Genomic DNA, 72089 nt, shown 5'->3' with positions numbered 1-72089 from the left:
TCCTGGAAAACCATGAAGCAGGAAGTGGAAGAGAACTGGCAATGGCACAGCACATTTTGGAAGATACTTTTTCCACAGGTGATGCTTCATAGGCAGGACAGAGGCGGTTGGTACAAGAGAGTCAGATTTCACCTACTCAGTTCTGTATGACAGAGAACAGGTAGGAGAGCCATTCAGCAGGGCTACACAAAATGAATCCTATCAGTTCTGGGAACTGCTGAAGATCTGTGCACCTCAACTGGCCCTCCAGCTACAGACCTAAAGAATAGGACAGTGAGCAAAACCAATGACAATCCATACATCTTCTCCATTAGCACACACCAAGTCTCCAGAGAGCTCTACTTGCTTAAAGGTAAATAAAGTGAGGGGGTGAGGGAACCCTCATGGGATCTACAGAAAAACAATGTTACACACAGGAATGAGAGCATTACCCAGAAGACTAAAATAAAGAACACACCTCTGAAGAAGATTTGCTATAGATACCAGAAGAAAATTGTAGAAAATGGACATCTATAACATAACATGATGTGGCCCTATGAAGCTGAAACTGAAAACTATATGGAAAACAAGCTGAGATAAACTGATACCAGGATAAGCTTCAAAGACTGCCACCTGGGATGACATTTTAATTTCCAACAAAAATGTGATAGGGGAGAGCTTCTTTGTTTATGCTAAGCCTCACTGTGATTCTTTTAAAATAAACAGTGAGATAGACCTTTCAGGACACAGATACAGAAGTTAGTTTAAGAAGTGGAGTTTTTAAAAAATAGTTCATTTGGAAAAAAAACCAAGATGGCAGCATAAAGTATACACCTGTATGTGCTGCCTCTCACAACCACACCAAAACTACAACTAAAAGACAAAAAGTCTATCACCCAGAACCACGGGAAAGCTGGCTGAATAGAAGTTCTACAACTAGAAGGAAAGAGAAAAGAGCATTGAGACGTACACAGTGCAGAAAAGCTGAGGTACAGAGGCACACGAATCAGGCTGGCGGCTGGCAGCCGGGTGTACTGTGTTTTTTTTTCAACCCGAAGGGAGACAAGCTCCCGATTACACTGAACTCCAGTTTCTGGCGAGACTCTGGGGACCAAGACTCCTACGGGCAGAAGTTGGACTGTCTGCAGTTGGGTCAGAAAGTGAGGGTGGCTTTCTTGCAGAAGTGTGCACAGGAATCATTGTTTACTGTGCTGGGGTGTGGGACATGGAAACTCGAAGACACAGAGACGGCTGAATGGCAGCCATCGCTGTTTGCCACTCCCTAGCCTAGTGACTCCCTAAGATCCCACCCCACACAATTTACAAACACACCCAAGCTCTGCATAGTGGCTTTTGCATATAAATGGCCTGCCCTATCACAGCTTAACCTAACAAACTGCAGCTCTGGTCAGACAGCTCCAAAACCTCCAAACCCCAAGCAAAGAAGAGAAATCTGCAGTTCTTGCTGTAGCTCCTGCTGGGTGGCCTCAGACAGTAGCTGACCTGCACCCCATTGGAGATCCAGAAGCCAGTGTACCTAGTGATCAGTGTGAAATGACACCATATTTCAACTCCTTACATCCATAAGTGACACATTCAAGAGGCAGACTCAGTGAGCACCAAAGCCCCACTGAAACAAGTCCTGCCCCATAAGGGTGTCTCCAGCACAGCAGTTCTTCCATTATAGACACAGCGGGTCCTCACAGCCAATTGGCCTGGAGGTCAATTCCTCCCAGTGTACCAACAGCAATCAAGGCTTAACTACAAAAAGACTTTGCACTCAGCCCACAAAGGGGTGCACCAAGAGTGTCCACCTCAGGTGATAGGGGAGGCTGAACCACTGGGCCCTATAGGTCACCTACCACAGAAAACCACCCCATCAACACAGGGAAGCAGCAAAATGCGGAGACAAAGAAACATGTCACCAATGAAAGAAATGGAGGAAAGCAAACTACTGGACATAGAGTTCAAAACCACATTTATAAGGTTACTTAAGAATCTTCTAAAAACCTCTGAGGAACTTAGTGAGACCTTTAAAGAACTTCATGAGAATGCCAAAAAAATGAAAAAGGACCAGTCATAAATTAAGCATACACTATCTGAAATAAAGAATATACAGAAAGTCAACAGTAGATCAAAGGACCCCAAGAATCAAACCAAAGATCTGAAATGTGAGGAAACAGAAAACACCCAACCAGAAAAACAAAAAGAAAAAAGAACCCAAAAATATGAAGATAGTGTAAGGAGCCTCTGGGACAACTTTAAGCATACCAACATCCAAATTATTGGGGTGCCAGAAGAAGAGAGAGAGCAAAATATTGAAAACCTATTAGAAGAAATAATGACAGAAAACTTTCGCTACCTGGTGAAAGAAATAGACTTACAAATCCAGGAAGCGCACAGAACCCCAAACAAGAGGAATCCAAAGAGGACCACACCAAGACACATCATAATTAAAATGCCAAGGGCAAAAGACAAAAAGAGAATCTTGAAAGCAGCAAGAGAAAACCAGTTAGTTACCTACAAGGGAGTACCCATACAACTGTCAGCTGATTTCTCAACAGAAACTATGCAGGCCAGATGAGAGTGGCAAGAAATATTCAAAGTGATGAACAGCAAGAACCTACAACCAAGATTACTCTACCCAGCAAAGCTATCATTTATAATTAAAGGTCAGATAAAGAGCTTCACAGACAAGAAAAAGCTAAAGGAGTTCATCACCACCAAACCAGGATTATATGAAATGCTGAAGGGTATTCTTTAAGAAGAGGAAGAAGAAGAAAAAGGTAAAGATAAAAATTATGAAGAACAAAATGACAACAAATACATACCTACCAACAAGTGAATCTAAAAATCAAGTGAATAAAAAATCTGATGAACAGAATGGACTGATGAATATAATAGAATCAGGGACATAGAAAGGGAGTGGACTGACAATTCTTGGGGGGAGGGGGTGTGAGGGGTGTGGGATGAGATTGGACAAAAATCTTACACCTATGGATGAAGACAGTGCAGAAGGTATGGGCATGGGGTGGGGTGGGGAATCAGGTGGAGGGGAGCTATGGGGGGAAAAAAGAGAAACATCTGTAATAGTCTGAACAATAAAGATTTATTTAAAAAAATAGTTCATTTGACACAACATTAAACAATAGTCAGTTATTATCCATCCAGGTATTAACCCCTTCTTGTGAGAGTTCTTCCTTTATCAAATGTCTGAGCAAAAGAACACTACACACCCAATGGGGGAAATGGTATTTTGAAACATTATTTTTTTGGCAGAAATGATGGGAATGTTAAAATGCAATAATAACTTTATCTCGTTTGAGATAATTTAATTGATCAAGTTAAGTTTCATTGTGCAAGTTAGTCTCTTTTTTTGTAGCAACAGTAAACAACTAAGAAAGCAAAATCCAGGGCAGTTCTCATAGGCATTTTGCAAAAATTTTGTGAGAATGTTTTAGAAAAAATACATAATGATTTCAGAATCTGAATTATTACAGTAATTTCAGCTGCTGTACAAATACAGCCAACATTTGTATATTGGAAGAAATAGAATAAAAGTTGATCTGTCACTTACAAAATAACCCAAGAACAGCTCTTCACCATTGGGCATCCAGGGTAACCATCATGTGGCCTCCCAGGTTGTTGTTGTCATCTCCTGGCCCTCAGCTAGAATGGGGGCAAAAGAGAATGGAGGAGAGTTCATTGAATGCTCTTATGGGGAAGTCTTGTAAGTCACAGACATCACTCAGATTCCCATTCCATTGACTAGAAATCAATTACCGGGTAAATATCAAGGGGCTTCGGGACTATAAAGAACAATTTTGGTTTCCCAGAAAACATGGAAAGGAAGCTGGTTTTGATTTTTTTTTAATTTCCAAGAAGATAAAATTATTAAACAATAATTAAAAGCCATATATAGGAAGCAATAAATGAGTGGAATTGACATGGTAGAAAAATCAAACAAGTAATTATGGGTGAAAAACTTGAGAAACACTTTCAAGATGCCAAGAAAGAGAACAAGAATTGAAACTATCATATTTTCTCTATTGTAAGACACCCATTTTTCCACATGTTAACACTTTGGAAATCAAGATAAGCCTTACAGTCAGTAGTATCTCACAATCACTGTGGACCAGAGAGCTGTCCTGGTGGGTTGTCAAGTCCTGAGCATGGGGAACCTGGGCTCAGGTGTTCATGTTGTAAGTGATTACATGTGAGTTTAATTGCCATTGCAAACATCTTTTAAAAGATTACATTGTGATTTGGCATTGAAAAAGAAGCATTGTGTATGCAGAAAGGCATGGAATTAGAGCAGTGGGTTGCAATTTTATATTATTGATGCAAATATCTGTTATTGGAGAATGACTGATTTTTTTTTAAGAAAAAGCAAGTGCTTTACAGAACCCAAGAAAGGAAAAAAAAGTTATCCTTAAGTAGAAGTTGTGTTATGTTTTGTAACTGATATGTGTGCAAAAAGGATTGCTTGTCACATGCCAAACAGTGCAGTTAATAGCAGGAGAAACTGCCAAATCTCTCAAAATAGACACATTTAAAACAAGAAAGAAGCTGGTGTGATCACCTTACCAGTTTCACAGGACTCTAATCACGGCACTATAGCATAGTTTAATTTTTCTTACTTGGTTACACATAAAATAATAGTGCTCCTTACATATAATCAATGCTGTCTTAGATTCACTAAAATACAGTAATTTAAAAAGATGACAGCTATGAAAGACAAGAACTAGAGATCCAGTGTAAGAATTATGTTTCTGAAGAAGAATCCAGAATGATCTAAAGAGAAGCAATCACTGAAGATAAAATTAAAGAAAACTTTCCAAAAAGAGATGGGAAGAAGGGAAGTTGAGGTGAATGAAATGGGTTCACTAATGAGTTCCAGGTAAAAATAAGAAGGACTCATACCGGAGAAACCAAGATGGTGGCATAGGTAAGCACCTAAACTGCTGCCCCACACAACAATTTCAAAACTACAACTAAAAGACAGAACGGACACCATCCAGAACCACAGGAAAGCTGGCTGAGTGGAAATTCTACAACTAGAAGGAAAAAAGAAAGCTCACAGAGAAGGAGCGGCAAAGAGCTCAGGTACAGAGACACGCGCACACAGAGAGGAAGGGCGGCGAGTGCCTGGCTGGCTTTCTCTGGCAGGAGGGGGAAGGAAGCCCCCGACTGCACTGAACCCCAGTTCCAACTGCACTGAACCTCAGTTCTGGGTGAAACCCTGTGGACCCAGGCTCATACAGGGGGAGTGTGGACCGTCAGGTAGAGAGAAAGGCACACGGAGACTCAGAGACTCAGGGGAGCTGCGGCGGCAGGGGTCTGGAGGCGTGAGTGCGCACAAAGACTGACTGTAGAGGTTACCACAGGCGGAAGGGAGTTGGAAGCTCCTAACTGCACTGAACCGCAGTTCCAGGAGAGCCCCTGGGGACCCAAGCTCTTACGGGGGAAATCTGGACTATAAGGCGGAAACTCGGGAACCACGGGAGGCAGAGGTCTGGAGGCGTGCGCGCAAGGGCAGGGCTGACGGAAAGCCAAGACTGTCTGCTCCGCCCTGAGACTCTGACCCTTCTAAGCTGAGCACAGAGGCCTTTGCAATCTGGCAAGGCTAATCCTATAAGGCTGTCTCCAGCACCGAGCTTCTCCCAGCATAGACATAGCTGATCCTCACAGCCAACTGGCCTGGAGGTCAATTCCTCCCAGTGATACCAACAACAATCAAGACTAAACTACAACAAGGCTGTACACACAGTCCACAAAGGAGTGCACCAAGAGTGTCCACCTCAAATTAACTGGGGAGGCCGACCCACTGGGCCATATAGGAAACCTAGCACACAAAGCTCCCCTACCAACTCAGGGAAGCAGTGAAAAATGGGGAGACGAAGAAACAGATCACAAACGAAAGAAATGGAGGAAAACAAACGACTGGATATAGAATTCAAAACCACGGTTATAAGGCTTTTCAAGAATATCCTAGAAAAGGCCGATAAATATAACGAGACCCTCAAAGATATAAAAAAGGACCAACTAAAAATTAAACATACACTGACTGAAATAAAAAATCTTATACAGACACCCAACAGCAGACTAGAGGAATGCAAGAATCAAGTCAAAGATTTGAAATACAAAGAAGCAAAAAACACTCAACCGGAAAAGCAAAAAAAAGAAAAAAGAATCCAAAAAGTTGAAGATAGTGTAAGAAGCCTCTGGGACAACTTCAAGCGTACCAACATCAGAATTATGGGAGTGCCAGAAGAAGAGAGAGAGCAAGATACTGAAAACCTATTGGAAGAAATAATGACAGAAAACTTCCCCCACCTGGTGAAAGAAATAGACTTACAAGACCAAGAAGCGCACAGAACCCCAAACAAAAGGAATCCAAAGAGGACCACACCAAGACACATCATAATTAAAATGCCAAGAGCAAAAGACAAAGAGAGAATATTAAAAGCAGCAAGAGAAAAACAGTTAATTACCTACAAGGGAGCACCCATATGATTGTCAGCTGATTTCTCAACAGAAACTATGCAGGCCAGATGAGAGTGGCAAGAAATATTCAAAGTGATGAATAGCAAGAACCTACAACCAAGACTACTCTATCCAGCAAAGCTATTATTCAGAATGGAAGGTCAGATAAAGAGCTTCACAGATAAGAAAAAGCTAAAGGAGTTCATCACCACCAAACCAGTATTATATGAAATGCTGAAAGGTATTCTTTAAGAAGAGGAAGAAGAAAAAAGTAAAGAGAAAAATTATGAACAACAAATATCAACAAGTGAACCTAAAAATCAAGTGAATTAAAAATCTGAGGAACAGAATAAACTGGTGAATATAATAGAATCAGGGGCATAGAAAGGGAGTGGACTGATAATTCTCGGGAAAGGGGTATGGGGGGTGCAGGAAGAGACTGGACAAAAATTGTACACCTATGGATGAGGACAGTGTGGGGGGAGGTAAGGGCAAAGGGTGGGGTGGGAACCAGGTGGAGGGGAGCTATGGGGGGAAAAAGGAGAAACAATTGTAATAATCTGAACAATAAAGATTTATTAAATTTTTTTTAAAAAAGGACTCATACCCAGAAATACCTTCACAGGTTTTTAGATTATAAATAAATAAATAATAAATAAATAAATAAATAAATAAATAAATAAATAAATAAATAAATAAATAAATATGTTTTATATATACATCCAGACCAAAAATGTAAAGGAGATGGATTATCTATAAATGGATAAAAAACAGGCTGACCTTCGTCTTTTCCTCCACAACCATAGAGCAATATATGCAGACTTTTGACATGGAAAAGATTTAGACTCAAGTATTTCACTAGCAGGTAAGTTTTCGTTTTTGAGAGGAGACAGCAGAAGGAGCTCAAGCTGGTCAGCATGGCTCAGTGGTTGAGCATCAACCTATGAACCAGGAGGTCATGGTTCAATTCCTCGCCAGGGCATATTGCCGGGTTGCGGGCTCAATCCCCAGTGTGGGGCCTGTGTGGGGCCTGCAGGAGGCAGCCGATCAATGATTCTCATCATTAATGTTTCTATCTCTCTCCCTCTCCCTTCCTCTCTGAAATCAATAAAAATATTTTTTCTTTTTTTTTCAAAAAAAGAGCTCAAAATGTCTGCCACTCTTATATTCTTCATTTAAAAATATATTCAATTGCCCAAGTGATGATTTAAAATTAGATCTCAAAATTGGGAAACTCAAAATATAAAAGGACTAGCAGTGAGCACTGAAACCAATTAGACATAGAGAAAGGTATAAAATAATTGTTTAAATAGTTACAAGACAGGATGTGTAAAAAAAGAACCAGGAGACATACATCAAAAAATAACTTAATAATAACCCAGATCCCAAACCTATACACTAGTCAACTTTCAGATAAGAAGGAAAAACAGAGGGAAATAAAAGTATACAAAAGTCTTCATTCTACACAGTTTTGAACCTAAAAACACCATTTTATTCTTGACTTTACCAATTAGAGAAATATTGACTGGTGTTCACAAACATTTTTTTAGAAACCCATTACAGCCCTGGCCAGTGCAGCTCAGTTGGTTGGGCATCGTCCCATGCACCAAAAGGGTACTGGTTCCATTTCCAGTCTGGACACAGGCCGGGGTTGCGGGCTCAATCCCCTCAGGTGGTTGGTGAGCAGGAGGCAGTGGATCAATGTTCTGCTCTCACATCAATGCTTCTCTCTCTGTTTCTCTCCCTTCCTCTCTCTCTAAAAATCAATAAAAAGTATTTTTTAAGTAAAGAAACCCATTACATATGAGAGTAGGGGGCTGACTTTAAAAAGATAAATAAAACTTCACCCCTGTCTCAAGGTATTTATTTTTTTAATAACTCTTTATTGTTGAAAGTATTACATATGTCTCCTTTTTCCCCCATTGACCTCCTCCAGCTGTCTCAAAGTATTTAGTGTGAAGACCTGTAGCCAACACACAGGATAGCTTTTAATTTGTTACAATAATAAACCAATGTTAAATTCCTGGAAGAAGTCTTCAGATTATGTTTGGACCTTACTGCATAGAAGGTGAGTATTTTCTATTCCTTGGTGTGAAAGATTCCTACAGTCTGGAAGGAAAGGATGCAGAGTTCTTGTTTTCGGACTGGCCTTATTTAACAGAATCCCTGGTGTCACCAAGAAAGAAAGTCGCAAAAATTCAGATCATAGGGACGCTCTCCGCAGTAACTGTCATTACACACACAGCACTTGGACTTGAAGTCAGTGCTTATACCAGGTGTTTTCCATCCACTATTTAATTTAATCTTTACTCCAACCGGTCAAGTAGCTACCATTTTCCCATTTTTACAGATGAGTAAACAGGCTCCAAAGTAGTGTTTTCCACAATTACACAGCCAGTAACCACCCAGGTGGCAGGGAGGATCTCCACACCAGGAACGCCTGGCTCAAAAGTTTATCACGCCATACCATGCCATACCATGTCCCTAATTCAAAGAGAGAACATAGAAGGCAAGCGGATAAATTTTATAATTTATTAAAGTATTAATACAGGTGCTTCCTCTTGTCTATATATATAAAAGCCTAAGCAACCGTTAGGACCGGTGGACCGGTCGCTATGACGACACACTGACCACCAGGGTGCAGAGGCTCAACGCAGGAGCTACCCCCTGGTGGTCATTGCGCTCCCACAGCCAGCCTCCTGCTGCTGGCCAACCTCCCACGGTACCACCCACTGCCCACTGGCTCCCCCCACCCCCACCATCAGCCCCACTGGCACCATCTCAGGCCAGGCCGAGAGACCCCCACCCATGCACTCACTGGGCCTTTAGTCCTATATAATAAAGAGCTAATATGCTAATTAGACCTAACAGCAGAACGACCGTGGGGATGACCTTCCAGAGGAAGCCAGGGCTGTGAGGGCCAAGGCCCTTCCACACATTTCGTGCATCGGGCCTCTAGTATAATAATAACAGTGCTGCAATGCACTGAACAACCCCTCCTAGTCCTCCCTAGAACTGTCACAGCTGGCTGGCTGCTTTTTCCCTAAGGCAGCCCGTTCTGAGACATTCCCCAGGAGGGCCCTGGTCCCTGAGGCTCCATCAGCAAGCACCAATTAATGTGCTTTTGGTGCTCTGTGTTTCTTGAGCTACCCTTTCTCTTGCCAGAAAGGAAGATTAGATTAAGTCATTGATTTACTCTACAGAGTTTACGTCCTAATGCATTGCTCCTTCCCAGGGCCTTGAAGAGGGGACAGTAGTTAAGGCAAAAGAATGCAGGTGGGGGTGGAAGAGGCATAGAGGGGATACATGGTGATGGAAAAAAATTAAATTACATTAAAACAAAATAATACCACCCACTCCCAAAAAAGACAAAAGAACACATCTTCAATAGAATTTTAGACACCACCGAGGGAGTTATTTTTAATCCCCGCACCCTCACCCCCCCCAAAAAAAAAATAAAATAATAAATAAACAAACACACACACACACACACACACACACACACACACACACACACACACACACACACTAATTCTCCACATCGCACCATATTGAGACAATGGTTCCAGTGGGTACCGAAGGCCTCGGCTCAGCTAGGTGTTACCGAGCTCAGTGTCTTGCTCCCCCACAAATCGTGTGCAGAGAATAAACCGGGCGTAGCTCGCCAAGGAGACAGTCCAAGCCCCAGACCAGCCCATCCCTAGAGCCCTGGTGTCTGTCTTGCTCCGCGGCTCCTCCTCTGGGGGTCCCTGCCCTCTACCAGCCTCTGAGCCTGACCCAGCCGCCCTCGACCCCCGCCCGCCCTGGCTCGCGGCTGCTGGCGTGCCGCTGCTGCCACCTCTCGGCCGCCGCTCTCCAGCTGCACTCAGTCGTCTCCCACGCCCACCTCCCGCCCCGCCCCAAGCCCTCCCCAGGCGTCTGGGGATCTGTGGGCACTCGGGAGGTACGAGATCACTGGGCCCGGGGCAGGGGGTGCGGGTGACCCTCCCCAGGCCGGGGCTTCCTTTCGGGCCACTCCCGCTGCGCACCCAGAGTGGATGTGGGCATGAGTGCAGCCGGCAGGTGCCCGCGCCCCTTACCCACTTGGAGATCCGGAAACGCACAGTTCCCCACCACAGCCTGTCCCCCACCCCACCCCTGCTCCCCGCCCCCCGCTATACCCAGGTTAACAACCAGGCCCCCCAAATCTGGGCCATCCTGGCCACCTAAAGGAATGAGAGCTAGAGCAGGGGTTTTTAAACTCAGATTCCTTTGTCAGACCCACTGAATTAGAATCTCCAGGGCGAGACAGGAAGCTATTTTTGCAAAGTTCCCCAGGTCAGTGGTCAGCAAACTGTGGCTCACGAGCCACATGCGGCTCTTTGGCCCCTTGAGTGTGGCTCTTCCACAAAATACCACATGCGGGAGCGCATGTACAGTGCGATTGAAACTTCATGGCCCATGCGCAGAAGTTGGTTTTCGGCTCTCAAAAGAAATTTCAATTGTTGTACTGTTGATATTTGGCTCTGTTGAGTAATGAGTTTGCCAACCACTGCCCCAGGTGATCCTAAGGTCAGGCAGGTGGGACCGCCAGTTAGAAAATCTGCAGGATCGTCAGTGTTACCAGCGCTCACACACACACTCTCCTGAGTCTGTGAAAGGACAAACACCCAGTATGGGCCCAGCACTTGGAACAGAAAGATTTCACCCGGAGCTCATCCCCAGCCCACGGAGGGTTCCCAGCCTGCTCCTCTCAGAGTGCCCTTGGGGGTTCCGGAATCCTTGTCGCAGCCTCCTAGGCCAAAAGAAATACCTAAGGGTTCTGTTCATTAAAGCCCAAATACTGTAATAAGCATTTAGGTCCCAATACTGAGCGGCTACTAGAAAAAAATAATACATATCAAGGGGGGGAGATATTTCTAAGTTATTCTTAAATAACCACAACTACTTGCTAATGGGAAGTGTGTGCTGATTGGACACTGCACAGCATCTCAAACCTGGGAATCAGAGTGGACACCACCACCCTCATTTCCTATTGTATATTGATTTTCCCAAGTACTTGATTTTTATCACAGCGACCACACAAAGCCAGCTTCCCAAAGATATGATGTCATCAAAAGGCACGTAAGGCAATCTAATGGTCAAAATGCAAACTGTCCCGAGCTAGTTAGAGTCTGCTTAGAGTCTGACAGAAGTCAGGAGTGGCTTAAACATTTAATATGGCCTGCGGAGCCCTGTGAATTCACTGCAGAGCCCTGGGACTCCTCAGCACAGAGGTTGAGAACAATGCTTAGCAATAAGTAGCAATCAATAACTGCTGATGGATGAATGAATGCAGCCGCTACCAGAGAACTAAAGGTATGAAGAATGAGCTTTGCATGTTTGTCCCTTTGCTTCTCTCAACAGCTGTTTAAAAATAGATATGATTAACCTCATTTCATGGGGGAGGAAATCAAGATTCAGAGAAGTTAAGCATTCAAGGCTGCTCACCTGAAGACGGCAGGGCTAAGGTTCAAATTCCAGTCTGGCTGACCCCAAGGCTGCTTTTCGGGAAACCACTGTGCCTTCCGTGGACTTTCATTATCTGCTCAGACGGCTGAGGCCAGCAGCAAAGTCAGGAAACAGAGCCTGCGGGCTAATTCCCAGAGTCTTAGAAAAGGAAATGGCCAGGTTGGAATTCACTTTCTGGAGGCCCAGTGGCCCACCTCCAGCAGAACCAGCAGCCGTTTCCTCCCTGGGAAGGCCCTGCCTCCCAGACGCCTCCAGCCAGGCACAGAGGGGCCTCCTGAAGACATGTCTTCTGGCCTGGCCTGGCCTGTGCCTGCTGTAAACTTAATGACACCTCTCACTGCCTGCTGATCACCCTGCCGGGTCGGGTGGCACACACAGGCTGCCCCACCACCTCCTGCTCTCAGCACTGCACTGGGTAGTAAGGGGCCCACATTTCACAGTCCTCCAATGAAGCAAGGGTTCTCACCTGCAGCCCCAGGGAGTTCTAGGTTGCCATGACCCCCAGGAGGAACTCTGAAGGGGTCACACAGGTCAGACTTTGGTGGCTGGGCACTGAGTTTGAGACCCTCATTTGAAGGGGAGGGCCCTTCTCCTTCATTTGAATTTGGGCCGTAAAGTCAAGGGGCCTGTGCTTTGTCATTGTCCCCTCTTCATATGGCCTTTAGACCTTACCTCAACCTGCGGGTCAGGCAGGAAAACCATCCGCCTGTCCTTGCCTCATCTTTGCACTCCCTTTGCCTGGCCCAGCAAACCGCTGCTCATTCTCTAAGACTCAATTCCCTTGGTTCCTCCTCCAGAGAACCCTCCCTAACCCCAGAGTCTGGGCTGGGTACGTCTCCTCTGTGCACATACAACAGGATTCTGCTACTCACCACACACTGCATTATAATTACACTAGAGGCCCGGTCCCTCAGCCCAGCTTGTGCCCTCTCGCAGTCCGAGAGCCCTTGGGGGATGTCCAACTGACTGCTAAGCCAGCAGTCAAACATCCTTAGCACTGCCACAGAGGAGGGAGAGGCTTCTGCCACTGCCACTGAGTTTGCCAGCCGTGAGCCTGGCTTCTGGCTGAGTGGCGCTCCCCCTGTGGAAGCGCACTGACCACCAGGGGCCAGATCCTGCGTTGAGTAGGATCAGGCTGAAACCAGCTCTCTGACATCCCCTGAGGGGTCCTGGATTGCCAGAGGGCACAGGCCAGGCCGAAGGGCCCCACCGGTGCATGATCGGGGCCAGGGAGGAACACAGGAGGTTGGCCAGCCGGGGAGGGACGGCGGGAGGGCTCCAGGGCGTGTCTGGCCTGTCTCACTCAGTTCCAATAGGCCAGACCCCAGCAGCAAGCTAACCTACTGGTTGGAGCATCTGCCCCCTGGTGGTCAGTGCACGTCATAGCAAGCAGTTGAGCAGCCTTAGCATATTAGGATATTACACTTTGATTGGTTGAACAGACAGCCGGATACTTAGCATATTAGGTTTTTATTATATAGGATGTGTGGGTGTCTCCCCAACCAGACTCAGAGCTGTTTTGAGGTGGGAGCCATGACTTATTCACTGTTGTCCCTTCAGCACCACGCCTGACACATAGTAGGAGTTTAAGAAATCTCTGTGAATAATGAGTTCCTGAATTGCCAGGCCACATGTTGGGAAGACGCAGTCACCATAATTCTAGTCTCTGTGCTGTCAGCATCCAGAGGATCTTGGAAAAGGCCTTGGAGGTTATCTAGCCCAATGTGCATCCTGAGGGCCCTGCACTGGTCAGGTGGCCTGCTAAAATCACAACCCGCAAGAGAATGACCCTGGGAAAGACTTGGCCACAGGCTACTGTCGCTTCTTACGGCTCTGAGCCTGCCTTGTGACTGTTAAGAAGAAACTGTTCAGACTCAGCTTCACTATCTCTGCCCTGGGGCCCGGGAATCCCTGAGCTCTGCATCGGTCCTGTGATTGCTCCCTCCTGGCTGTGACAGCACCTCCATATGCAGCAGCAACCCCAGCCGTAAGTCTTCCTCAAAAATGACTAACATGAGGAAACAGCAGCATGTAAGAACAAAGGAGGTGCTCTCCATAGCAAAGTTCCATATTTAATTTTTGAGGAAACTCCGTACTGTTCTCCACAGAGGCTGCACCAGTCTGCATTCCCACCAGCAGTGCACGAGGATTCCCTTTTCTCCACAACCTCGCCAGCACTTGTCATTTGTTGATTTGTTGATGATAGCCATTCTGACAGGTGTGAGGTGATACCTCATTGTCATTTTGATTTGCATCTCTCGGATGATCAGTGACTTTGAGCATTTTTTCATGTCTCCTGGCCATCTGCATGTCCACTTTGAAGAAGTGTCTATTTAGGCTCTTTGCCCATTTTTTGATTGGATTGTTTGTCTTCCTTTTGATAAGATGTATGAATCCCTTACATATTTTGGAGGTTAACCCCTTATTGGATGTATCATTGGCAAATATGTTCTCCCATGTAGTGGGGTCTCTAGTTGTCTTGTTGATTTTTTTTTGTTTGTTTGTTTTTGTTTTTGTTTTTTTGCTGTGCAGAAGCTTTTTAATTTGATGTAGTCCCATTTGTTTATTTTCTCCTTCGTTTCCATTGTCCTAGGAACTAAGAGATGTAACTTTCTTTTCAATGAAGGTTAAAATTTCAGGTCGATCCCCCCAAAGTTTCCTTTCACATGCAGATGTTCTAGCTTCATGAGAGAGTCCGCATGGTCTGGCCCCACTGTTCTCTCTGGCCACCACCAGGCACTTTGTCACATTCAATCCTTCCCTCGTCCCATCCATCTCCCAACCTTCGCACAGCTGTCTTCTGCCTGGCGTACCCTTCTTCGCGTGCCTATTCATCTTCACAACGCAGTCCAAACAGCCTCTGAGGAGTGTTCCCTGTTTAAAACATCCTGCTCTGTGCCCACTCCCAGGCCTGGCCAACTCCCAGGAGGTGCTCAAAATGCTTCTTGACTGGATGGAGAGGGCACCAGGAGTAAGTTCCTTTGAGGGCTACCAAAATCTGTCTTCTCCTTCGAGAGGAACAGCTGTGGCTGGGCACCGGCTGCCAGGAAGGGCCTCCACTCCTCAATGCCCCTTGCTTCCAGGGAACTCCGTTTTCATCACTGGGAAATGAGCAAAAGTGGCCTATGTCATCTAAGGACCCGCATGTTCTTTCTGGGCCCCAGCTTAGTTGGCGGTTTGATGCCCGGGGTGGTGTGGGTCCCTGCATGCCCTTATGGACTAAATGAGCTCAGCTACCCACCACACTGTTGAATGGGAGAAACAAACCTCCTTCCGGGCCTCTCCCGCCATGAGGTTCTTTAAGCCACTGTATTCTTAAGTGTTTTTCTTACAACAGCTTTGCCTTTCACCTTCACTAATAACAGGAGCAGGCAATTTCCTGGCATGAGTCATATCTGGTTTCTGCTCACAACGGTGATATCCTCCAGGGATCAGCTTACTATGACATGGTGGGTAAGAGCGTGCTGAGCAGGCCCAGAGAACAATTAGCTGCCTCCGCACTGCCCCACTACCTATCCTAAGAGACACGCATGACATCTCTCTCTCTTCCAACAGTTATCCAACTCTTTCTCCTTCCCCTTGCTTCACCTTTTTCCTGCCCCTCTGAGGCAAATAGAGGATCAAATGGGAATCACACACTTAGTAGCCACACTAACCAGCTGGGTGCTGAGCGAGCCACCTGCCTCCTCCGGGTTTCCCCTCCCTCCCCATGATGAAGGACTGATTGCTGAGGGCTTCTCAGCCCTGGCTATCTCTAGAATCACCAGGAAGCTTTTAAAAATTGAGATGCTCAGTCCCATGCCAGACCTGAAACCAAACTTCTGTGGGGTAGGAAATCTCTAACTGAGCATTGAATTCAGTCTTCAGATTGACGTCATCCCAACCAAAGCCACCTGGTTCGGGTCACAGTCTAGCCCAGACTTCAGTGGACTCTGTGTCTCATTGATAATAGCCCGACACCTGGGACAGCAGTGGGTGTCACACGTAGCAGGTTCTCACTTTTCCTTCTGAGAAGTTGCTGTCATGTTTCCTGCATTTGATTTCAGAATATACGAATGGAACTTTCTCTAAGGAGAAGGGGAAAAACTAGTTCAGTTGTTTTTTACTGCTATGGGGTCTCCAAAGATTGGTGCAGCAGAAAGAGCATGGCTTCCACTCCCAGCTCTGCCTTCTCTTGCGGTGCGGCTTGGGCAAGGGACTTACTAGCCCCACCTCTGGCCACTGTAACCACAAAGCAAAGAGCGTCTCTTGGAGCAATGCACACATCCCACTTGCAGCAGCCCCGGCTGAGCCTCTGAGCCCAGTGGCCTTCGGTGTAACATGGGAGTGATGATAGTCACAACACAGATTTGATGCAAAATTACGAATACTGTATGTCAAACAGTGTAGCACCTAGTATGTGGGAAGTTCTCAACAATTGCTCATTTTCTTCCACTCTCCCCCCGAAAGTTTTCTATATTCCCAAACCCATGCATGTATGTCCTCTGAGTGGGAGAGCCACTATTCCATGGCCACATGAGGTCCTTGCGAGGACACCTCTAGAGCTGGCAGGCTGAGAGGCAGCTGGGCCCAGTGTGGCCAGCGAGGCAGGGCGAGCAGCTCAGCAAGCTGTGCACTGCCCGCTGCCGAGGGCCCCTCATTCCGCCTCATCACAGGTTGTCCGGTTGCCCTATCAGTTTTCTGGGAAATGCCAGTGAAGTGCCTTGAGGAAATGTATCTTTTTCTAAATTTGATCAAATTTGTTCCATCAACCAGCGGCAGGGTGCCACCCCTACCGCCGATCTCCGCTGGCCTAATGTGACATTGTCCCCCATCAGCAACCAGTCAACCTGCCCACAAGGTGATTCCTAGTGGTGCCACCCCAGGGACACACACACCGTTCTCTGTGCCCCCCACCCCCGCCCTCAACACTGGCCACACAATGAGAATGGGAAAGAGCAGGACAGCTGGAGAGGATGGATCCCACCAAGAGATGTCCTGAAGCTTCCATTCTGTGGGAGCTGCCAGCCCCCTGCAGTGCAGACCAAAGCACCCAGCTCCCACAGGGCTCCACTCACAGCCGCTGCCTATGAGCTTCCAATGGGACAGCCCTATAGTGAGCCACACTCACCTGCCCTTCCAAAGGGAGCTGCTTGCCCTGGGCCTGCGCTACAAAGGCATCCCAGGCCGTTCTGTGTGTATCACACTCCCCTGCCCACATGATTGCATCAGGAAGCAGACCCCCAAACGGTCAATTCACTGGCTGGCCAGAGACTGTTGATGTGGCCTAACATTTTTTTAAAAAGGAGGTGGGGAGTGGTGTTAATTACCTAGGTCTCTGTCTCAGGAACAGAACTGGGAAATGCCACACACAACAAATAAGTCAGTTGGTGGCAGGCGCCAACGCTGATATGTCTTGAGGTGAAGAGAGTCGAGAGATGCCGGAGGGACCACAATGAGCTAAGGATAAAGCAAAATTATGAATCAGCAGAAGCTGTGATGGAGAGAAAAGGCAAGCGGGAATTCCAGGCAAGGGAGCTGGTCAGCAGCAAGCAGAGACTGGAGACCTGCAGAGAGAAGGCAGGTACCTTATTTGGGACAACCAGACAAAGATCTGGGACTCCTGCTCTAGTGTGACCTCTGTGGACTTCTTTCTCCCAGTTGTGCCACTTCCTCCTTAACTTCCCTCCACTGGTCTGAAAAAGTCTGTTTACTGCAACTAAAAGAACTCCACTCAAACAGTTAGCAAGTAGAGATGGACAGAGAAAATCATGAAAGAAACCAATTAATAAGGGAACCACCTAAGAGAACAACTATCCTGGAGTTTCTTGGAATAAGACGAATTAACATGTTTATAACCATTTGCAAATTTTAGCTTGGAAAACTTAAGAGAAACATGGAAATTGAAGCCAAGCTCACTCGCTCACACTCTCGCGCGCTCTCTCTCTCTCTCTCTCTCTCTCTCTCTCTCTCTCTCTCACCAGTCACCACTGCAAAATCAATTCATTTTAATCAGAAAGCCAGATGGGGAGCTTTGCAATTTACAGCTCTCCCACCCACTTCTCAGTGGATCTTCTTTTTTCTTTTTTAATTTATTGGGGTGACCTTCTTGAGCTGTAACGAAGTTCTGGAGCAAAGAGCTAGGGAAGGGAGAAAAACATCTTGAAATACACCCTGGTGGCCACTAGAGGGAGATGCTTCCATGTGAAACATGCCACACGCGTTACCTACCAGGGAGAATTCTCAAGCTGAGGCCAGAAGATGTGAAGGGAACGGTTCCACTTCTTCCGCTTAGAGACGTGAGGAGGCAGCACCCTCTCAGGAACCAAAGGGAGTGTGTCTCCACCCTGGTCAAAATAAGACCGTGTTTACAAAGTGCTCGTGATATCCCCGAGTTCATGCAGAACAAAGCAGCTGACTGGATGGGGAGGCGGAAGGAGGGAGCCAGGAGAAGAGAAGTCTAATGCTGCCCTCAAACAACTGAGAGGAATAGGGAGGGGGCCCATGGGTGAGAGCTACAGGGAGAAACTTAACTGCTCAGTACAAGAAAGGCTCCTTAAAAACAGCTGTCCAGCCATGGAGTGGATTGCTGGACAGGGAACTAACCAAACTGACCTTGACCATCTTCTGGGTGTGTTGGAGATGAGACGCCGTACTGTGTGGGAGGTTGGTCTCGTGGTCTCAGATTGTTCCCAGCTCTGAGTCCACAGAAGGAAACAAGAGGTCGATGTCCCCTGGCCCTCTGGGTGGCTCTTTGCCAGCCATACCCCTACATGCCACCAGAGGGCGTGGTTACTCTGGAAGAAGCCTTATCAATGAGGTTTTCAGAGCCACAGCTTGAGAGTTAAGTGCCACCCGGGATTAAAAGACTGTTAGGTCAGGATAGCACAGTGGGTCTGGTTTTGTTGCACCCCAGCTGCTCCAAACACATTACAAAGGCAGGAAAAATATAAAAAGCGGAAACCAAGAGATATATTATCTCCAATCATCAGCCACCAGCCAACAGCATAAGGACTATTTCCAGATGAGAGGTTCAGGGGGCCAAGAGGAGCAACCCTAGGCAGGTGGAGTTGGACATACGGGAAGAAAAACATCCAAAATCATCCCGTTCAAAATGAACCTGCATATTCAAAATTACAAAACACATGACGAAATCAAGTGCTAAGCATAACAGACAAAAACATTCGCAATCTGAACATGAAGCAATCCAGATGACATTAGTTTTCGGAAGCAGCATAATAGATATACAGAAGTACAGTGAGGATGTTCCAGAGAGAAATGAAAGCATAATGTCTGCTATGCAAACTAGGGCAATGGCCAAGCAGCACATGCAGAGGCCCAGAGATCAGCACCCACTGGGAGCTCACAGAGAGGAACAAGAAGGCATGTGAAGGTCCCCATGACCCTTTTCTCCTAGGGCAGCACACAGAGGTGCAGCAGCCAGACATCAGACATCAAAGGGACAGTGACTCTCAGACCGAGGGGCCTTGAAGCTATTGACTAGGTATACATCAGCTTCTTCCTGGAACAACCAGAGGCTGTGATATGTGTGATGGCAGAATGATGTGGCAGAACCTGGCATCAGTCTCCTTGGTGGGAGGTACACCAGTACTCCTGGATGTGAACAAGGCTGGGGTCCAAGCTGGGTGGTTGCAAGCATATGAGCTAGCAACCTAGCAGCAGGGACCCATAGTTGGGGCAGCACCGACCCTGTCCAGGCCTGATGGGCACAGCTCCTGTGGGTCCCTGCAGGAAGCCCACTCCTTTTCTGGGAAGACCACCCATAGAGGATCAGTCCTAGAGAGGTCAACACTGACCTCTCAATATCCTTTTCAAAAGAAACAAAACAACAGGTAGACATGAGAAAAATGTTTAATCTTGGAAATATAGTCATTAAATTTAAATACGCACAAAAATGTCTACCTTGGTCACAGGCAGAGAAGGAATTAGAAAGAATGTAGCCAGGGCACGAAGAGATCAAACGTATGTGAAAGATTACTTAAAATGGCACATGGAGCCCTGGCCAAGGTGGGGGTTTGATTCCCAGTCAGAGCACATCCTAGGTTGAGATTTTGATCCCTGGTCAGGGCCTCAGGGTATATACCAGAGGCAACTGATCAAGGTTTCTTTCTCACATCAATGTTTCTCTCTCTCTCTCTCTCTCTCTCTCTCTCTCTCTCTCTCTCTCTCTTCCTCTCTCTAAAAAATTTATGGAAACATATCCTCAGGTGAGGATTTAAAAAAGAAAAAAAAAAACATGGCAGATGGATTAAGAGGATCTGATAAACACCCAGTTGGAGTTTCAGAAAAAGAGAATGAAGGGAATGGTGAGGAGATCTTAGTTTATTTCTCTTTCTTTCACATTAAATTCATCAGCAAATTCTTGTGACTCAACCTTTGAAATGTTCTCTGAATCTGACAACTTCCCTCCCTGTGCCTAGATCCAAACCGCCCTAACTTCTCTCCTTCTAGCTGACCTCTAGCCGCCTTACAGTTCAGTCTCCATGCAGCAGGCAGTGGGATCACTGTAGAACATGAATCTCCATGTGTCATTCCCTGCCCCAAGCCCTCCAATGGCTGCAATCACATTTAGAGCAAAGTTCAAAGGCCTTACTTGCTATGTCCTGCAAGTTTCTTAATAATCTGGCCTGTAAAATTAGACCTGAAGAAATTAGGAGTCTGTGTTGCTGCGATGCACGCATGCCAATGACCAGTGCTGCCTCTCATCCCAGCTTCCTGGCCCAGTGCCCTGCACTGACCTCTTGGCTGCTCCTCCGACACTGAGCCACTCCACCTCAGGGCATTTGCACTTCTTTCTCCCTCTGCCTATCAGAAGCATCCCCCAGATGAGCATCCCTCATGACATTCAGCTCTCTGCTCAAATGTCCCTTCATCAGAGAGGGCTTCCTTATCCTTCTATCTAAATACCCTGCCCCACCCTACATCACCAGCCTTACATACCCGGGAAGAGAGAATGGCCTCTTTGGTGAATGGTGTTGATGTAGTTAGTTATCTATATGGGGGGGAAATAACTGAGCCCTTATCTCCCATAATCACAGAATTAATCCCTGGTAAATTCAAGACCTATGAATGTGACAGCAAAGCATCCAAAGTTTAAAAGAAAATATAGGGGATATCTTTTTAAAACCTCACAGAAAGGATGTTTTAAATAAGATATATATGCACAAAACACTGATCATAAAAGAGAAGATTATGAATGTGTCTATGTTAAAATTAAAAATGTGTGTTCAGCAAAACACACCACAAAGAAAGGTAAAAGACAAGCCACATTTTAAGGGGAAATATAACACACAACCAACAAATGTTCAGTATCCAGAATTATAAGTAACTCCTGCAAATCACTAAGAAAAATAGTCAACAACCAAAGAGAGACATGACATGAAGGATAAGAAGAGTCACTTATGGAACACGAAGCCAAAATAGTCACCGATATAAAAGAAATGTGCCTTGAAAAATGGGATGCTGATTCACGCCAGATTTGCAAAAATTACAGCCTGACAATTCCAGGTATCAGCAAGGCTGCAGGGCACTTCAAGTTGCGACAGAGGAGGGACATTTCATCTAAGCCCAGAAAACATTAGAAGGAGCCTGCGATGCGAGAAGCTGAGGGGACAGCTTCCAGCAATGGCAAGTGAGAGGTCTTGAGCCGGGAAAGAATTTGGAGAAACCGAGAGGGGGGTGGTGTGACTGAGGTTCAGCAACGTGAAGAAGAGGGAGAATCCCTGTGTCGTGTGCTTCAGGAAAGTAGAGTAAGAGGTGACAAGGTCAGAGTTTGTGGGGAATGGGTGCAAGCCGGCTGTACTGAGAAGCACACAGGTGAGATTCATGGTGGAGTGTGCATGTCAGCAGGTTTCCTCCCTATCTCCTTACCCTCCATCTGTGTGATTTCCAGCCTTTTCGTGTCATAGCACACATAAGCTAATTACTAAAAGTCTGTGACATGCCAAAAAACATTGTATCTTTTGCTGATCTGATAAAAAACATAAGTATAGTTTCAATTCTTTCACACCAGACAGGTCTTGTTGTGTTGGCTGTTGTCATTTGTTTTATGAGACAATGTAAGGGAAAAGAGGTCAGTGCCCCTGACTAAATAGACAGGTATTGCATGTTTTAAAAATTCTTGCTGCAGAGCAGCTGAAAATCGCTGCTCGGTCTCATAGCTCCAGGCTCATCCAAGTTCCATGGGGCCTGAAGCTTATACAAGGAGGAAGGCTGCCTTTAAGAAAATGTGTAATTGTCTGTCTGTACCACTAGACTATCTATGGCGGCAGGGGCTGTCTTGCTCACCACATGACCAGGAGGCTGTCACAGAGTAGTGCTCACTGAGTTTCATGGAATGAATTAAACATATAGAGTGGGGCAAAAGTAGGTTTACAGCTGTGAGTATATGAAACACAGACTTCATTATTGAATAATTACTTATTATTTATTATTTTCCATACAAACAGCCCAAAGAGTGGAAATGATGTCCTTGAAATTTTCTATGCCCTGTTTCTCATACCTGTGGCCACTCTGGCCCTGGGCTCTGCAGTTAGGAGACCTGTTCAAGAAGGTCAAAGCCTTCCCCAGGCCCACGGCAGCCTTTCTCTCCTCTTCTGTCTCTCACTATAACCCTCAACGCTCAACTCCTCCTTGAACATCCTTGGGTCTTTCCCCCACTGTGCCTTCATGTCTGGAATTCCTTTTCCCAGCATGTCCAAATCCTACACTGCCCTCCAGGTCCAGATCAAATGCCACCTCTTCTCTGCCAAGCTCCTGCTAAAACTAATCTCCCCTTCACCTCAACTCCCACGGTCCGCTAGCTGTCCTTTGCTTATGGTGACCCTCCCTCCCACCTGATTGATGTTCCTCAAACCCTCTCCCAAGGATAAGCTCCTTGAGGACAATTTGGTTTATTTTCATGTTTCCTCCCACCTACCCCCTATTCAGCAAGGCCTACCAACTAATCAGTAAGGGGTTAAATGGAGGAAGTATGGAGAATGACATCCTGAATTCTGGTGCCGCTGATGGAGTGAGCAGTTAGACAGGAATGAGCAGAACAGCAACTATATATAGGCCAGATACAGAATGTCACCCGGGCATAATGTCCCAGGTGCCTAACAATGGGCAGAACTAGAGAAAACAACTGTTATAGGCTAGGACCTTTCCTCTCCTAGCATGTCGTTAGTCATGTGATTTAGACCCTCTTAGAGGACAAACAAGGGGTCAGAGAATAACTTCATAGGACTCCCTAAGAAGCCCTTGCATAACCACTCCCTTAAGCATTAAGCCCTCAGGACCATGAGTTTCTGACCAGCATCAAATAATCTTAGAAACAAAACCTTGGGTCTTTTGACCACAGAGACAGAGTGTTGGTGAAACTAGAGATAACATCTAGGCCTCAGTTGTGCTTCAACTCCAGGTCCAGAAAAGCAGCAAATCTGGATGAAGCAAGGCCATGGCTGACATCAGGACCGGATGCAATGACTAGTGACCCCCTAACCTACTGCTGACCAATCAGTAGTGACCACCCTGGAAAGCTGATGAATATTCTATTGAGATTCTCCCCTGAGACCACACCTAAAATCCTCACCTTTAGAAAACAGATAAAAACCCTTAAGATATAGTACCCATTCCTCCCCCCACTCCCCTCTTTTATCTCTCCCACATGCCTGTGCCTTCTTTCTCAGGCACATACTTTTGCTTTCCTTCTCCTAAGCTCCAAGGGCCCTTCTTTTGCCTCTGTAACTTGTTTCCTGAGCCCATGCAGCCCAGCTGGCTCACTTCTTCTACTCTGTGACTTCCTAAACAAACTTCTTGCATTAGAGCTCTTGGCTCTGAATTATTTTTTTTTTTAAATATGGAACGCTTCACAAATTTGCATGTCATCCTTGCACAGGGGCCATGCTAGTCTTCTCTATCATTCCAATTTTAGTATATGTGCTGCTGAAGTGAGCACTGAATTATTTCTTAACCAAACTCAAGAACCAAGGTCCCGCATTCACCACTAATACTGCCATTTTCCAAAGTAAAATACAGGAAGAGAAACAGGCTTGGGAGGGAAGACAATAAATTCATGTTAGACATGTGGAATTGGAGGTGCCTGTGAGATATCCACATGAAGATGAATAGATGGTTCTGGCACCCAGGAGACAGAGCTGGGCTGAAAATTATGCAAAAGATTTCTGCCTCCATTTAATGAATTAAAAAATAGAATTTGGAGAAGGAACTTGTTCAAATTTATATGGCAGAAAGGAGTAAATTCCAGTAGTGGATTCTGTCTGACTCTATCCTGCCTGGGGATAGGAAAGGAAACAGAAGACTTCCCCTGGGAGCTTGGGGGGAATTTAGGAGAGTTGGGGTGCTACTGGTTGTGCTGCACCAGCACGGCCAAGGGTGAACCTGAGGAGGGGTGGTGAAGGATTGAAGAAAAGACAGAGAAGAGAATACAGCTGGGGCTCGGTGGATCTCCTGTGCCTGGATGAGGACACAAAAGACCCAGCCTGCAAGCCAATGCTTTATTTTATAGTCTGATTAAAACAAGGGTAGATTAACATGTATACAGATGTTCTTGTTTTGGAAACACTTGCTACACCTCCCACAGCCCATTAGCTGCTTAGGAAGGAATTAGGGAGGGCTACAAGGTCACGCTTAGTTATGCTAGGAGAGCTCTGCCCTCCAGGCTGGGACTTGTTTGTGGCCCTGCCACAGGTCAGCCCGAGGCTTGACCCTAGAGCTGCTCCCTACAACTGGTGACTCCAGTGGTCTGAGGCATATCCAGACCTAAAGGAGGCCCTCTTTTTGAGCCTCATGTCCTCAAAGGCAGACTAGTGTAGTTGAAAAGGCACTGGCTCTGGAAATGTGTAACCTGTGAGTAATTTATGTATAAGCTTAGGCAAGTCACTTTCTCTCTCAGTGCCTCAGTTTCCTGAACTATAAAAGGAGGTTAAACAAATAATCCTTAAGGTCTCTTATAATTCTGACACACATGAATTCGTAATTCATTTAATTCTTTTATTTTTAATACAAGCCCAGGAACATTTCTTTTCTAAGTACTTTGTTTCTGAGTAATATTAATATCATTTTTATAGTGTTCACTGTAGAAAATTTGTCAAAAGGGAAAAGCCCAAAGAAGGGGAAAAAATCACTACAATATCACTAGTTGGAAACCAGTTGCTAATATTTTGCTGTAATTTCTACTGGTCTTTCTTTTACTGTGCAAATATACATATGTCTTTTCCTTTTTAAAGAAATTGGGTAATAATATCCTCTATTAACTGAACATCTGTTACACATCAGGCTCAGAACCAAGTGCTCTGAATACATATTACCAATCCCTTCAGGGCAGATAGCAATGTCCCCATTTTACAGAAAAGAAAACAGAAAGGCAAAAAATTCTAGAATTCCTACCAGACTAGCTTTCTGAGCTGCTTTATTTTGTGTGTGATTCCTTTTTCACTTAATTCACCTTTAACATGTTCCCATTTTTCAAATACTTTTCTACCACATTATCTAAGTTGCTTCAAGATACTCAACACACAGTTCCTTACTGCTAGCATTGAAGATATTTTCCATTGTCACTGTCATGGACAATGCTATGATTATCTTCCTCCCATGTAATTCTTTCCACTCCGTCATAATTGTTCCCTTAGGGTAGGTTCACAGAGGTTGAATATCTAGGTCAAAGGATATGTGCATTCTTAAGGCTATTGACAAATAGTATCAGGTTGCCTTCCCCCAGAATTGAACTATTCTTCACCCTTTAACAATTTATAAACGTTCCATTTACTTGTGACCTCATTAACGTTCGGAATTACCTTATTTTTATTCATCTTTGCTGATTTTGTAAGTGAAATTTCTTGTCTATAAAGTTGAACTTCTTTCTAATGTCATGGATCATCACATGATTCATTCTAATAAAAATTTCTTATACAAATCCTTGGGAGATATGAGAGTCATAAAGTATTGGAATGAAAGAAAGAGACATTTAATTTTATTCATTTAACAAAAACCAAGTACCTGACATATACAGAGTATGTTTTAAGCCCTGCAGGCATTAAAATTAGTAAGAGTGAACAAATATTGAGCACCTACTCTATGCTCAACAGCAGGCATCCTAAGTATCATGAGAGACAAAAAGAAAAAAAAAAAAGGGTACAATATTTATCCTCCAACAACTTGCAATCTAGTTGGGAAGAGGAAAAGCAACACCCAGAAGGTGTTTTGAACTTAATTTCTCCCTTCCCTGTTCTTTCATGGAACTGCCTTTCTTATCTCCATTGTGGCTTTGTGAGTCAACCTTAAACATGCCTCTCTTCCAGGTCATCTGAGAGCCCCAAAGCGCAGGATGGTGTCTTATTCAGACTCCTGTCCCATCATGTGAAGGCCAATGACTTCATGATTTCTTCACAGTTACTCAGTGTTGTAAAATAGTGGCAAGTTGCCATGTCCTCTACCCACTCCCACCCCACCCCCCACATTAGTCCACTACATGCCTGAGAGCATCAGAACCACAGGTGGCACTCAAATGCAGGTTTTAGGAGTCTCTATTAAATTAGCATTAACAACATTAACATTGGTTTCCTTAAACCACCACCTCACTCCCTTCAACTGCCCAAGCCCTAGGATTTCATGTCAATTCATTTACATGGCTGAACACGTGGTGGGGGGGGGGGGGCGGCGTGTCAAGGGTTTAGGGGTTATTTGCTTGTTACTCTTTCTCATACCTTACTGACATTCACATGGACTTCCTGCCCTCCGGGACCTGCACACCTCATGATTGTCTGCTGAAGATTGATACCATGATTGATAGCATGAAGGAATGTGGCCTGAGTTTTCCCTTTACGATTCACTGATATATTTTATTATCTGTATAGCCCAAAGCATCTAGGGCCAGCTCAGCTAAATACACATTTGCTTCATTCAAATTCTGATTTTGAATTTGAGTTGAATTAATTCAAATTTCAAAAGCGTTTCAGATTGGTGTGGGCTGGAGGGGTTGGCTGCCAAGGGTAGGACATGAACCAGCCTAAAGTATAAGTAAGATTTAGGGGACAAGATGGGCAGGGGCCTTGTCCCTTCATCCACCCCTTTCTTTCCTTTTCCCCTCTACCCACTTCTTAAGAGCTTTCCATGAGACACAGAAAAGAGGTAAATTGTTAGCAAAATGCTGAAGGGAGTGAGGAGAGGCAACCAGTGCTATCTGTCCAGGGGCTACACAAGGATGAACCTGGCCCTCAGACATGCAGCAGGGCCCTGAGAGACTGGCAGATGGAGAGACTACAAGGCTTGTGAAAGGTGAGAGGAGAGACCAGAGCAACAAGGGGATTCCCAGAAGTGTGACTGAGAGGCATTGTAAGGTAAAGGTGAAGTCATATTTGCCCCACCTTCTGGAACAGCATGTGCATCAGCACATAATAAAATCTCCTCCTGGTGTAGATCCCGAGAAGAAAGATTCATTGATGTGGACCCCGAGAAAGAATTTATCTACTGAGATGATGCCCTATAGTCAACTGAGGGCCCAAATTTTATAAATAATAAAAGCCTAGTGGCCACTTGCTGACAGGGGCTCCTCACATACTCTGTACACCAGGAAGAACCTCAGAGTGAACTTCCTGCTTTCCACACTACGCCCCACTGTTTATGCTGTCTGAGTCAACCACTGCAGGGCAGCCCTGGTTTTGTCTTTCTGCCAATGGACTGAGACCTGCCCTGTGCCATCAGAACTGCACAGTTTGGACACCTCGTTTATATAAAGTGGACCTCATTGAGAACCTGGCGGGAACTTTTGCTATAAAAGGCACCTCCCCTTTGTCTCAGTGGAACTCAATTTAAATTGCTACCTGACTCTGTGTCTGTCTCCAGGCCTGCAGCTCCTTTGTGCTCAAGTAATTTTTATTCTCTAATAAAGTCTAAAATTAATTTTGGTTTACACTGGTAACAGACTGTGCCTGTACCTATACACCCTCCTATATGTCACTGGTATGATCAAGGAGATGCAGTGTGTATAGCAACTAATCATTGACCAGGCAGGCCCTATGTTGGATTCTGTATCTATGTCACCTCATTGGACACCACCAACTACATGCCCAAGACCACCAAGACTCCCAATCAGATGTTCCTAGACTTCAGGGTACTTAAGAATCACCATGGATCTGACTAATGTCACTCAGAAGTGCATTTCCTTAGATCTGGAGTGGGGTCCAGGAACAGGCGTTTTTAATAAGCATCCTGTGAGAGTGATGCACATATCCAAGGACCACCGTAGTCCACCCAAATGGGGTCTCTATGCAGCTCCTGCCTGGCCCTGGGAGCTAGAGGCTTCCCTTCATACCTTTAGAATCAGCCTCGGAGCCCACCATCCACAGTGTCTGTGGACAATGAGATCCCCTCTAGTCATTCTTCCTCCGTACACTTCAGTGCTGCTCCCCCTGTTTCTCTCTCTCTCTCTCACCAACCTTCCTGCTGTGCCACTTGAGGACCCCACTGTGTCATAAATTCCCTTAATATCTTTTTATTGATTTCTTTCTTTCTTTCTTTTTTCAGAGAGGAAGGGAGAGGGAGAGAGTGATAGAAACATCAATGATGAGAGAGAATCATTGATTGGTTGCCTCCTGCACGATTGGATTCTGGGTTGGAAATATGTCCGACCCAGAATCAAACCATGACCTCATGGTTCATAGATCGACACTCAACCACTAAGCCACACCAGCCTGGCTCCCCTAATATCTTTGATCCTTTTCCTGCACCCAGTACCACTTCCCAGGCCACCACTGGCCTCTACAGTGCCTCTGGTAAATTAGAGAAAGGTGGCCCTTCTGGATGGGAGATCACATTGGCTAAAAGTGCCCCCCTGATCCCGACAATCCAGTTCCTAAGGACCCAAGTATGGGGGAAACTCACAGCCCCTCCCCTCCTCAGACAGTGCAGGAACTATACAAATTGCAGCCTGACCACTTCCTTGTAACCTTCCATGGAGATTGCTCAACCTCCCACTGCCCCTGCCAACAGGTCAAAGAAAGGTTGTTGCTATCTTCACTCCCCAGTGCCATTTCCAAACCTTTCCTCTTCTCCTTCCTGTAAAAGCCTCCACTGTTCTGAGCCTCAGCCAAGTGGTTGTATCAGCCTCTAATGTCCCTCACAAAGACCAACTTCCAATTTCGTCCCTGAAGACTGATAGCCTTCCTCTCCCCTACACTCGCCATCTTGCTGTGTGACCTGGATGCCCATAACTTGTCCAGCACTGGAGCCTCACAGCTCACAAACCTCCTCAATCCAATGGTCTTCATCTCCACTCTCTTCCGATTCCCTCACATCCAGGAACCTTGTCAGAACTGCCCCTCATCAGAAATCTCAAACTCCAACAGCCCAGCCCCAACCAGCGATCCACTCCTGTGCATCCCTCTCCTGTGCTCACTCCTGCTATATCTGCTCCTTGGCATCATGGAACCCCATGCCCTGAGCCCTTCATTTTCTGCCTGCCCAGCCTAGACCACACAGTTGACCGCCTGAACCATTCTCTTACAAGCATCTACCTTCAATCTCATTTTCTGGGAAAATCCAACCCTAATGAATTCCATGGCCCACTTTCTCCCACCTCTGCCCAGGCCCTGAGTGCTGCTAAAGAAAAGCATGTAATTCTATGCTGGCACCATGGTCTCCAGACTCCTCTGCGTCTGAGTGCTACACATCAAGGAACCTGTAGGCCACCGCTGCCATCTCCTCAGGAAGCCTTCCAATCTCCACAGCCTTCTTCAGCACACACACCCACCCCACCTTCCACACCACCCCCGCACCCCCCGCAACCCAAAGCCCTTCCATCTCAGCAGACAACTTCTCTTCCTATTTTAATGAGAAAATTGAACCCATAAAATGAAAACTACCTTAGCTTTCTGGCCCCGCCTTCTACACCACCTGGCAATCTTTGGCACCTCCTATTTCCTTCTCCCCAGTCTCCCAAGATGAAGGCCTTCTTCCTACCCCTGGCAAGCCCCTCCATCTATGTTCTCCATCTTTGCAACTTGTCTCCGCCAGTTTTCACTTTTTATCCTATAACCTTACCTCTTAAGCCTATACGTATGCTCAAGTTTTGCAACATTTAAAAACACACAAAAACCTTCCTTCCTGGTCCTCCCAGTCCCACCTTATCTTCCTTCTTTCTTCTCTATTAAAACCTATACCTGCTCTCCCCACTTCCTCTCCTTCTCCTTCCTAATCCAGTCCACTGCATTCTGATTCCCCTATTGCCATCCCTCAGTCAAGAATCATCAATATCTTCCCAATGCCAAATTCAGTGGGTAATTTTCTATCCTTTTTTTCTGTTGCATTTGATCCTATTCCTCACTCTCTCTTTCTTGAAACTGTCTACTCCCCCATGACTGTAATGCCAACCTCTTTAGGTCAGTGTGGTCTCTACCTTCCACGCACCACTTATTCATAGTTGTTCCCTGTCAATCAGTCCTTAAACTACTGCTTTTCACATTCCACACAGGGTTCCTGGACAAGAGCATCTGCCATTGAACTTTTCACTTTCACCTATATTCTGATAACTAACAAGTTTATCCTCTGGCCTAGACTCCTTCCTGAACATCAGAGTTGTGTATAAAACTGCATGCTAGACATCTCCATTAGCACATTACCCAGGCACCTCACACTATACCTGTCTAAAACTGAACTCATCATCTCCACCCTAGCCCCTAACTTGCTCCTCCTGTGATCCCCATGTTAATCATCGGCACCATCATCCACCCACCCAGGCAAGTCAGACACCTGAAGTCATCCTTAACTCCACCCTCTCCTCGGCAATCTATCTCTAGGATCGGCTATTTTTACTGCCCTCATTTTTAAAATCTTTCACTCCCTTCTAGCCCTACACCTGCTGACTATTTTGTGATAATTCATCATCACCCACCTGGACTATTGCAAGAGCTTCCTAATTGGACTCCTAATTTTTCCCTCTCATATCTACTCCCCACATAATCACTAAAGTGAATCATCTAAACCCAGATCTGGCATGTCAATCTTCTGCTTGAAAGCCCTGTTGCGTGTAAGACAGTTTTAAATTCTTGGCAGGCAAGTCTACAAGGCCTTCCTAGTCACTCTCCAGCATCAGCCCATCTTTCCTTGTCTTGAACATTACATTTTAGCTATGCCCTGCTCACATCATGCAGTTTCATACCTTCACACTGCTCTCGTCCAAGAAGATCCCTCTCCTCCCCACATTGGTGTGGGTCACCTCCCCCAGCCTTTAGAACAGCTCATTCACCATTTACTACAAAAAGCATCCCTGCCCTTCCTTTGTACTCCTAAGACACCAGTGTTCACCTTTATCTTAGCATTTACCATTATTTTGAAATGACCTACATTTAACCTCCCAAAACTTAACCAAATTCAAAAGCAGGAATCTCTGTGCTCTGTCCATACGTGCCCTCCCCCATGCTGAGCACAGTGCCTAACACATATTAGGTACTCAAAAAATAATTACTGAATTGATTGTCACAGTTGGGCTACGAGGCAAGTATTTTAAATGAAAAAGCTCACTCAGATAACAGGTTACACTAGTAGATGGGAAAGCAGCTGCATGAAACCAGCACTAAGGCTTGTGCTCTTTCAAGTATAACCTGGGAAACAGGCTAAGCGTGGAGATGGAGATAAGAATGACATGTCAGGGCACCAGCCTAAGGGTGATGGTGTGTGTGAGCAATCTAGGGAAATGGAGGTGGGGACGATGCTGGGGGCAGAAGAGTATGGGCTTGGGGACCGCGCACTGTTGGTTCTAAGCAGAGCCCTGATATGAAAACCTGCTGGCAGTCCCAGGCCTGAGCTAAATCCAGATACTGGGCCTGAAGTGGCCAATGTCCCCAAAACCCTCACACTCTGCTTCTCAACTATTTTCTGAGACCTGCACATATTCCTCCCCTGGAAACAAGCCTCCAGGAAGCCCCTAGTATAGACCAACAAGGAATAGCCCAAGGATATTAGGAGAGAAGTAAACATGGACCTGTGTGAATGAGCTGCCAAGTCCTGGAGGTCCCTACCTTCCTCTGCCCACCCTCCAGCAGCCTTCCCCTACCACCTGAAATACAGAAGGCAGCCAACAGAAGGAGTTAAGAGGCAGGGGCATGAGACCAGCCAAGGAAAGCTCAGGAGCCCACAGAACGAAGAGAACATTCTGAGACAGCAACAAACAGGGGGACTGTACAAGTATCTAAAGGCCCCATAGCTGCGTGCGTCCAAATATGGTTTCCCCTGCACACCTCCCTCTGGGCTCGTAGGCTGGAAGACTGCTCTAAAGGAAGGCACAAGGACATAGGGTTGGAATAATACCAGGGACAGAAATCTAAAAATACCATCCAGTGTTGACAAAGCACAGAAAAGGGCAGCTATGATATGGTTAACAAAGGGTAAAGGTAAGGCGACCTTTTCTGATAAACTCCGTATCAGACAACCATGAAGAGCCAGAACGACCTCATTCGCAGAGAATCTGGCAGGTGTCCAGGGCAAGAACACCCCACCCTCTGTCTTTAGCTGAATCTCTGGGGGCCAAGCCAACCTCTCACCGCCCCTAACTGGTTGTAGGAGCAGGAGAACGTACTTCCTGCCTGGGGAAGGGGCTGGGCAGAGGACACTGGAACTTCCAAATGGGGACTCACACACCTGCTCTGTAGACTGCAATAAAGGCCTTCAGTTTACAAAGATTCACAAGAAAAAGAAATTGGCTCTCCTCTTTTCCCACCTCCCCTTAGCCAACCACTCCCAGCTCCATCCCAACCCAGCTGCAATGGAGGCTCATTACCAGTTGGACAGGCCATCCTGGAGCCGGAGTGATTCACCTTGCATTGCTCAAGGATGGGAGAAGCCTGGACATCTTGCAATTCCCCTCTGGAGGAGGTGTGGGCAGCTCCCAGGCAGCACCTCGGTGGAATCTCTCCAGTGATAACAACAACGAGAAAGACAAGCACTTATTGAGTGCTTTCTCTATGCCAGGCATCATATCTTACCTGTACTATTTCATTAAAAGCTTCCAACAAACTTTTGAGGTGGGTGCTAATATTATCCCCATTGTATGGACGAGGAAATAGAGCAGTTCCATACTGGTCTGAGGTCACCTGGGCAGCGGATAGAGAAGCAGGACAATCACAGATCTTTCTTCCTGATGTCAGAGATCCTGATCTCAAGCACCACAGAAGGGGCCAGCTTCCTTGCCTCTGTGCTTATCTTCTCCTCACTGCACCAGCTATGACTTTTCCCTTTTCACAGCTGCTCAACTTTTACGCTGGAGCATAAGCTTCCTGAGGTTAGAAATCATTTTCAGTGGTGCTTTGGGAGTGACACCAACAACACAAATGCTGACTGGCCAACCGAAGGTTCTAAACACTATGGATGTTTAATAAATGCTATTTATTTGGTTGTTATTAAAACCATTAATGTTCCATATACCAGTTAATTCAATTCCTTTCCTCTAGAGCAGAGTTTGACAACCTCGGCCCCATAGACATTTAGGGCTGGATAATTCTGTGTTGCAGGGGCAGTCCTATGCCTTGGAGGGTGTTTGACCCCTCGTCTCTACTCACTAGATGCCAGTAGAACCCCCACCAGTGTGACAGCCAAAAATGCCTCCAGACATCCCTGGGTAGCCAATCACCCTCATTTGGGATCTATTGCTCTAGAGTAACCAGGTAAAACTAATAGTACTTATTTCCTGAAAGTAAAACAGCAAGAAAGCTTGTTTCTACTTACAATAGAACAGCACTCTTATTACTTACTTGTACTAGAGGCCTGGTGCACAAATTTGTGCACAGGTGGGGTCTAGCTGGCATGCTCCAATGGGGGCCGATTGGGAGTGGGGCCAGTCGGGGACGGGGGGGGGGGGGGGGGGACATGGGCAGTTTGGCTGGCCAGCCCCGCCCCCAATTGGGGGCCAGTCGTGGGGGGAGCAAGCAGGGGGAAGAGGCCGAAGGCGGTTGGCTGGCTGGCCCACCGCCAATGGGGTGGGAGGGGCCCGATTGGGGCCGGGCCTGCCTGGGGGAGAGGCCACAGGAGGTTGGACGGGGCCAATCAGGCCTGATTGGGCCTGTTGGTCGCTGCAGTGAGTGTCATAGCAACCGGTCATTCTGGTCATTCTGCCATTCAGTCGCTGGGCTTTTATATAGATAGATAGTTAATAAATATGAGAGATCCTGAAACTACTTATAAAGTCAAAGCCCCAGGGCACCAATAGCAGGAAATCAAGATAATGTTCCTGTTCTGCCTGAACCAATCACTTCCTGCCTATAGAGTTTTTGTAGGACTGTGCCACAGGCTGGAGGGAGCCCACGGCCAAAAAAGGATAGGACTGGGTTCAAATCCCAGCTCACAGGCCTAAAATCATTGCTGTTAACAGCAGGGAGCAGGTATACATCTCAATTTCTCTACTCATGTCACTGGGCCTCACAATGGGTGGCAGTGCCCAGCTCGGGATTGTTGTGAGAAGTAAATACAGCTAGAAAGCAACTATCTAGCAAGTTTGGGCTCTACTGGGCTCAGAAATAGTCTTCCCTTTTCCTGTCCTCACTTGTCCCAGGCCTTTGAGAGCATCGTAAATGTCTGACTGGGTTTTGTTTTCTCCACCCCTGGCTGCCCCTGAGAAGACCTGCAGAGCCTTCAAAATGCTGATGTCTGGACCCCACTGCACACGGACTGATCAGAATCTCTGACTTGAAAGTACATATTATAATTTTTTTAATACTTTTTCATGACATACTAGTAAGTACTATCTTTCCCATAACTTTATTAATGTCAAAAATAAAACAGTAATATTTGAACCAGTTCTTAAAATACAGTAATTGTATATTTATTACTAATAATTAATAACTTGTAAATAATTTAAATAAATCAGTATATCTCCAAATGGCATCTATTATATTCTTAGGATCCACAAGTCCCATTAGGATTTTTAGATTTTATGTTTTAATTTCAATGACCATTTAAAAATGGGCTTCTCATGTTATTTTTTTTTCAGTCTTTGAAGTGATAATCCTCAAATGAAGGATATGTTCATAGAATGAAGCACAAGTCAGTGCTCCTCAAAGTTTAAGAAACAGTGCTTCAAATAATTCAGAAATTAATGTATCAATAACAAGTTACATGAGTGACAAATTTTGTACACAAGGCTAGGAATAAAGCCTACTTGTTACCAGGAGAGTAGGTGCTGTCATTTGTTTTATTTTTAGGAATGATAAGATGCTGTAGTATACAGTAATGATATTTAAGTGCTACTACATAGTATCAGATCCATACAAAGGGGGAAAAAATCACAGTTTGCAACTAAAGGCTAAAGTGAGTAGCATTTAAGGGAATTAAATGAATTAAAGGATGTTCCTGTGACTTAACTAATGGAATGTTACTGAAAAGGGAAAGGCATGGGCTGGATTCAGTTTGTGTTTGTAGCCTCGCTGTAACATATTAGATCACCCGGAAAAGTGTGCACTTCATTAGCACGTCATAGCCCCATGGGGTCAGGGGTTGGTCTCCTTCTCCCCATGCCCACAGCAGTACCAAACCTGCAGAGACACTCAACAAACATTTCTGAAGTAATGAACCTGCCGCCCTCGTATTACCTTGGTCTTTCTATCCTTATTTTCCCTATATCCTGGAAGCTACCCGAAGACCTATGTGACTAAGGCAGGACATTAGAAAACCAATACACTTTTAAGAATTGGCTGTAAGGGAATTCCCATGAGTGGCAACTTCCTTGACTTTGTCCGTGGAGCAGTGTCTCCATCACATTCTGGTCAGAGCACACACTGCTCACGGCTAATCCTCGGAGTTCCCAGCCATGCCCAGCTAGTTAAGCTGACCATATTTTTTCACTGTTGAATTGTCTGGTTAAACGGTAGGGACAATGCATTTGAATTGCTTGATAAAATGGTATGCCCTCCCAAGAAATGTTAGAGTGTAGCTCACAGGGACTAAGGAGAGCCACTCCTTGCAGAGGTAATTGGCCTGGCTTGCTGCGCTCTCCTCGGGCACCTGCAATGCGCTTCCACTCAGGCAGGGAGTGCTTGCCTCTGCAGGGAGGATCCCAGGCTGGCTGGCCCCATGAAGAGGGTGTCCAAACCTCCCTCCTCCCTCTGCTTGGGCTGCCTTTTCTAGTTCCTCTTCTATTTGGGGATTGGGAAGCACTGAACCCTGACTTCCCTTCCTGTCTCATTTCAATTCCTCACCTACTAATACTCTCTGCTAACCCCCCAAGTGCCTTCAACACTTTTGTTTCTGCCTAAAAATGAATGGAATCAATTTCCAATTTGCGGGGGACCATGGATCCTAACGTTGGAAGGAGAGCTCAGAGATCAACCTCCCACTCACTTATGAAGGGGTCTTGAACGGTCTTCCTGCGTCAGCTCTCCAGCTCTACTTAACCGCTAGCGCGCCCTGCTTCCTGCCACACAACACACGACATTTCTAGGAGTTTGGATGGAAAGTAAACCAGAGGGTGTCAGTGTTTCATTTTCCCAAATGATGACATTAAAAAATTAACAGCTGGGAGGAATCTACTATCTGTAATCTACAATGACCATAATTTCATAAAAGAAAGGATATTTTACAAATAAATTTTCAAAAAGCTGTACTATCAGAACAAAAGGCAGGCCTTTAAATTGGATAAATATTTGCTTTCTTTTTTAGAATCTCTCCATTTGTTCTCATTCAATGAAGACCTGTGAGCAGTTGATCAAGACTCTCACAGGCTGGAGTCTGGTGACAACGGACTATAAAGCAGGGGTTATTTTTCCCTAAAGCTGTGTACCCCTGAGCAGCTTACTCAGTGCCCCACAACCGAGCCCGCTGACCACTGCATACAAACAAGGCCCTGTGGGAGAAGCACTGTGCCATTCTGACTGTGACCCTGACACAATTTAGGATCAAATGCAGTCACAGACATGATCAGCAAAAAGTCCTGAGCAAAGATATAACTATTGCGATAGTAAACTTCTCCCCACGTTCTATAAAATGCATAATGACTCGGCAAGAGTCCCAAATGTACTGTGAAGTATACATATAACCTATTAAAATTAACATGTACCATACCTCAACTTTGATTCACTTGAATCTAAAATACTACGTTGAAAACAAACAAAATAATAATAAATAATAAAATAAAATAAAATAAAATGCTACGTTGAGCTGGTGTGTATTAACTAAATAGTAGAACTGTACAGTGGAGAACATACCCAGCCAGGAGGCAGGAGGCAGGAGGCAGGAGGCAGGAAGCAGGAGGCCGGGCTAAGTGGGTCTACAGCCTTAGGCAAGTTTAATCTTTCTGTGTTCAGTTCCATTAAAATGATCTCTTAGGGCCAATTCAACTTGAAAACTCTTACACGTGTAATAGCATGTCATCTCTCTGAGAATGTACAAGGCCTCAGGGAATGAGAAAGATGGTACACATCTTCTAAAAAGCTGACCACTAGATTCTCCTCTAAAACATAAGGATCCACATTAAGGTTCAGCTCTGAACCACAGAGCTGAAGGGTACAACCTAATCAGTCCCTAAATCCACACATGTTGACTTAAGAATCCACTCTGGGCAAACGAATGAACGTGAACACTCTCAGCCCATCCTCCTAGAGTTGCACCGCTTCCCGCCGTTGGTGGGTAGGAACCACTAACTACTGTCACCTGCGTTATCGCTTAAACCTGTACACAATCCTGCAATTCTGGCATTATTATTTTTTTAAGATGAATACAAAAACTGAGGCTCAGACTAGTTAAGCACAGTCCAAGGTCACAGCATGAGGGGTGGGATTCAGACAGAGGCTTCTGCCTGCTAAAGCCGGTGGACTTGTCCCCATGGTGGCCATGTTGCAACCCTCACACCTTTGACACCTGGATCCCTGGATCCACCAGTGGTCATTGACCTTTGGATTCTGTTAGAACCTGGTACAAACTAAGAAAGCAAGGAAGGAGGAAAGAATAGAGGGGAAAAATTAATTAACAACTGTTACAAACCTACTATATGTCCAACCCACCCATCCCTCAAACCAGCAAACAAATATTTCTCACTTAATATACATAAAACGATGTAAGATTGCTATTAATGCCCCAATTTTCAGAAGTGGAGACTAGAGTTCAGATAGGTTAAAACTCTCCCAAAGCCTGGATTCTAAGCCAGATCTAATACTCAAGTTCTGCTGCATTCTTTATACTATCCCAACTTGCCTACACAGAACATTATATAAGAAACATTTTTAGTGAGATATAATTCACAAACCATAAGATTCAATTCAGTGTTTTCAATATATTCACAAAATTATGAAACTATCACTACTAAATAATTCCAGAACATTTCCATCACACCAAAAAGAAACCCCAAACCAATTAGCAGTCACTTCCCATTCTCCCTTTACCCTGGCAACCACTTCCTGTCTACAAATTTTCCTATTCTGGAGATTTCATATAAGTGAAATCATATAACATGTAGCCTTTTGTGTCTGGCTTCTTTGCTTGGCATGTTTTCAAGGTTCATCCATGTTGTAGCATCTATCAGCACTTCATTCCTTTTTCTAGTTGAATAATTTCCATTGGATGGAAATGCCACGCTTTTTTATCTATGCAGACATTGGACATTTGGGTTGTTTCCACTTCTTGACTATTATGAATAATGCTCCTAAAACATTTATGTACAAATTTTTGTGTGGGCATGTGTTTTTAATTCTCTTGAGTATATACACCTAGGAGTGGAGTTGCTGGGCCATCTAATAGTAACTATATAGTTAATTTTTTTTTTTAAGAAGTGCCAAACTGTTTTCCAAAGTGGCCTAATTATTATACGTTCCCACCAGCAGTACATGAGGATTCCAATTTCACCATGTCCTTGCCAACACCTCCTGTCATTTCTATCGTGGCTCGCTGGGATGCTGTGGTTGGTATCTCTTTGTAATTTTGACTTACACTTTCCCAACGACTAATGATGTTGCGCACCTTTTCATGCATATATTGGCCATGTATATGTCTTCTCTGGACAAGTATTCAAATCATTTGCCCGTTTTTAAAGCTTTTTAATCTGAAGTAGTCACATTTGCTTATTTTTTCTTTGTTTCTCTTGGGATATTTGTCTTTTAATTGTTGAGTTGTAAGTATTCTTTATATATTCTAGATCAGGGGTGGGCAAACTTTTTGACTCGAGGGCCACAATGGGTTCTTAAACTGGACCGGAGGGCTGGAACAAAAGCATGGATGGAGTGTTTGTGTGAACTAATATAAATTCAAAGTAAACATCATTACATAAAAGGGTACGGTCTTTTTTTTTTATTTCAATAGTTTTATTCATTTCAAACATTTTAACAAGGAGAATGTAAACACTAATTATTATAATTTGAAACTTCAAAAAATGAAGGAATCATAGCACAATAACATACCTTATATTGAAGATGGCAAAGGCAAAATAAAATTGCCTAACAAAGGAAACGTACAAAAGCCTTTCAAATTAAACTTAAATATAATAAAATAATTTAAAACTAAAACAAATAGAAAAGAACAAAATGTGTAAACAGTAAATTAAACATTTTCTTTAGTGCAACTTCCAAATTATGCCCGGGACGTAGATGTAGATGGCAATGTAGACTGGGTTGAAAGGTTTTTGGTCTTTAAAACATCAACTTCAGTGGGAACAGTGTTGTTGGTCTCCTTTTTAGCTAATGCTCTGATACTGTGCTCTCCAGGTGCGTGTCTCCCTACATCACCACGATAATGTGTCTACGCATTCCCAGGGTGATGTCGGGGGACGAGTCCGCGGGCATTACAAGGAGCCTCTGGAAGATTGAGAGGTTGTTCCTTCTACTGAATGGGCGGGTATAAAGGGTATAAATCCGCCCACTCAGAAGAAGGAGCTGCGGCCTTGTTTCCCGACGTTGCCATGTTAACACTGCTGCTGGTGAAGGAGCGGAGGGGAGAGCAAGAGAACCCTCTGCTGTTTCGGCTCTGCGGGCCGGATAGAACAGCCGAACAGGCCGGATCCGGCCCGCGGGCCGTAGTTTGCCCACGGCTGATACTAGGTCCTAATCAAACATATGATTTGAAAATATTTTTTTCCATTATTTAGGTTGTCTGCACTTTCTTGGTAGTGTCCTTTGAAGAAGAAAAGCTTTTAGTATTGATGAAATCCAACTTATCTATTTTTTTCTTTGGGTGCTTTTGCTTTAGACATTATATCTATTAAACTATTGCCTAGTGCAAGGCCATGAAAATTTATACCTATATTTTCTTCTAAGAGTTTTATAGTTTAAATTCTTACATTTAGGTCCTTGATCCATGTTGAGTTCATATGGTGTGAGGTAGAGATCCAATGTCATTCTTTTGTATGTGGCTATCCAGTTGCCACAGCATCATTTGTTGCAAAGACTGTTCTTTCCCCCATCAAATTGTCCTGGCACCCTTGTGAAAATTCAATTGATCATAACTGTATGGCTCTAAAATAACTTCTATGCAGATGGACATAGCCAATGGACACAGACAATAGGGGTGTGAAGGCCTGGGTTGGGGGGCAGGAGCGGGATGGGAGAGGACAGTGGGGAAAAATGAGACATATGTATGTAATACTTTCAACTATAGAAAATTTTTTTTAAAAATTCGGTCTAACCAGGAGGCATAACCACTGAATTCTGAAGGATTGGGGTTTAAGTCCTTTCTCTGTCCATTTCCTAGACCTGTGACCTTGACAAGTTATTTAAATTCCCCAAGTTTCATTTCTTCCTCGTTGAAATGTGGATACCATAGTACCTACCATCTGGCTGGGAGAGGGATGTGAAAATTAAGTAAGATGATATAAGTTCAATTCTTAGGACTATCTCTGCTCTTTGCATGTACTAAAATGCACCTGTTTTGATGTAATCCCATTTGTTTATTTTCTCTTTAGTTTCCATTGCCCTAGGAGCAGTATCAGTGAAGAAATTGCTTTGGCATATTTCAGAGATTTTTGCCTATGGATTCCTCTAGTATTTTTATGGTTTCCCATCTTATGTTTAAGTCCTTTATCCATTTTGAGTTTATTTTTGTGTATGGTGTAAGTTGGTGGTCTAGTTTCATTTTTTTGCATGTATCTGTCCAATTTTCCCAACACCATTTATTGAAGAGACTGTCTTGACTCCATTGTATGTTCGTGCCTCCTTTGTCAAATATTAATTGAGCATAGTGATTTGGGTCAATTTCTGGGGTCTCTATTCTATTCCATTGATCTATATGTCTGTTCTTGTGCCAATACCAAGCAGTTTTGAGAACAGTGGCTTTGTAATACAGCTTGAAATCTGGTATTGAGATCCCACCTACTTTGTCCTTCTTTCTCAGGATTGCTGTAGCTATTCGGGCTCTTTTTTAATTCCAGATGAATTTTTGGAAAGTTTGTTCTAGGTCTGTGAAATATGCCGTTGGTATTTTAATGGGAAGTGCATTGAATTTATAGATTGCTTTGGGTAGTATGGACATTTTGATGATGTTGATTCCACAAATCCATGAACATGGTATGTTCTTCCATCTGTTTGTCTTCCTCTATCTCTTTTTTTCAGTGTCGTGTAGTTTTCTGCGTATAGGTCTTTTACCTCCTTAGTTAAGTTTATTCCTAGGTATCTTAATTTTTTTGGTGCGATGGTAAATGGGATTGCTTTTTTAGTCTCTCTTTCTGTAAGTTCATTATTGGTGCATAGAAATGCCATAGATTTCTTGGCATTAATTTAGTATCCTGCTACATTGCTGAATTCATTTATTAAGTCTAATAATTTTTTGATGGCGTCTTTAGAGTTTTCTATCTACAGTATCATGTTATCTGCAAATAAGGACAGTTTTACTTCTTCTTTTCCAATTTGGATGCCTTTTATTTCTTCTTCTTGTCTGATTGCAATGGCTAGTACTTCCAGCACTATGTTGAACAGAAGTGGTGAAAGTGGGCATCCCTGTCTTGTTCCTGTTCTTAGGGGAAATGGTTTTAGTTTTTGCCCATTGAGTATGATGTTGGCTGTGGGTTTGTCATATATGGCTTTTATTATGTTGAGGTATGATCCTTCTATTCCCACCTTGCTGAGAGTTTTTATCAAGAAAGGGTGTTGGATTTTGTCAAATGCTTTTTCTGCATCAATTGATATGACCATGTGATTTTTATCTCTCAATTTGTTTTGCACAGCAAAGGAAATCATCAATAAAACAACAAGAAAGCCCACTGCATGGGAGAACATATTTGCCAATGATATCAACGATAAGGGTTTAATCTGCAACATTTACAGGGAACTCATGCAGCTTAACAAAAAGAAGATAAACAACTCAATGAAATAATGGGCAACTGATCTAAATAGACACTTTTCAAAAGAAGACAGAAGGAAGGCCAAGAGACATATGAAAACCTGCTCAAAGTCACTAATCATCAGAGAGATGCAAATCAAAACAACAATGCGGTACCATCTCACACCTGTCAGAATGGCTATTATCAACAAGTCTACAAATGACAAGTGCTGGTGAGGATGCGGAGAAAAAGGAACCCTCGTGCACTGCTGGTGGGAATGCAGACTAGTGCAGCCACTGTGGAGAACAGTATGGAGTTTCCTCAAAAAACTAAAAATGGAACTCCCATTTGACCCAGTGATCCCACTTCTAGGAATATATCCCAAGAAACTAGAAACACCAATCAGAAAGGATATATGCAGCCCTATGTTCATAGCAGCACAATTCACCATAGCTAAGATTTGGAAACAGCCTAAGTGCCCATCAGCAGATGAGTGGATTAAAAAACTGTGGTACATCCACACAATGGAATACTACACTGTGGTAAAAAAGAAGGAGTTCTTACCATTTGCAACAACATGGATGGAGATGGAGAGCATTATGCTAAGTGAAATAAGCCAGGCAGAGAAAGATAAATATCACATGATCTCACTCATTTGTGGAATATAATGAACAACATAAACTGATGAACAAAAATAGATCCAGAAACAGAGAAACATCAATCAGAATGTCAAATCTCAGGGAAGGTAGGGGACGGTGGGGGTAAGGGGGAGAGATCAACCAAAGGACTTATATGCATGCATATAAGCCTAATCAATGGACACAGACAACAGCAGGGTGGGGGCCTGAATGGGAGGTGGGGGGTAATGGGGGAATAGGGACACATATGTAATACCTTAATCAATAAAGAAATTTTTAAAAAAAGTAGAAGAGATTAGGACACAGACACACTCGGGGAAGACCATTGGAGACCCAGGGAGAAGACTGCCATCTAAAGGCCAAGGAGAGAGGCCTCTGAAGGAACCCACCCTGCCCACACCTTGATCTTGGACTTCGGCCTCCAAAACTGTGAGACAATAGATTTCTGTTGTTTATGCTGCCCCGTCTGCAGTGTTTTGTTATGGCAGCCCGAGCTGACTAATACATCGTGGAAACAAAAAGAACAGGGTTGGGATAGAGGTAGATGTGGCTGTATATATAAGTGAATGGATATAAAAAATTAAATACCTTACCCCCCTAAATAAATAAATAAATAAATAAATAAATAAATAAATAAAAATAAAATGCACCTGTTTTCAATGTTACTATCAGTGGATAAATGCTGTGGCTCTTGGGTTTTTTAATCAATGGATCACTATTTCATACTATTATTTTCCCTTGACATAAAAGAGACATTGTAACACTCACTAGGTGAAAGATAGTCCAATCTGAAAACAAAAACAAACAAACAAATAATTTAAAAAAAATAAATGTATGGGTTTATTTCTGAGCTCTCAACTCTATTACATTAATCTATACGTCTACCCTTATGCCAATACCACACTGTCTTGACTACTATAGCTTTGTAGTAAGTTTTGAAATTGGTAAGTGTGAATCCTCCAACTTATTTATTGGTGTGTTTTTTTACATCATTTTGGCTATCCTGGGTCCCTTGTTATAGTTTTCAGTGTATAAGTCTTGCATGTCTTTTGTTAAATTTATTTTAATATCTTCAAGTTTACTGATACTTTTTTTTTAACCAGTTCTAACCATCAAAAGAAAAATACGAAAAAACATGTTTTCTGATTTTATTTTTTTAGTAGTTGCCTTGTCTATGGTGTGATGGATGAAAGTGTCAGGAGCAACATGGGTCAACACTGTTTCTTTCCAAATAAATAAATAAATCCAGAAGCACAATGTTTTTAGTTGTATGCTAGTCACAAAGTAAGCTGGGGTTGGAGACATGTTCAATTAAGAAGAGTTGAAAATGGATATGTAATATTCCAGAAAAGATGGGTTTTGTGCCTGAGTTTCCTACGGGGGGCGGGAGGGAGAGTGGAACTTCTAAGTGAGAGATGTGATGATTACTCATCCCTAATTTCACTTTGCCAGCACTAAACCTCTCTCGGCAGCTTTCTTCAAATAGCAGGTACTGAGGTGAATGAGATGTAAAATAAATTCATGGTCAGTACATTCCCTTTCTTGAGCAAAACTGGAATTGTTAAAGGATCATGGTGACGAATTCTAGAAGCCAGTTCACTTTAGGGAGCGGTGAGAGGGGAATTTGCATGTATGACCTCACCCAGAAACTCCAGCCCTGAAGCATATAAATAGGTGAGGTCTTACGCAGCTCCAGGCCCAGCAGTTTCCAGACAGATCACAACCATGGCAGTCCTGGGCTCCACACTGCTGTCCCTGTGCTTCGGCACACTGCTCATTTCTGCCAGCTCTGCAGATTACCCTGACAGATGCATGTTCTTCAGCACAGTCTTCCCCACCACCGGTCCAGGCATCAAGATCAATTCAAACATGTATGAAAGCAACAGAGTCTACACAAGTAAGTAAGAGCCTTTCTCTCTGTTGTCTTTTTTCTCTAAGGGCAGCTTACCAGAATTTCAGAACATAACTCTTCATCTCTGCTCTCAATTACACAAAAAATGCATTTTTGACCAGGATGGGAAGTGGGGGCAGAAAGAATGAGAACATGTGAGAGAGTGGGTTGGGTGGGGATGCTTCTGCATGTTCCCTGTGCCAAGCTGAACAGCAAGGAGCCATTAAGTTCCAACACCCAAGTTAACTGAGCCCCAGCAAGAGCACACCCATGGCAAGCTCTGACTTAAAGTTGGCATGTTTATTATGTGAAGGGATAAAGATTGCATCACAGTTATCTTTTCACATCCATTTGATAAGACAGTGCCCCTGTGGATGACTGTGTATTGCACAACTCCAGGAGGCGCTGTTCTCATTTAGTCCACATGTGAAAAGCTCAGTTTGCTAGACAAGGAAAGCATTGCTCTCCCACCTTCTCTCTGCGGAGCCTGAAGCTGAGAGTTAAATGACTTGCTCAGGGTCTCACTGCTAGTGGCAGAACTGGCTGTTGAATCTTGTTCTTTTCATTCCTCATCCAATGCTTTTCTTGAGACCTAGTAATATTTTACGAATATCCCTTTTGGGATCAGCCAAACCTACAAGTCAGGCAAGTGCTGTCTGATTACTTTCATAACAGCATTTAATATAGTGGCTTACATGCATTAGTTCATGTAGCCCCCATAACCTATTAGGTAGAGACCACTGCTGTTCCTGTTTTGTAGATGAGGAGACAGAGGTAGAAATGCTAGTGACTTGCTCAGGTCACAGAGCTACTTGAGTGGTGAAGTTGGAACATGAATCTGAGCAATCAGAGACTTTGCCTTAACCACTACACTATATGTCTCTCAGTTATAGTAATAAGAATGGCTACATCTTACTATGAGGTGGGTACTATTCTAAGGGCCAATACTATTATCTTCCCATTTTACAGATGAGAACTGAGGCAGGTAAGTTAAAGTTTTACCCAAGACCACTAGTAACATAGCTAATATTTGAACATAACTAACAGCCCAGCTTTGTTCAGCCAGGCTATCTAGCTTCAGAGCCTGTCTTCTTATCTACTGTGTTCTCCTGACTCTCTTAGAACTCTCACCACATTTTGAAAGAATACCATGGTCCACAGATTCCAGGCTTCAGCAGGAAAATGAATACAGCCTGCCTTCACACACCCATGCCAGCTTGTGCTTTTTTCTATTTTTGTCACGGGGACTGTCACCATAAATGCCTCAGTTGTGATAAGGCTCACTACATCCTACTCATTCAGGCAGTGGATCTTGTCCTACAGGACAGGGAGGACCATCTTGTAATCCAAGATGAAAATAAGGAGGGCATGTGTGTGACCTTGTATATGGGAAAGGACCTGGGGGGCCAGAGGGACTCCTAACTTGAGATAACACATCACAAGGTGGAGGATTTTGCTGTTAAAATGGAAGAAATAGGAACCTACCTTGTGAAGGTTGGGGGGCGGAGAGGAGGGATTATGAGCCTTCTGAAGTAGGAAGACAGGAGAAAGAAGAGTCAAAAGGTGATCAGTAAGATGCCTTATAAACAAAAGACCCCTTGGAAGGGGCCATGCTGGCTGAAAGGGAAATCCCGGCATTTACAAGGGCAGTAGGCAGAGTAGAGGGGAAGGGGCGGGAGGAAGGGGTCTCAGGTTCATTAAATGCCTACTACATGCAATGTCCCTCCCCAACCTCACCTTATTTCACCACAGATGTGCTGTAGCTCCGTGATGCGCTGACTGACTCACTGTAGGAATGATTTAAGTTGAGTCAAAATCCTGTGCCCTCAAGAGGTGTGAAGTGCCCGATTGCACACCTGGGTTACACCACAGTCTCCGGATTTCCTCGTAGAGTGTCACTGTGAGACAGCTGTCTGAGACTGAGTAAATGCCCACTCAAGCCAACTTTTTATTATTTTGAATTTGAAATTTTCTAAATTTCAGGGTTTGTGTCAACACTGGTTAGTCATGTATAAATGACTTGACAGGTCCCAAGACACTGTGGCAGCTCAGGCAGTATCTTAGAACAAGTTCCCTGGGTCTGTCTTCATGTCATTGAAGGAAACCCATAAAGCAGTGACATTTTTGTTAAGACTGGACTAGGTCAGCATCCGCCTCCACTTTTTACCTCTATGGGCAAGAGGGATGTAACCTGCCTGCCTTTATTCCTGCATCTTCAGCTTTAAGGGCACTGACTGTACTACACTGGATGCACAGCTTGCTAAATCAATCAGTTAGAAGTTATTTACTGCCCTCCAGGTGCCCAGCACTGGGCTGGCCAGATACTGACACTGAGGAAACCACAGTATGTAATTAAGCCAGAATGCAATTAAGCACTCAACTCCACAGTAAAAAAACATAAGTGTTTCAGGAATGAGAGGGAAAGAAGGCTGAACTGGCCCAGAGGTGGGACATAGCAGGATCTTAGAAAGCAAATGGGAATGAAATGTGTGATGAAAACGAAGTAAGGATTCCACACAGACAGACAGACGTAAACAGAGACCAGGAGCAGGTGTAAGTGACATGTCTGCAGAACCAGAGGAAGACTGGCTGTCCCAAGATGGGGGATGCAAATAACAGGGGGAGCTAGGTTTTGAGGGTCATGAAAGCTACACGCTGGGCACTGTACCCGACAGAACAGAAACAGAATGTTTCGTGCTCTAGAAATAAGGGCACTTTGAAGGTTTTGGAGAAGAGTGTCTCCTGGTGGGAATGTTGTGTGTGGAAGTCTGATCTAGCCACAGCCTGAATAAATGGCTGAATGTGGAGGAGAACATGGAGCCCAGAAATCCAAATAATACAGATGCTTAGGAGAGAAGAAAGGAGGATATAAGCCAGAGTGAGAGAGGGAAAGCAGAAGAAAGGACAGAGGTAAGAGCATGCCTGAGGGAGAGCTGACAGACTTGATAACCACCTGGGTGACACACACCATGGCTTGCCACAGTCCACCTCACCATCACACACACATCTAGGACAAATGTCAGGTTCTCATAGGGTCTGGATCCACCCACCTTAATTGGCAATAGCAAAGAAATAGAACAGAGAAATGCATTGATTGAGCTAAAAAAATAAATTGCAATTGTTTAACACACACTATGTATTAAAGTCTTTGCACTGTTCTTGTTACTCCTCCCAGGAACATTTCTCTTGTTTTAAATATATTTTTATTGATTTCAGAGAGGAAGGGAGAGGGAGAGAGGATAGAAACATCAATGATGGGAGAGAATCATTGATTGGCTGCCTCCTGCACACCCCCTACTGGAGATTGAGCCCACAACCCGGGCATGTGCCCTGATCAGGAATTGAATCGTGACCTCCTGGTTCATAGGTTGATGCTCAACCACGGAGCCACGCCAGCAGGGCTCCTCCCAGGAACCTTTCAAAATAAGGTGTCATGATCTCCATATAATAAAGGATAATGTCATTATCTCCAGACCTGGAACTGGGCTTGTGCAAAGATGAAATTCAACAAAAATTTGTGGAGTGAATAATGAAGAATAAGGGAACTGAGTCTCAGAGGTGAAATGACTTGTTAGAGATGGAATTCAGAACCAGCAATGTTGCATCCTATTGTGCTACCTGACCCATTTTCTTTGGTTTGTGAAGGAGAAGTCCTTGAAGGAATTCTTGATGTCTGAAAGGGCCCTGGGGAACACCTTAGCATTGAGGAATTCATTCAGAAGGAACCTTCTAAGGGAGGAAATAAACCCACTGAAACATTCTCTGGAAACTCTCTCCCCATTACACGTCAGAATGCTGGAATTAACAAGGGCCAGTGGGGTCTCCTGTGAATGCATGCTAAGCGAGGTCATAAGAGATTCACCTGAGTGGAGGTTAGGGACTCTGAGGGGTCGTTTAACAGGTACTTGGATTAGGGCCCAGGGGCTCAGAGGCCCCCTCCCTCGCCCTCATCTACGGACACCAAGAGCTTCGGCAAGACTAGGAAGTGGGCTCTGCTCTAATTTGGAATAACATTCCCGATTTTCCGGAACACTTCCTGAGGGCCCACGTGACCCTGTCACATGCACCAACCCCTGCTCTGCCCACATCCCACTCCCCCTGAAAGAAGAACAGAGCATCTTTATCCCTCATCTGACAGATGAGAACCGGGCTCCAGAGTTATGAGCCCACCTCGAATCTCACCCCTGGTAGGTAGAAAAACTCTCCTTTTGTCTACCTTTGGCCATGGAAGATTTAGAAAATGCAAATAAAATCATCTGTAATCCCACTATCCAGAAATGACCACAGTTAATATCTTGATGGCTTTCCTTCCAGATGTTTTTCAACTTCTTTTACAAAAATACTACATGTACATGTTATTTGTAACTTCCTTTTTTCACAGTTAATTTTGATTTCATGATCCTCATCCCTTGTCTTACTACATAGATGGCTGATTGTTGCCTTATCATTTCTTCTCAGTATCGGTGCCTGTGAACAACATCACCAAATCTGTGGTCCTGCGAGCGGTGGACACAAACAACAACAGCTCGATAGGCTTCTGGCACAGAGCAGACCAGTATTGCAACGGCAGCGCCCTCTATCACATGACGGACACACGTGAAGGTTTCTTCAAGGCCAACTGGCAATCTCCTCATTCCACGAACATTACAGTGGAGATACAGTAAGAACCTACCTATATATGATTTACTTGGGCTTTTACAGTTTCAATGTTGGGTTTATGCAGTTTTACACTGATCTTGAAGGACACAAAATACAATACAGATATGTATTGAACAGATATGTACTGTGAAGAAGCCAGTACTTGCACTCCTTTTCTGCCTTACCATTCTTTGTCCTACCTTTTATCTATAGGAGTTTACACACAACCACACACACACACACACACACACACACACACACACACACGCACACACACCAGGTGTGCTCAACATAAATAGAAAGAACTGGTGGTAAAGAAAACCAGAGCTTGACAGTGGTTAAAGCAAAATGAATGAATGAATGATACATATATACATATAGTAAAGATTTTATTCAGGACTACTGCAATAGGAGAAAAGAGACTTCAGTATAGAGCCAGGCTCAGTTCTGCATATAACATGAGCAAGTGGAAATTTATAGCCAAGGAGCAGGGAGGGGTCAGTGAATGGAAAGTTCCTGAGAGGAAACATCAAGGCCTATAAGAGGGATTCTGGCTAAACTGGCCTAACAGGATTGTTGCTGAAGGCAGGCCTAGGTGATCAGATATCATGTGGGGATGGCAGCAAATGAGGAACTCAATCAGACATTGAGGGTTATCAGATATCAAGGGTAAGAGGTTCTTGCTAAACAGACTTAGCAGCATTTTTGCTAAAGCTGGATTTTACAAGCAAGTGCAGAGATGGGCCAGGAGGAGGCGCCAGAGCCTGAGTGAAGTAAGGTCAAGCAGAAAATCTTTGTCACTGGCACCCTGTTTGCTTCAGATTCTCTATACTCAAACTGGAGAGTCATTTTTCAAAACAGATTCATTTTGGAAACAGCTTCTAACAGAAAGTGTGCTGATTGTGTAATAACTCGCCTCCTAGTGTCACACCGAATGGACACAGGCTCCTTCGGAGGTGCACCAACCAGGGGCTCACATTGCCCATTAACAAAAGCCTTCCTTGCAGCCAGGGATGGCTACCAAGCTCACTTCAGAAACCCAGCATTGAGAGTCCTTGCGGTCATGGACTGCCATTCTGTGCTGAAAGGACAAGTCTGTCCAGCAGGTCGTGTCCATTGTGAACAGCCACCGAGGCTCCATGGACATGGTGGTGAGGATGCTGCCACACCATCCCACCTCACCGCCATCCCACCTCACCTGCCACCATCCCACCTCACCTGCCACCATCCCACCTCACCTGCCATCCCACCTCACCTGCCACCATCCCACCTCACCTGCCATCCCACCTCACCTGCCACCATCCCACCTCACCTGCCATCCCACCTCACCTGCCACCATCCCACCTCACCTGCCACCATCCCACCTCACCTGCCATCCCACCTCACCTGCCATCCCACCTCACCTGCCATCCCACCTCACCTGCCACCATCCCACCTCATCTGCCATCCCACCTCACCTGCCATCCCACCTCACCTGCCATCATCCCACCTCACCTGCCATCCCACCTCACCTGCCACCATCCCACCTCACCTGCCACCAACCCACCTCACCTGCTATCCCACCTCACCTGCCACCATCCCACCTCACCTGATATCCCACCTCACCTGATATCCCACCTCACCTGATATCCCACCTCACCTGCCACCATCACACCTCACCTGCCACCATCCCACCTCACCTGCCATCCCACCTCACCTCACCTGCCATCCCATCTCACCGCCATCCCACCTCACCTGACATTCCACCTCACCTCACCTGCCCTTGGACCTCACTGGCTCCCGCAGAGCCACTTGCAGGAGTAGAATCCTGAAGGAGCTCCGACAATCCAGCCTTGCCTGAGCGCAGTCCCTTAGAGGCCAGGCCAGGCTAATTAAGACAATGGTCCCTTCATCTCTCCTCATTAAAGCCTCCACACTCCGTGCAACAACAGATAAAAGACAAAGCAGTGACACTGCCATAGAAACAGCACATTCCCGCCAACAGTGCAGTCTCCAGACCTAGAACCGGGCCATCCCACCTCACCTGTCACCTCAGGTGTCAGCAGCTGTGATGCACTGGCTTTGCTGCTTGTTGGCAATGTACACACACGGCCTCGATAAGCAAAGCTGACAAAGAGAGGGGAGCAGCTCCACTGTGCTGGGGAGGGCACAGAAGTGAAGGGAAGAGGTCCCTGGCCAGGAGCCTTACTTACAGTGAGGTTTGGTGAGGCAGAGCCTGTACAGAAGTGAGTACTGAGGTTAAACATCACTTGCTCAAGAAAGCGTCCCTAAACTCCCTGATAAGTTCCCAAGCCTATTTCCACTCTCTCAACCTCCACTACTTTGTCAGAGCACATGTCACCACTGTGATCAATTACTCAGTCTGTTAGTTGATTATTCATTTAAAATCTGTCTCTCTGAAGGGACTCTAAGTGCCACAAGGGTAAGACCATGCCTAACTGATTCACTACTGCCCCTCAGCACCATGCACAGTGATTGGCATGTTGTACACTCTCCTTAATTAACTGTTGAATGTATGAACAAGAGGCTGATATAATAATGGACCCACTAATAAAAGAACAACAGACCAAGCTCTACAGATCATTTCATGAACATTAAGCACCTACTATGTGTCAATCATCCTATCTAATAAAAGAGTAATATGCAAATTGACCATCACTCCAACACACAAGATGGCTGCCCCCATGTGGTCAAAGATCCTGCCCCCATGTGGACACAAGATGGCCACCACAAGATGGCCAGCAGGGAAGGGCAGTTGGGAGGGAACAGGCCTGCAAGGGAGGGAAGTTGTGGGCGATCTGGCCAGCAGGGGAAGGCAGTTGGGAGGGACCAGACCTGCAAGGGTGGGCAGTTGGGGGTGATCAAGCCTGCAGAGGAGGGCAGTTAGGGGTGATCAGGCCAGCAGAGGAAGGAAGTTGGGGGCAACCGGGCCTGCAGGGAAGGGCAGTTGGGGGGGGGACCCAGGCCTGCAGGGGAGAGCAGTTGGGGGGGGACCAGGCCTGCAGGGAAGGGCAGTTAAGGGTGACTAGGCCTGCATGGGAGGGCAGTTAGGGGCAAACAGGCTGGCAGGGGAGCAGTTAGATGTTGATCAGGCTGGCAGGGGAGTGGTTAGGGGGTGATCAGGCTGGCAGGCAGAAGCAGTTGGGGGCAATCAGGAAGGCAGGCAGGCGAGCAGTTGGGAGCCAGCAGTCCTGGATTGTGAGAGGGATGTCCGACTGCCCGTTTAGGCCCAATCCCGGTAGGATCTGGCCTAAACGGGCAGTCGGACATCCCTTGAGGGGTCCCAGATTGGGAGGGTACAGGCTGGGCTGAGGGACACACACCCTGTGCACGAATTTTGTGCACCAGGCCTCTAGTTGTTGATAACAGAACCTGCTCTCAAAGAGCTGGCCCTCTAGTGGGGGGAGAGGCTCACAGCAGGACAATGCATAGAGGGGCCCAACCCTCTGATGGAGATCTGTCTGGGTTAAGGATAACAGGGAAAACAACTTCATAGAGTTACTGTTACATCTGTGGGCAGACATGGTCTGGAGAGATATCACAGGCAGAAGGACTGGCGTGAACAAAGACCAGAGGTGCCTATGGGGATTTTAGGGGGGTGAAGTTGGTTGGGTTGGGGTGGGCGGGTAGACATGATCTTCTCTGGAGCAAAATCATAGATCTTAGTTAAGATAATATAGAGGCCCTGGCCAAGTAGCTCAGTTAGTTAGAACGTCATCCCGATAGGACAAGGTCAGGCTACATACAGAAGGCAACCAATGAATGCATGGATAGGTGGAACAAGAAGTCAATGGTTCTCTCTCTCTCTCTCTCTCTCTCTCTCTCTCTCCCCCAAATCAATAGATAAAAAAATTTTTTTTAATTAAAAGTAAAAAGACAATATAGAGCAGACCAGTATTCAATGATGTGTATGGAAAGTAAGCTCAAAAGGAATTAAGAGGTTGGGGTCATCTGGGAAGGCAGAAATGTGAGCTGAACTTGTGGACTCCACAGCTGAGGTCCTCACCATTATCTTTCATTGATTTGCCCTCCACAGAGCCTTCGTTATCAATTTCTACAGAGTGGCCACCTTTTCTTATCTGAAACTGGAAAAACAAGGTAAGTTCCTTTGCAGCCCCTTTACATACCTGGCAGTGAACACAGTCAGCCTGAAAGTTACCCAGTGGGGGCCTACAAAAGCCTTCTGGTCATGTGTTACCCAGTTATCAGTTGAGCCTTCTAGCACCTTGAGATCTACATAAGATTGGCTCCACCCTTTTTCCTATTTCCCATAGAAAACAAAAGCCATCTCCAAGATTTCCGCCAATCCCCAGGGGCCTTATATTCTCAGAGTCACCTGTGACTGCAGAATCCTGCTTCTTCAGGACCCATTCCTGTACAGCACCTCGTAGACACCAATGTGAAAGTCAGCTCCTTCCTTAGTTTCCACAAAGACTTCCCACTCACATAAAACCTTCACAGTACTGAAGGCTTTACAGGAATGAGGGGGCAAATGTGCAGACAAAGGGGTTGACAGCATAAGAATACCAAACACTCATTCATTCTCAGAACGGCCTTTGGCCACTACCACTACCACCTGGAATTTCCACTGCTCTTCCACAGGGTGTGGTCCTCAACCTCAAACCATCCTGAGGCTTCTCGCCCTCCTTCCCCCTCTCTGTCCCCTGCATTCTCTCACTCCCCTCTAGGAAGCTAAAACAAATTCAAGAAATTGAGGTTCAGAAATTAAATGGAAAAACCAGGGCTCAAATCCCACCTTATACTTTTTACACTTTTCTTAGACTTACATCAAAACTATAAAGACAATTCCTTTTTTTAAATGAAGGTTTTAAATACAAGGTTCAGCTAAAGACAAGGAACATCAGCCTCTCTAATGTCCAGATAACTAGTCTTCCTCGGGATCCCTCTGCCGGTTCCCCACCCATCATATGCTGCAAACGCGGTCAAAGGAATATCCATTTTCAAAACAAATTTTTATGTGATTATGTCTAACAAACTATTATGTGAAAGCCTTAACTGTTGCCTTGGTGGTTTCCCCTCTGTGAGAAGACTGGTTGTTATTTTCTTCCTCGAGGACATTTTCGAGATGAGCATGAGTGTAAATGCTAAGAAGGAGAAAAAAAAGTGTGTTTCTAATCAGGACTCCTTATCTCCATGCTAATAAAATCCAGTTAAAAAAATAAAAATAAAGTGATTGTGTCAGACTTTCTGGCTCAGTGAGATGCTAGAGAAACATTTGCCCTGGGTAAATACTAAGTGAGATAAGACAATGCCACAGACTTACAGGTCCCTCCAGGTAGCAGAAGAATGCATGGGCCTAAGCAACTCACTGGATTTGCTTATTGAATTCTGCTCATGTTCCTTCTTCTTCTTTTTTGTTATAATGTACCTTTATTGATTTCAGGGTGGAAGGGAGAGGGAGAGAGAGATAGAAACATCAGTGATGGGAGAGAATCATTGATTGGCTGACTCCTGCATGCCCCTCACTGGGGATCAAGCCCACAACCTGGGCAGGTGCCCTGACTGGGAATCAAACCATGGCCTCAACCACTGAGCAACACAGGTCGGGCTCTCCCTTCTTCTCTATATTCCCCTCTGTGGTCCACTTAGAACTTTGCAGGTATCATTGCCAAACTCTAGTTTTTCCAGTATCAGACATCCATTCTCCCCACCCCACCCCAACCCCACCCCCAGGCTACAGGCCTGGCTTTCTCTGCTTCTCAGCAAGGCAACCTCAGAGAACCAGTGTGTGGTCAGATCCTGCACAGGAAATGGCCGGTGCCTCAGCAACCACAGAAAGAGGTTCAGGGGTTTGGACAGCACCTCTTTCCATTTACTTTAAAGCAGAGTAGCCATTCTCAGTTCTGGATGGTAACTAGTTCTTACAAGCTTTACATGCAACCTTTGAAATTAGCAATGAAAAATAAAATTGTGCCATTCTGGATCATATTTGCCTGATGGATCTAATACAATATTAAGGACACTTGAGGGCCAACAACCTACCCAACAACAAATTCAGTAGTTATGTAAATTCCTTCCCCTGTGGGACTACCTTAGGGGTAGATAGTGTTCTTTCTCTCTGTGACATCCTGTACGCCACAGCTTTCCCTTCTGCTACATACACTTGGCCCTTGAGACATGCTTATTGAATTCTGCTCGTGAACTCTGGCTCCAGCGTCGCATCAGATTAGCCTCATTTTCCAACATAGGTTCTGATGTCCTTTTTTCCCCCAGCAATGATCACATCACCCTCCATGACCTCCATGACCAGGCAGACCACAACCCAAAGCCCAACGACAAACCGAATTCTAACCACAACCCAAAGCTCAACAACAAACCGAATCCTAACCACAGCCCAAACTGCAGCCTCAACGCTAACCACAACCAAAAGCTTCGCCAACAGAATCTTCCTCAGCCCCATCACAGATGCCATCCAGATCCTGCTCGTCTTCCTCACCAGCAAACTCCTCTTCTAGAAAGATGCTAAGAGAACAGTTGTTCCTGCCTCTGCTACATCCTCCTGCGTTCAGTTCCAAGCCAGGGCTCCATCATGTGTGTGAATGAAGGCCTCATGTTCTCAAATGTACAACTCTCCTGCCATTGCTTTGGACCAAAAAGGAGACTTGGTTGAGAGTAGCCAGCTCACTCACTAGTGGACTTGGGGCACACAGATGTTCAACTAAATCTTTCAGGCTTTTTGTAACTACTTAGAGCTGGTCTGGAGGTAACCTGGAATTCTGGCTGTAGGTTTAACATGTTGATAGATAGCCAGTTCCATCGCCAGTCTAAACTTTTGTTCATTGCCAAATGATTTCCCTGAGTCTCTGTGGGAAGAATCTTTCCTCACTTTCAAGATGATCTCCAATTTCTGACCAAACCCACCCAGGTTACACAGAGTGTGTTGACTCATGTGACTCAACAGGAAAGGAGAAGCAACCCTCATTCTGCCGGCAACACCAGTAGCATTAGAAGGGCAAGGAAATAGGAATGTACCATGTCTGAGCATGGTACATTTGGTATGACATTATTTTGGTATGACATTATTGTCTATGTCATACCAAAAAAACTATATTCCAAACAAGAACAATGTGTTAAATTCAAATTCTTTAATAAGTGATTATCTTAAAATACAGAGAATGTTATCTAATTTTATTCATTTGTGCAAGCATTAAAAATTTAATAAAATGATGAGAGTATGTATGTTTTCAAGGCCATATCTATGGGTAAAATTTTCTCAATTTTAATATTCCTCAAGTGCAAACTGGTCATTTTTCCCCTAACAGTGTTGTCCACTAGGAGAAATGGGCAAAATATTTATAATATTCACAATAGAATGTGAAAACAAAAGAAAGCATGGTATTTCCTGTAATAGCAAACAAAGTTTTCTTTTGGTAATTATGTTAAACTAGGGGCTCAGTGCACGAAGATTCATGCACAGGGGTGGGTCCCTCAACCCAACCTGCACCCTCTCCAATCTGGGAGCCCTCAGGGGAACCTTCTCCAATCCAGGAGTTTTGGTCTGTCTTTGCAATCATATTAGCGAAATGTCTGAGACCTCAACCCAGTTTGGTTTGGTGCTCACAGAATAATAGAAGTCTATTTTTTTTCTTTGCTCCATTGGTGGAGATTTCCTAGAAGTTGCAGGATATCTTCCCTTTAATTTTTCCTCAACACTCTGACTTTACTTATGTCTCTCGCCTTTGCTTTCCCTCTATCCCCCACCCACAACAGTAACTTGCTCCAGGCTCACTTTGCTCTAGTGTCTAGGTAGGAGATCCCTCAACACATCTGCCACCAGAACTACGATTCCCAGCATTCCTGGTGCTCCCTGCGCTCTTGGTTTCTACTTCCAATCCAGGGGCTGCACAAACCAAAAGGACTGCAAACTCCAGCAGCCCCAGGCCGGGCTGACAGGATCAGACACTCCAGTGGCATCCCCGGAACCCCAGCCACTCGGCACCAGCGTGCACGGGTGTACTGGCCACAGGCTCAAAGTGGGCAGGGTCCCAGGGATGCCCACCACATTGCCCCGGCTATGCAGAGGACAGGTGGGCCTCCCGCCCCGCCCCTGGCTGCTTGGCGCCTGCGCACGTGCACGCTGCCCACAGTCCCACCATCTTTGTTGGGTTAATTTGCATATTCACTCCTGATTGGCTGTGGGCGTCACAGGGGTATGGTCAATTTACATATTTGTCTATTATTAGTAGAGATTCCAGAATGCCAACATCTAGTGACTGGCCTTTCTCAAGAACAGTTTCTTTCAATTCCTCCTTTTTCCCTGTGAATAGGCCATACTTTCCTATTTTGTAGGTCTTTTATATTTTTGAAAATTGGACGTTTTGAATATTATAACACAGTGACTCTGGAATCAGATTCTCCCTTCTCTCCATGGTTGCTGCTTGTTGAGTCATCCATCTGTTCAGTGACTTTTCCAAACGACTTCTGCAAAGACTGCCTTCTCGTGTGCTCACCACAGTCTCTTTCCTGCTGTCACAGCAGTCAGCCAGTGATCCGACAGATTTTAAGTGTCAAATTTGACAGCCTTTCTTCATTAAGCATCCCCTAGAAGGTGTGAGGTTTGTTTTTTGGTGTGTTTGGGTTTTTTTAAATTAAATTCTAGATATTAACGGCAGTGAGTCCTAAGCCTGCAGGCTAGGAACAAGTTTCATATTTAACTTTCATGGTCCAAACTGGCCCCCATCCCAGTTTCAATGTGGAAGGTGTGACAAATATCCAGCAAAGATACTCTCTGAAGCTGGGAAACTTTTAGAGTCAAAGAAATATGGGTGAATTCAGAGGAGCTGAGCAAGGGGGCTGGCTCAGCAGGCAGGACGCCTGTAAATTCCAGTTCTGCTGCGAGTAGAAAGGTAACCTTTAACAAGTGGCGTCACAGTCTCCCACTTTAGTTTTCTCATCTGTAGGTAAGAGGTATCTGCAGGTCTCAATTTTTATTTCTCTGTCATAGACAGATGTCGTTGTTAAGGTCTAGTCAGAGACAGTAAGAAGGCGTGATCTTACGCTATATCTGACTGACTGACAGAGGCTGCCGGGAGCACTGTTAAGGAGGATTCTGGAGCGAAATCCAGGCTCAGAAATAGTGTTGTGCTCAACAAATGATCTTCTCCTTTGGGCTCAGGAGACAGGAATTAAATCAGCACAGCCTCCAGGTGGCTGGCCTTCCTGGTCACTCCTTAAGCAGCTGGGATAGCGGAATAAGAGGAAGGGCTACAGAAGTCCACACATTCTCACCCTCAGGAATAGCTAATCCTGATCCTCATCTTTGTAATCAACCTCCCAATCCTGATAGGAAACTGTGTTACAACAACAGGAAAAAAATGCACATGAGCAACTGCAAGGAAGCCCACAGGCTCTAACCTCATGCACAGTAAAGAGATGAACAATAGGTGAACTGTTTATCACCCCACACTCACTTGCCCAACCTTGTTCTTCTACTTTTCTTGCTTGTAGCATCATGCTTTGTAAATTCACTGCATTTTTATTCTGTGATAGAAACAGCAATTGCCTGCCCAGAATAACACAGTAAGAAAGTAGGAAAGAAAGCTGATGCCTTGCAAATCCCATTACCTCAAAGACCTTCACAGAAAGAGTCCCAACCTGGTCAATGACCAACTGTAACACGAGCCATTCAGAAGAGGCAGAAAATTTAGACAGTATTGTATAGTGTCTGCCAACACCCACTTTACTCTGTAAAGTAGATGTTGAAAATATTAATAATGAAGTAAAGCTTTATTATTTCATAAGAGCATTAGGCAATTATCTCAAAGCATAAACTCAAGTTAGACTGCCTGGGTTCAATTTCATTTGATTTTATCTCTTACTAGTTGTGGGACCTGACACCAGTTGCTTAACTTCTGTGTACCTTTGTTTCCTCATCTATAAAATAGGGAGAAAGACAGTAGCTGCCTTGTATGTTATTGTGTTGACATTAAATCAGTTGACATATGTAACGCACTTAGAACAACACTTGGCACAAAGTAAACACTATATAAGTATTTAATGCCTAAAAAAACTACCACAAATTATACATTGATATGTAAGAAAGCCAAGTATTTATTTTATTAATTTTTTATTTTTCAATTGCAGTTGACATACAATATTAGTTTAAGGTGTACAACCCAGTGATTAGACATTTACCTAACTTATGAAGTGATTGCCTCAATAAATCTAACCATTCTGACACCATAGTTATTATATTATCAACTAGAGGCCTGGTGCATGGATTCACGCACCGGTGGGGTCCCTCAGCATGGCCTGCGGGGATCAGGCTGAAACCAGCAGTCCAACACCTGCCACTCCTGCCTGCCGCTCCTGCTCTCCCCAGCCCCGGCCCTGGCCCCGCTGTGCCTGTCATGGGCTCACGCCCAGTCCAGATCGGGAGAGGCTCACAATGCCACAGCGGCACTCACCAGCCATGAGCCCTGCGTCTGGCACCCATCCTGAGCAGGAGTAGGGGGCCAGGACGTGATCAGCCCTCCTGGCAAGCAGTGAGACACCTTTGCCGCCCCGGGATCTGGATCTGGATTCGTCCCACTGACATTTGTGCCAGTTCTCACGAGCCACCTGGTGGCCATTTTTATATCATTTTTTCCCTGTGGAGCATCTAGGGAGGGGAAGCAGCCCCAGTGCCTGAGGCTGACTTCCAGGAGGTGGGCGGCGCTGTTGGGAAAGTGCTGGTGGTGCCCATCAGTTGGTCCCTGGCCCATTCTCCGGAGATTGGACCTGCAGGACTACTGAGGGAGTGAGTGGCTGCCGCTGGGCTGGTGGGCAGGATGGCTCAGTCAGCTGAGCGACACTTCCACTGTGGGAGTGCATTGACCACCAGGGGGCAACTCCTGCGTTAAGCATCTCCCCCTGGTGGTCAGTGCATGTCATAGCGACCAATCAACTGGTCATTTGGTCGCTTAGGCTTTTACATAGATGACTAGTGGCCCAGTGCACGAAATTTGTTCACTTTAAAAGGGGATTAATTAGAGGAAATATTTTAATATTGCTATTTGCCCTTTCTCTATAATAGAAGTGTAAGAGATGAAAGAAAATTAGGAAAATGTATATGAAAATCTTCCTCTTGTCAGAGTCTGGGGCGTGCTGCAGGACCCAGAGTCAAGTCCCTGCCCACCCACGTGTGCCTCAAAATCGTGCAAGTGCCAGACCCAGCCACCCTCCCCATTGGGCTAGATCCAAACCTGGCCGGTCCCACCCTTGTCAAGCCCCACCAGGCAGGGGGCGCACCTTGAGGCCCCCCGTCAAGCCCCGCTGGGCGGGGGGTGCAGTCTCAGGTACCCTGGCCCGGTGCTGGGGTGAGAGGCGCGGCCTGAGGTCCCCCGGCCTGGCACCAGGGTGGGGGCTGCGGCCTGAGGTCCCCTGTCAAGCCCCACAGGGGCAGGGGCAGGGTTGCAGCCTCAGATCCCTGCTGATTGCTTGTTAAGGCTCATTATGGGAACTCGGCCTCCACTGTGGGTGCAGCCATCTTGTGTTATGGAAACCCTGCCCCCGCTGTGGGCGCCATCTTTGTGGTGGAGTGACGGTCAATTTGCATATTCCCTCTTAATTATATAGGATTATATTTCCTATGCTGTACTTTATATCCCCATGATTATTCTGTACCTACCAATTTGTACTTCTCAATCCCTTTACCTTTTTCACTGATCCCAACCCCCAAAATGTTTTCCATATCTATGATTCTGTTTCTGTTCTGCTTGTTTGTTTTTTAGATTCCACATATAGGTGAAATCATCTGGCATTTGTCTTTCTCTGACTTATTTCACTTAGCATAATACCCTCTAGGTCTATCCATGTTGTTGCATATTGGCAAGATTTCACTTTTTTATGGCTGAATCATATTCCATTGTATATATGCACAATCCATTCATTTCTTTACCCAATCATTTATTGTTGGACACTTACATTGCTTCCATATCTTGGTTATAGTAAGTAATGCAACAAATATATGGATGTGTATGTCTTTTCAATTTAGTGTTTTGAGTTTATTTGGGTAAATAACCAGAATTGGAGTTGCTGGGTCCTTCTTTATCTCTTGTTATAGCCTTTGTTTCAAAGTCTGTTTTGTCTGGTATAAGTATTACTACCCCATATTTTTATTTTGTTTTGTTTTCATTTCCATGAAATACCTTTTTTCATCCCTTTACTTTCAAATTGTATGTCTTTTGATCTGAATTGAGTCTCTTGTAGACATATATAAGGGTCTTGATTTGTTACCTATTCAGTCATCATGTCTTTTGATTGGAGCATTTAATCCACTTGCCTTTAAAAAAATTGTTGAGAGAAACCAAGATGGCAGCATAGGTAAAAACCTGAACTTGCAGCCTCACACAACAACTTCAAAACTACAACTAAAAGACAAAACGGACATCATCCAGAACCACAGGAAGACTGGCTGAGTGGAAATTCTACAACTAGAAGGAAAGAGAAAAGCACACTGAGACTCAGAGGAGGTGCGGAAGGCAGAGGTAAGGAGGCGCGTGCGCGGAGAGGGCTGGCAACTGAGTACACAGTTGTCTTTCTCAAACAGGAGGGAGACACAAGCTCACGACTGCTCTGAAATCCAGTTCTGGGCAAGACAATGGGGACCCAGACTCATACAGGGAGAAAATGGACTGTCTGGCAGTGGGCTGAACTCGAGGGCAGCTTTCTCTCAGAGGTGCTTGCAGCGATTACCAAGGGGCACTGAGACCCTGGGGCCTCTTAGGGCAGGGCTGATGGGAAGCCATTGCTGTTTGCTCTGCCCTGAGACCCCGACCCACCCAAGCTGTGTGCAGAGGCTTTTGCATATAAATGGCCTGATCCTTTGAATTCTAAACTTACCAAACAAACTGCAGCTGAGTCAAAGAGACCCAGAACATCCAAAAGAAGGCCCAAGGCCCCATAGCAGCTTGCATTGCTTCACAGCTGGGCCTCATCTGGGCACCTCCAAAACCCAAACAAAGAAGAGGAATCTACAGATCTCTCTGTAGCTCCTGCTGGGTGGCCTCAGGCAGAGGCTAAATTAGCACCTCCTTGGAGATCCAAGAGCCAGTGTACCCAGGGGTCAGAGTAGGACCATCCAGATTACAACTCCTCAGATCCATAAGAAATACACTGAGGGGGCAGACTCAATGAGCACCAAAGCCTAACTGAACCAAGTCTTGCCTCATAAAGGTATCTCCAGCACAGAAGTTCTCCCAGAATAGACACAGCTGATCCTCACAGCCAATTGGCCTGGAGGTCAATTCCTCCCAGTGATACCAACAACAATCAAGGCTTAACTACAACAAGACTGTGCACACAGCCCACAAAGGGGTGCACCAACAGTGTCCACCTCAGGTAACTGGGGAGGCCAACCCACTGGGCCCTATAGGACACCTAGCACACAAAGCCACTCTATCAACTCAGGGAAGCAGCCAAATTGCAGAGACAAAGTAACAGGTCACAAACAAAAGAAATGGAGGAAAGCAAACTACGGGATATAGAGTTCAAAACCATGGTTATGAAACGGTTTTTCAAGAGTTTTCTAGAAAAGGCCGATAAATTTAGTTAGACCCTTGAGAATATGAAAAAGGACCAACTAGAAATTAAACATACACTGACTGAAATAAAAAATAATATACAGAGACCTAACAGCAGCCTAGAGGATCGCAAGAATAAAGTCAAAGATTTGAAATACAAAGAAGGAAAAAACACCCAACCAGAAAAGCAAAAAGAAAAAAGAATCCAAAAATTTAAAGATAGTGTAAGGAGCCTCTGGGACAACTTCAAGTGTACCAACATCCGAATTTTTGGGGTGCCAGAAGAAAAGAGAGAGCAAGATACTGAAAACCTATTTGAAGAAATAATGACAGAAAAATTCCCCACCTGGTGAAAGAAATAGACTTACAAGTCCAGGAAGCCCACAGAACCCCAAACAAAAGGAATCCAAAGAGGACCACACGAAGACACATCATAATTAAAATGCCAAGGGCAAAAGACAAAGAGAGAATATTAAAAGCAGTAAGAGAAAAACAGTTAGTTACCTACAAGGGAGCACCCATACTACTGTCAGCTGATTTCTCAACAGAAACTATGCAGGCCAGAAGGGAGTGGCAAGAAATATTCAAAGTGATGAATAGCAAGAACCTACAACCAAGATTACTCTACCCAGCAAAGCTATTATTCAGAATTGAAGGGCAGATAAAGAGCTTCACAGATAAGAAAAAGCTAAAGGAGTTCATCACCACCAAACCAGGATTACATGAAATGCTGAAGGGTTTTCTTTAAGAAGAGGAAGAAGAAAAAGGTAAAGATAAAAATTATGAACAACAAAATGACATCAAATATGTATCTATCAACAAGTGAATCTAAAAACCAAGTGAATAAAAAATCTGATGAACAGAATAATCTGGTGACTATAATAGAATCAGGGGCATAGAAAGGGAGTGGAATGACAATCCTCGGGGGGAAAAGGGTGTGGGGGTGCGGGAAGAGACTGGACAAAAATCATACACCTATGGCCATAACCGGTTTGGCTCAGTGGATAGAGCGTCGGCCTGCGGACCCAAGGGTCCCGGGTTCGATTCCGGTCAAGGGCATGTACCTTGGTTGCGGGCACATACCCGGTGGGGAGTGTGCAGGAGGCAGCTGATCGATGTTTCTCTCTCATCGATGTTTCTAACTCTCTATCCCTCTCCCTTCCTCTCTGTAAAAAATCAATAAAATATATTAAAAAAAAAAAAAAAAAAAAAAAAAAAATCATACACCTATGGATGAGGACAGTGGGGCAGGGGGGATGAAGGGCATGGGGTAGGGTGGGGTGGGAACTGGGTGGAGGGAAGTTATAAGGGGGAAAAAAGAGGAACAACTGTAATAATCTGAACAATAAAGATTAGAAGAAAAGAAATTGTTGATAAATATGTATTTATTGCCATTTTATTATTATTCATGTTTTTTATTCTTCTTCTAAAAGAAGACCCTTTCAGCATTTCTTGTAATACTGGTTTGGTGGTAATGCACTCCTTTAGATTTTTCTTGTCTGGGAAGCTCCTTATCTGTCCTTCTATATACAGGGGTCCTCAAACTACGGCCCGTGGGCCACATGCGGCCCGCCGAGGACATTTATCCGGCCCGCCGGGTGCCGCTGCCTGTCCTGCTTAGCAGCCGACTCGTCCCGGGGCCCGCAGTGCGCACAGGAATTTGTTCATAGTTGTTTTTTTTAACTATAGTCCGGCCCTCCAACCATCTGAGGGACAGTGAACTGGCCCCCTGTTTAAAAAGTTTGAGGACCCCTGTATAACTTTCCTGGGTAATCATGGTTGTAGGTTCTTGATTTTCATCACTTTGAACATTTCATGCCACACCCTTCTGGTCTGCAAAGTTTCTGCTGAGAAATCAGCTGACAGTCTTTTTTTTTTTTTTAATATATTTTATTGCTTTTTTACAGAGAGGAAGGGAGAGGGATAGAGAGTTAGAAACATCGATGAGAGAGAAATATCGATCAGCTGCCTCCTGCACACCTCCTACTGGGGATGTGCCCACAATCAAAGTACATACCCTTGACCAGAATCGAACCTGGGATCCTTCAGTCCGCAGGCTGACGCTCTATCCACTGAGCCATACCAGCAAGGGCTCAGCTGACAGTCTTATGGGAGCATCCTGATAGGTAACTAACTGCTTTTCTCTGGCTGCTATTAAGAGTCTCTATATGTCTTTAATCTAAAGTCCTGTTGTTTTAAGCCACCCAGTTGCGGTAACTTGTTACAGCAGCCCTAGGAAACTTCAAACTCTAGATAATTTGAGACATACTGGGATAGAAACGATTTTCTTCAGCAAGTTGACTATCATATCTTGGCCCTAACATTGTCTTCAGAGGTAAGAATCTTCCTGCCACAGTAGAGCCATCGCGGGGGGATCTTGTTGTGAGCCATGACTCAGAGCCAAGTGGGCCTCTTTGCGCGAAGGTGAGTGGCCTCCAAACCCCAGCCCAGGTCCGGATTCCAGCCACTCCCACTTATAAGTGGGTACGCTCCACTTTCATTATATCCAAGTATCTTTTAAGTCTAGGTTTTTTTAAATGTGTTTATTGATTTTAAAGAGGAATGGAGAGGGGTAGAAAGATAGAAACATCCATGAGAGAGAAACATGAATCACTGCCTCCTGCACGGCCCCCCACTGGGGATCTAGCCAGCAACCCAGGCATGTGTTCTGACCAGGAATCGAACCAGTGACCTCTTGCTTCATGGATCAACACTTAACCACTGAGCCATACCAACTGGGCAAGAAAGCTGAGTATTACAATAATATAAATATGTGCAAATAAAATGGTGTCTATAACAAGGACTGAAATTACACATTTGTAACTGTTATAAACAGCTGATGTCTGACTTTTCACAATCTCCCTCCAGCCCTGCCTTCATCTCCACCCTTCAAGCTTCTAAGTAGTAGCCTTTAGTGTCAGCTCCCATGCTCTCTTTTCCTAGAGAATCTAAATAATGGATAAACAACTTAAATTATTCTACAAAATGGTTGAATCAGGAAAGTGAAAATTAGAATTATTTTACTTCTGATTGCTGGACTGTATGTATGTCTTTGAATGGGCTCAGCAGTGAATACAGGACATATGGACTGCCCCTACCCTGCTTTTATGTAAGTTACATTCATATAAATAGATAGAATGAAGTTAAATACACTGAGTGGCCAGATTATTATGATCTCTGAATGCATAATAATCTGGCCACTCAGTGTGTGTGTGTGTGTGTGTGTGTGTATTAGTATATTAGAGGCCCGGTGCATGAATTCATGCATGGATGGGGTCCGGCCAGCCTGGCCAGGGGGAGGGGACATGGGCAGTTGGCTGGCCTGCCTGCTGGCTGAACTCCTGGTCAAGGGGACAATTTTCATATTAGCCTTTTATTATATAGGATATACACTGAGTGGCCAGATTATTATGCATTCAGAGATCATAATAATCTGGCCACTCAGTGTATATATACCTGATATGTGGGAAATAATTTAACATATGCCAAAATGTCTGCATGTTTGTCTATCCATACATATATTTAAAAATAATTTTAGACCAGATGCTTGAATCTAACAAACTCAAAAAGCCAGTGGCTAAAATAACTAAATATGTAGACAAAGTACATTTAAAGAACTTGGGAAATTTTTTGAAATCATTATTTTAATTGGCGAGTATGGTTTTCTTTTTAACCCAAACAGACATAGGTTCAAATCCCAGCTCTTCCACTTACTGAGTGACTTTGAACAATACAACCCCAGAATGCTGATTGGTGAACCAGAGCTAACTCCTGCCTTAAAAACATGGTGACTAAGACACCAGACATGTAGTAGCTGGCATGATGTTCATTCACAAGCCAACAAATGCCAAAAAAAATAAGTTAGTTAATTGCACAGACATCAACAGTCTCAAATGTGGGTGGAATATGTTATACCCCACAAACTGGTTAGGGTGCATTTTTTTCCTCTTCTATATACAGTTGTCTCCTCAAGAATGGAGCCTTGGCTTTCCACCTGGTGCTTTGGGAATTATTAAGGACTAGTGGCCCGATGCATGAATGAAGATTCGTGCAAGAATGGGCCTTCATTCCCCTGGCTGCTGGCACCGCCTTCGCTCTGGCCAGAGCCGCCTTTCTGCCTTCCCATGCTGCCCAGAGGCCCCGAGCAGCTGGGGTGGTGCAGAATGCCTGCGTCCCGCCCTGTCCCCGGCCACTTGGCACCTGCGTATGCAAATTAACCCACCATCTTTGTTGGGTTAATCTGCATATTCACTCCTGACTGGCTGGTGGGTGTCACGAAGGTACAGTCAATTAGCATGTTACTCTTTTATTAGGTCGATTAGTACAGCAACAAATTTGGCCCTTGTTTGCTGAAAAACACATTGCCTCAGTATTGCCACAAATCTGTTCAGTTCTACATTCCACTTGGAACCCTGTTCTCAGAGGCCAAACAGGTGGCATGTCAAAAAGCATTCTCAGCAAGACCAGCTGAGCCCTCTCTGCCTGTGTCAAACCTATTCCCAACAAGCCAGGACAGTAATTATGAACTACTGTTACCCTGTTATATAGGAAATACCTTGTCAGTGAGGCCCTGAGTCTGGGCTGCTAACAAATGCTAGTGTGCTTTGGGGGGCAGGAGTTTAATGAAAGATCCTTGATTCAGAATTCCAGTTCATCTTTACTTAAATTAGTAGTTGGGGACTAAAACAAATCTTACCCAAAAATGGAAATGGAAAGTTTCCAGGAAGGTAAAGTTAGCTAGATACACCGGTTTGGAGAAATACTCAGGGGATTTACTCCACGTCATGGTGGCTGTTCTCTAAGCTGACACACATAAAGAATAACCCCCTTTCTGAAGTATGTTTAGAAAGTTTGGTGTTAAATCTCAAAACTTTTACCAAACCAGGTTCAACCAGTTCTTTGGAGATGACAGGCACTGTCACTCATTCAATAACTAATTATTCAGCACCTGCTATGTAGCAAGCACTGGACTAAATCCTAGGGCAACCAGAGTGAATAAGGTAAACATGGCTCTGGCCCTCATGACGTTGACATCCTTGTGGTTGGGACGGACAATAAACTAATAAGCAAATAAATAAGACAAAGTAAACATATACATTTTAAGACTGCAAGCAAGGGGAGTATGTAGGTATTATAATAGAAAATACATATACTGGGTGATCAAGAGGGTGAAATTTAGGCTGAGATCTGAAGAATAATAGGTTTTATGAAAAGGATGGGGCAGGGTATAGGGACAGCATTCCAGGCAGGGGAGCACGACAAGAGCAAAATTCCAAGATGTGATATTAAATTACAGCAGGCTAGCGGAAGCTTTCAAGGAGTAACATGAGAGGGGGAGGAGAGGTGGTAACAGGAGTGTGGAGGAGAACCAAAGTGAAAGCAGACCAGGAAAGAGGCCATGTCAGTAACCTAGGCAAATGTGGTGGTTGGACTGGGTGGTGGCATTGGAAATGTAAAGATAGACAATTTTATATTTTAAAGGTAAGACCTACAGAACTTTCTGATAGATTAGAAGTAAGAGGTAGGAATCAAGACCATTCCCAGGTTTCTGGCTTGAAAAAAATAAATGAATGGTAGTGTCATTTTTAGGAAAGACTGATGGAAAAATAAATTTTAAAGGAGAACTCAGAACTTGACTTTGGAAATGTTAAGCTTGAGATGCCCACAAGACACCCCACCGCCCATCTGTTGCTCTACCTGGGAGCAACTAAAACTCTGAAAAGTAACAGACAAAACTAGCCCTTCTTTTTTTATTTTTTTTACATTTATTTATTTATATCATTTTTATTTTCAATTACAGTTGACCTACAATATTAGTTTTGAATGTATGCTCCAGTGATTAGACATTACATAACTTAAGTGATCATCCCACAAATCTTGCACCCACCTGACACCAAACATAGTTATTAGAATATTACTTACTATATTCCCTATTCTGTACTTTACATCCCCATAACTATTCTGTAACAACCAATTTGTACTTCTTAATCCCTTCACCTTTTCTCCAATTTCCCTAACCACCCTCCCATCTAGCAACCATCAACATGTTCTCTGTATCTATGAATATGTTTCTGTTCTGCTTGTTCATTTATCTTGTTTTGTTTTTCTGTTTATCTTGTATTTAGATTCAATTGTTGATAGCTATGTATTTATATTTTATTGTTCATATTTTTTATCTTCTTCTAAAAGAAGACCCTTTAACATTTCATTTAATGCTGATATGGGGATGATGAACTCCTTTAGCTTTTTCTTGTCTGGGAAGTTCTTTACCTTATATATATGCTCAAACAAAAGAGGCCTCGTGCCAATTAGTGACATCCATGCTACATTAACATAAGCCGGTCATATAAGGATGCACTTGCACAGTATGTATAGTGCTACTGCTGAGTCATTACCCTGGCACATGCGTAGGGCAAAGGGGCCTTTAAGATAGCAACACCGCCATGTCAGTGCCTGCACGCATGTGTATGCCAAGTGGGCCTTTAACCTCCAATGTACTCTGGTCAGGGCCCCACACAATCACATAACAATTTTTTTCCTTCTCTAAATGAATATATACTCAGTTGGTATTTAAAATTATGAAGATATAGCCAAAACCGGTTTGGCTCAGTGGATAGAGCGTCGGCCTGCGGACTGAAGGGTCCCGGGTTCGATTCCGGTCAAGGGCACGTACATTGGTTGCGGGCACATCCCCAATGGGAGGTGTGCAGGAGGCAGCTGATCGATGTTTCTCTCTCATCGATGTTTCTAGCTCTCTATCCCTCTCCCTTCCTCTCTGTAAAATATCAATAAAATATATTTTAAAAAAATAAAATTATGGAGATATAAACTCTGAGAACAGGCAGAAGCAGCTTCAGGAAGCCTCTGGTCCAAATAGTCATCTCTGAGGCTCTGAGATAGAAGTGGCACAAATGAACAGTAACAGTACTGGGACTAGAATTGAAGCCTCAAAACTTTCATGTTTTTCAATTCTAAAAATATTTACCAAGTATTCATCATGTCTAAGGCACTATAAATTTCAAGTTTCCATCAATATTCCATTGATTTAATCAACAAAAATCACTAGGTACTCTGCTCAGAATAAAGACTTTGCCCACAAGGAATCCAGGGTGGTGAAAATAAAAAAAGTAAAGCAACAATTGCAGTGAAGTGATTTTTAATCTATACAAAACAGGCTCTCTAAATGATATTCATGATACATTACAAATTTGGTTTTAAAATAGATTTGAATTTAATACAAGTCTTACTCACAATAATTACAATGAATCAGGCCTCCAGAACAATGTGGAGGTGCAGTAATTATATGATGGCTTCTTAATAGTCCAAGGGGATAAAGATATTTTTCAAATATGGATAGAAATTAAATATTTCTATAGTATTAACCCCTAAGGGCTATTCTCCTTTATAGACGACAATATTATTATCAGTTTCATATACTTTTACTTTATAAAGAATTCCCACAGGAAGAAATTTCTGGAGGTTATTCCAGATATACACAGCTACATTTTCTGTTGTGCTGTAGAGAAAAGGAGAGAAGATCAAAAGACAAATAAATAAAATTTTAATATTTACAGAGAACAGAAATTCTATTTTTAAAAGGTGTCATTAAACAAAAACTCTAGAAATCACACAGCAACCAAATAAAATGTTAACATTATTCTTTCTTATTCTCTATATTAGATAAGATAGTCACACTCACCTTACAACATCTGCAAAGTATGGTACATCTAAATCCAGATTCTTATGATCAAGGGGTTTCATGATTGCCTCCTACAGACAAAACAGGAAAACATCAATTCCATTTATGACTCAGATTCCAAAGTGTTGCACCTTTGCCTCTAAAAGTTATCATTCAGCCACTAACTCAATACTTTTACTGTGTACTTTATCTGTGTCTTACGAAGCAATTTCAGAAAGTTTAAAATTGTGAAATAACGTAAGCTCTCCATAATGACTGTTTGTCCTCCTTACTGAATGCAAAGAGGTTAAGAAACCATTAAGTAGAGTATTCACTGGAGTTTTCTCATAACAGCCACTGTGATTCAGAATTCAGTTTAACACTCTTGCATTCTGTCCAAAAAGTTACCAAAAATACTACTCCATAAGAGTCTCACCTTCAAGACAATGCCACAATGTCACTAGGAGAGATTCAGTAAGTACTACATTTTATAAGGCAGACTAAAACTGGTATTACATTAATAGTTCCAAATTTCTGCTATAAGGAATAATTTAAAAATTATCTTGAGCCCTTAGAAGAAAAAATATAAAACATGAATGCATTTCTTCCTAATGCTTATATATTAACATGTTTTTTCCCTTATCAATGTCAAGAATTGTAATTGCTTTATTCTAAGCTTTTAGCTATATTGTACAAAAGCTAAGCATTTTCTAAGTTTTTACTTTTAATTAGCTATATTGTTCAAAATCAAAACAATCTAATTCTCCATGTGGTATGGTCTAACAAGTGTACATTAATAATAAAAAAATAGCAATCATTTTTTGAGAAAAATCATAATCATAAAAATAATAAGTCCTAAACCAAACTACCTTTAAAATAGATTAAGTGATATCCACATAGATATCAAGAAAAGAAATTATCTTTGTTTTATCTTCAATTCCAGTTCAAGTCCCAACTTTTCCACTGCAGCCTCTTCAACAGGACTCTGACTTTGCTCTGTATGCCATGAAGAGCCACTTTTACTGACAGGAGTGTGTGGTGTCCTTCAAGGTGGTAAACAAAGGTGTATTTAATCATGATGCTTACTTAGGGCATCTCATATTTCTCATACTGCTGTCTTAAATGTCACTCTATGTATTTGTAAGAACTCTGTCTTTATAGCTTTCCAAAAGCACTTTGAGCACAGTGCTGTTATTCATTCACTAACACTCTTATTCATTTATTCAACCAACTTACTGAAAACTTTTTTTTCACTTACACTTTACATTCAATATTATTTTGTATTATTTTCAGGTGTACAGCATAATGGTTAAATAACCATATACTTTACAAAGTGTTCCCCTGATATTTCTAATACCCACCTGGCACCATACATAGTTATTACACTATTATTGACTATATTTCCTATGCTGTACTTTACATCCTCATGACTATTTTGTAACTACCAATCTGTACTTCTCAATCCCTTCATCTTTTTCACCCTGTGAGAACTTATTGTTTACCTCCTAGAAAAAAAATAACATGAGCATTCTGTGGGAAAAGGCTC

The 72089-nt window shown here is 44.3% G+C and overlaps 2 protein-coding genes and 1 long non-coding RNA gene across 8 annotated transcripts in view; 1 reads left to right on the top strand and 2 right to left on the bottom strand.

Annotated features, from left to right (window-relative positions):
• Positions 1 to 3070: 3070 nt before the first annotated feature.
• On the bottom strand, positions 3071 to 18642 carry LOC308233275. The gene is made up of 5 exons (XR_013958986.1): positions 18550 to 18642; positions 18166 to 18281; positions 17265 to 17394; positions 11935 to 12079; positions 3071 to 3648 (listed from the first exon to the last, which is right to left on the bottom strand). It is a non-coding gene; the product is annotated as an uncharacterized lncRNA (long non-coding RNA).
• A 25871-nt stretch (positions 18643 to 44513) lies between these two features.
• On the top strand, positions 44514 to 56555 carry PLET1 (placenta expressed transcript 1). The gene is made up of 4 exons (XM_080640174.1): positions 44514 to 44710; positions 49163 to 49364; positions 53379 to 53440; positions 55577 to 56555. The coding sequence occupies exons 1-4, from the start codon at positions 44539 to 44541 to the stop codon at positions 55816 to 55818; spliced, it is 678 nt and encodes a 225-aa protein (XP_080496300.1). The 5' UTR covers positions 44514 to 44538; the 3' UTR covers positions 55819 to 56555.
• A 12101-nt stretch (positions 56556 to 68656) lies between these two features.
• PTS (6-pyruvoyltetrahydropterin synthase) overlaps positions 68657 to 72089 on the bottom strand; it is a 24385-nt gene continuing 20952 nt past the window's right edge. For 5 of the 6 annotated variants that reach the window (XM_080641120.1, XM_080641119.1, XM_080641121.1 and 2 more), the window contains 2 exons: positions 70565 to 70635; positions 68657 to 70381 (listed from right to left, as the gene is read on the bottom strand). In XM_080641120.1, coding sequence (XP_080497246.1) covers positions 70258 to 70381; positions 70565 to 70635 — 195 coding nt within the window. In that variant the 3' untranslated portion in view covers positions 68657 to 70257. The remainder of the gene's footprint in view (positions 70382 to 70564; positions 70636 to 72089) is intronic. The other variant, XR_013959019.1, reaches the window with a different exon arrangement.

Source organism: Plecotus auritus, assembly GCF_963455305.1.
Source record: "Plecotus auritus genome assembly, chromosome: 9".
NCBI lineage: Eukaryota > Metazoa > Chordata > Mammalia > Chiroptera > Vespertilionidae > Plecotus > Plecotus auritus.
This window is presented reverse-complemented; position numbering and strand designations above follow the sequence as displayed.

Bases quoted from the DNA above. Each gene is read 5' to 3' on its own strand.
- PLET1 (XM_080640174.1), top strand. From the start codon at position 44,539: ATGGCAGTCCTGGGCTCCACACTGCTGTCCCTGTGCTTCGGCACACTG. The intron at 49,365-53,378 runs GTAAGAACCTAC...TGCCCTCCACAG, and splicing joins AACATTACAGTGGAGATACA to AGCCTTCGTTATCAATTTCT. The intron at 53,441-55,576 runs GTAAGTTCCTTT...TTTTTCCCCCAG, and splicing joins TCTGAAACTGGAAAAACAAG to CAATGATCACATCACCCTCC.